Source organism: Lycium ferocissimum, unplaced genomic scaffold (genome assembly GCF_029784015.1).
Source record: "Lycium ferocissimum isolate CSIRO_LF1 unplaced genomic scaffold, AGI_CSIRO_Lferr_CH_V1 ctg298, whole genome shotgun sequence".
Lineage (NCBI taxonomy): Eukaryota > Viridiplantae > Streptophyta > Magnoliopsida > Solanales > Solanaceae > Lycium > Lycium ferocissimum.
Genome location: NW_026725197.1, coordinates 243826 through 315914, shown reverse-complemented (window position 1 = coordinate 315914; position 72089 = coordinate 243826). Strand labels below are relative to the sequence as shown.

The window sequence follows — 72089 nt, the reverse complement described above, 5'->3', positions numbered from 1 at the left end:
TGATGCAGATGGAAGTGGACCAAAATATTGACTGTCTTCGAGGAAGTCAAGGCCATCTGGTTCTGCAGGGGGCAACAATTGTTCAATAAGCTGGTTCTTCTCTACCTTGGAGTTACTGCCTTCCCCTTCCGCCTTTTTTTCCTTGTCATGCATCACCCTTTGAGCATCTTTTAGGGTCAGTGCCTTATGCGCTCTTGGTAAGCCCTTCATATTGGTTGACTTGGCAGGTAAAGGAGTAGAAATTTGGCCGTTTCCAGTAAAGACATGGCTAGTTGATGTTGATGGACCTAAAGAATGATTCTTCTTCCCCTCAGAATCATGGCCATTCCCCTTAGCCGTTGATCCCTTGTCAAGCCTCGCACGTGTAACAACTTTGAGGATCATGCCCTCATGCTCTTTTAGTAGATCCTGCATCTTGTCTGATGCAGCAGGTAATGGTCTTGGCCACCCCTTCTTTCCCAGGATATGATAATCATCATGAACTGGTTTCTTCCGCATGGCTCTCTGATCATCCCTTAAATCAAGGAGACTAGGAGAACTATGAATATAATTCTCTGAGCCGTCTTTTCTGCTGGACTCATCAAAATATGCAGAAGAGTTTGTTCCTTCATTAAGAACACCTCCTGTGACATATTCATTTGTTTTTTCAAGCCTATTCCGGTCTTTTGAATGGGTAAGGAGTCGAATTCTGTCGATTGACCTCTGTAATTCCGCATTAGCTTCAGGTGCTGGAATTGCCCTTACACTTGTATCACGTGCATAATTTCGGTCCCTACTCCCCTTGATTTCTGTCTTTTTTGCATCAATCTCTTTGCTGGGGCGGCATTGTGGCAAACTTGAGGGATCACAGGCAAATGGTTCTGCTGTGAAAAACTCACCCTGAAGAGCAAGAGCTGCAGTTCCTCGATGCTCAGGTTCTATGGAAAGTAAAGTGTCCATTAGTGCTACAGCAGCAACAGGAAGATCATGAAAAGTCGGTTGTAATGTACTCAACAAATTAAGAAGAGAATTGGGAAGAAAAGGGGATTTTATTACTCGAATTCTTTCTATACAACTACAATCTCACTGTATAAAATGAATTAGCTACACTATAAGCTTCATAGCTATCCTTGAGGTTCAACAATGGATTCCCAGTAACAATGAATAGAAATTAGGAAAGGAAGAAAAGAAAAGAAGAGAAGAAGAGATCCAAGAGAGAGAATTTGGAGATGAGAAAAATATGTAAAATGTCTAACTGCCCTCGCTTCTAATCTCTTGGAATATTTAGTTAGTTGGAGTAAATCTTGAGCATTGATCTCTTCTAATCTCCACCATCCAGATGCACCGAATTAACTAACTCATTAAACATTTGTCCTCTCCTACGTCGCCCACGTGTCCCTCTAATTCTGAACCCTTATTTCACTTCAGCTCATTTCTTCAGCACAATTGCGGACATAACAATCCCTTCCCCTTGAAAGTGACCTTGTCCTCAAGGTCGATTCTGAGCTACAATTAGGGAAATCGACTCCGGGATATAGCTCCGGTCTTCCCATGCTGATTCCTCAGGACCCAGATCAGTTTTAGTTCCATAGAGAAGGACTTAAAGGATTTCAAATGCATTCTTGGATACATGTTTCTATGTAATGTAGTGACCTCTGCCTTGCTTTGGTTAATGCTTGAACCGATACCATTTTAAGCGCTGCCCTCGTCAATATATAATTCTCCCTGTGTGAATAAGGAAATCTGACTAGTATAAGAGCAAACAGAAATTGTGGGAAGTTCCACAGTAAACTAACTCTTTTGAACCAATTGCCCCATCCGAAAGCATTTCTCACTTCCTCCATGGCTTTAGCAGCACCAAGGGTCACATTTTCTTGATTCATGTATTCTTCTCTGTTCAGCTCTATAAGTAATTGGAAGGCCAATTTCAAGTTTGTTTTTGACTCACCCAAGTAATGAGATATTATCATGCAACTGATCATATAATCTAAGCCAATCGAATTGCCACCTGGGTCAAAAGTAAATTGCAAGCTCATCATCAACTGACTGAGTTTGACAGCCTCCTCAATAGCAGAACTATTAATACCAAAAGCAAACAGCCACACCGCATCTATCACATAGTTTCCATCTTGAACATACTGAGCATGTAAAATTGAAGTAGATCTTATTTCAGCTGCGCTAGTGTAATATCCACTCGTGTTAAAAACATAAACTACTTTGTACATCAGCCAGTGGTAACCAGCTATCTCCCTGTCGCAGCTATCACTACTAAAATAATATCCAGAAAAGGCACTAAAGTATGTTTTCTCATATCTTTCATGGTCCCCATAAAGTATTCTAAGTGCTGACTGCAATGAGCTTTTTATACAGAAGTATCGATCATGCTCACCTTCTAGCTCAACACCAGAATGGACACGAAAAAGTGATATGGGACCAGACTGGACACGAAAAAGTGATATGGGACCAGAATCAAGTTGTTGTGGCCAATCTCCATGTAATGAAGTAATTGTGAAGCCTCCAGTTTCAACACTTCCCGGCACTAGTAATGATTTTTCTAAAATATTAGGGACATAGTCATTTCCTTTGCACACGAGGGACCACACATTCTCTACATTTTCAAGCTCAACTTTCAGGAAAGGAGCAGCTATACTGTTCACAATATCAACCGAACCACGTGTTAATGCATATAGTAATCTAAGACCTTGCTTGCCACAATCTAGTTGGGACAGAAACAAGTTTTTAGGGTGTATTTCTATGGCCTGGGCAGACGCTGGATCAAGATCACTCTTAGCATCATTCAAGCAACACCCTGTTTGTTTCTCTGTACCAGAAGTTACACACAAAGCAACAGTTATTCTTCTTGAAGCCTTCGGACCATAAGCTAAGGTGAGAACATCGAGTATAACAAATACCCATGGAAACAATCCTTCAGTATACACTGCATTTATCAGAGAAGTGACTGATCCCATGTTTTGAGCAACATCAAAATTGATGTCTCTCCAGTAAACATCCAGCAACCTAGTAAACTGTCTCCGAGTCCACTCAAAAGTTTTAGCATCATCAGGAATATATTCTTCGGTTTAATTTGGGGAATACGCAGGTGAGGGGATTATGGAAACAAAGAAAATGAAGCACCAACAACAAACTTTTCCTTTTTTGCTCAACTCATTTAATTGATGCAACATACTGAATATCATCCCTCCCGGATCAAAAACTATAGTATAGGGATCATTCATATGCTTTTCGTTGTTGACAGGAACATTTATAACTGAAATCCAGCAATTAGAATCTAGTTTAGGCAATTCGTCAAACAACTTATGTGGATCATCTAACTCATGACTCCTTCTATACCAAACATGAGAGATTATGCACTTCAAGTTCTTAGGAAACCATTCCACCCTATAGTGCTCACACAAGAGAGATTTCCAATCAACAGTAAGAGGAACTTGCTGACTTACCTCAGTTTCGACAAATTCCTTCGGCTCATTAAACTTTCCAACAATTTCAAGTGAAGGCATGAAAAACTCTCTATCTACCTTAATGTGCTTGAGGCTTAAAGGTTTTCTAACAGAGGCATCTTCAAGCTTCAAGGGTTTTCCAATAGGTTCGTTAGGCATATTACTCTTTGGTGATTTCTGTTGCACAACAACATCTTCGCTTGACGGAACCTCTTGATCACCCCATTCTCCAGTTGCATTTTCAATTTTCTTTCTTGCACTTTCTTGATCTTCTTTAAAAACTTGATAGCCATTTTCATTATCTTCGAAAGTAATTCCAAGCATCTCCAAGATTTTATCCAGTTTTTGATTGAGTCCATCTAATCCTCCATGCACTCTATCAAAATACACCTTGTTCTGTGCCATAAGAGACTGAAGTCGATTCTCTAATTTCTCCTCATATGGAATTTCTTCGTATACTCCTCATATGGAATTTCTTCTACCATGGCTGTAGAACTCCCCAAGGTGCCAAGATATAGCTCTGATACCAATTGTAATGTACTCAACAAATTAAGAAGAGAATTGGGAAGAAAAGGGGATTTTATTACTCGAATTCTTTCTATACAACTACAATCTCACTGTATAAAATGAATTAGCTACTGTTAGACCCCGTATTTTTATACCACGGATTATTCGTAAGTAAATCAACATAAATCCAATGACAAGATTATTGTTGGATATGAAGACATGATTTTAATCCCGATTTTAGTAAGTGCACACTTGCATAATTTTATTTGGTATGGAAATATTAATGGAAATTTGAGATTAATTTTACCATGATTAGATTATTAAGTCATTAGTGGGATCGAGTGGACCCACAACACATGGCCAAATTTGATTGGTGGTTGAATAAAAGTTGACACATGTCCACTTTGTAAAGATGATATATAAGCATAAGTGGATGACTAAGTCATCACTTATACCACAAATTAATCTTGCAAGTTAGGTCTTCGGTGAGAGAAGCCCAACTTAAAGAGAGAGAGATTACGCATTGTTCACGTCATGGCCATTATGTTCCGGTACCGTTCACCGGCGCCATTCACGCGGCCACCCCATTTTGCCCCCTTCTACACAATTAATTGGAGAGATTTGAAGATCAAGAGGAGGAAAAATATGGAGGTCACGGCTTTCTTGAAGACATTACATGGTGAAAATTAGAGCTTGTCTCTTGGTAAGATGCATCTTTTCTACATGTTTTGTGGGTTGTTGTACTACTTCCGTACGATTGTGTTTGTATATGTTGTGTTTGGGCGATTCCATTCGTATGCACCCCCGTCGGCCCGCATATGTATATATGTTGTTTTGTTGTGCCCGTGGCCTTCGTTGGTATTTTCGTAACGCGGGTTATTTTGGATAGTCGTAAAACAAAGGAAACTCGCGAAATTTTTTCGAAATTATATAAATTTGGAACACAGCTTGTCTCCGCCTCGTTATATACTTGGATGCGTTTGATATACCTTGTGATAGCGTTGATAGGTGTGTTTGAGTGCCCGGATCGGCACTAGTCACGGCCTACGGTGTTGGGTCGTGACGAAGTGGTATCAGAGCTGTTTGTCCTCGAATGTCCACGATCGTGTTCTAGAGTCTTGTTTATCGGTGTGTTGTGCACCACATCTATAAACCAGGAAGCTACAGGACATTTAGGATGTTACCTTTCTTTGATATCTAAGATCGTGCGATAGAGCCCAGCCATAGGAAATGAAATTCCTTTTACTAACCCTTGATTTCAGCTGAAGAACGGCATCGACAGAAGAAAGTGATTGATAATATTGGAAGCTACACAGTACACAGGTAAGCAATGGTATAAAAGATGTATGTCGGGTAAGGTATTTGAAGTACGATTGAAATATAGAGTTGAAGATTGAAACGGAAAGTAAACAGAAATGTGTAACAGGTGCAATTTGAGTTGGACACGCGAGGTAAGTCTCGACATCTTTATACTTTTACTTGAAATTGTTAGCCCCGTGTGGCTATGATACGATATGATATATGCGTATATATGTTGGCCCTGTGAGGCATTGTTGGTATTTCCTGCGTGCAGGTTTTTGGATAGTAAGAAGTACAGAGGAACCTCTGCCCAAATTTTTCCAGAAATATAAAAGGAGAATGGGATATAAGTTCTTAATATGTCTTAAAAGTCGATACCGATAGGGTAAATTATTACGTTGGATTGAAGCTCAAGAGATATCCTCCATGTCATTCGTAAGCAATCATCCTTATTGGGAAATTTTATTTCGAGAAAGCATATACGAGCAGGCGACTTCACAATTCATTTAAACGGACCGTAATACGTTCCAACCACATTTTGCTTTAGAAAAAGCCTTTGTTGAAGGGCAAAAATGTCCGGCGATTAAGTTTCACCTTATTGGAAGAATACAAAGCGTGTGACAAGCATTGGGAATTTAAATGATTCGCTCATGACTCAAAAAAAAAAAACAGGGATAAACTATGTGAATTAAGTACTAAGAAGTTCTGGGTGCTTGTCGGCTCTAGCTTTTCTTCTGCTGGTGGTTGGAAAATACCTTATAGTAACATTTTATCGGTTCTCATCGACTAATTGGAGATGGAATTTGTGGAATAAAAACTTAAACTTGTGGTCTGTTTAGGATCATACATTTCATGTGTTGTTGGTGAAGTACTAAAGATGATCTAGGAAAAGACGAGCAACAAGACAGAACAAATATCAGAAATGACTGGTGTGATAAAAATAAAAAGAGATAAACAGAACATGATTTGAAAACGAGAAAGGGGTTATGTAGAAATAGTGTTTTCCAAGGATACAGAGTAGTATGAGCTTCCTCGTGCACAACGTGAAAGATGGACATAGATCGGAGAAACGAAGGAAATACTAAAGGAAGTACCCAAGACGGACGTAATTAATTAAGTATGAATATAGAATAAAAAAGGGAAACATATAGTATGGACTTAAAGATGTAGTGCGACGAAACGATAATAAGACAAGACCACTATTAAGACAAATTCGACATGATTTTGGATAAGTTAGAAGTTAGCATTTGATATACAACAAGAGAGAAAGAGTATGAGGCATAAAAGAGTACAACGCGTATACGCGACTTCACCTCGTGAATAGTAAAATCTTTAAAGGACAAGGATTGTGGATTTGCGAAACAACCGATGCATCAGAATTTATTAGAAGAAACAGACGATATTCGTTGGGATAAAGATAGTATTATAAGAAAGCTTGGGACACTTATAATTAGAATATAAGTGCTACCTAACGGAGAATTTGAAACGACTATAAGCACTAGCTAATTACGACCGAATAAAGGGAATGTGGCTTTGGATAAATTGCTACATTAATTGCATTACTCGAGTACCAACCATCGATAAGATTTTGTACAATATATTGAGAGTTCTCTCGCCTCGGATTTGGTTAAGGTTTCGCACGTGGAGAATCGAAGTTATAAATGATAAAGAAAAAGGCACGGACATGGTGTAAGCACCCCCAAAGGGGAAGCGGGTGAAAGCAAAGTAAGTACAAATGGAAACAATTGACGCTATAATATATCCAATATGGATACTCAAACTTCAAGTGAGATCCCAAGCTGAAATAAGTTGGTAAGATCTAAAAGCCAGCGATAAATGAACAGAACTAAGATGGTATTTGAGACATGTCTGAGGATTATTGGTAAAGACCTTGGAAGATATGACATCAGAAGGTGGATGCTTATAAAAAGGAAGAATACGACAAGAGAATGGTAACGAGTAACTTAAAGGATATTATAAGGGATAGCAAGGCGATACTGGATTAGAAGTTAAGACGTTGGCAATAGAGTTATTGGCCAATGATATTGTGATATACAAGTAGCAAAGGAGAGAGGATAGAGGATCTCCTATAGTAGAATATGAAAAATAAAATAAGGGTAAGTAAAGAAAGGGAAAGGAGTATGACAAAAATAGCTACCAAGTGAGTTAGTATGTAATAAGAGCAAGATGATTCGTAATAACAATGCGATTTGTGATATTGGGGGAGTACATTACGAAAGATGGGTTGAGCCAAAGTACTGATATAAGATTTAACACCAAAGGGCAAATAAGACATGGCCATGGTTAAACAAAAGATCTATCCCGATACCGACTGTAAGATAAGAGAAGAGAAGCCAAGTTAAAGCATAAAGACTAGCGAAACGACGCTAAGGTATTTCTCGGACACATTTGGGAACCTTCGCATATTCTTGTAAAGATTGCAACCTAATGAGTAACAGGAAAGTTAAGAGAAAAATCTGAATAAAGGGCAAGAAAGAGTTTGAATTAAGGACAAAGAAATATAATATGCCTAAAGTATTACAAGTTAGATTAAGGGAACTATAGAACGGCTTAAGCAAGACGATCAGGACTAGCTGGTTACTAAAAGATGATGAACTTATATGTCAAATCCTGTCAGAATTATACCAATTAATGATAGACAGAGTACAGAGCGGCTATGTAAGTTATTATACGAGGAAACTCCGCTACTCGGTAGCCAACTATAAGGATTGAGATTAAAAGCCAGAAGGTAGAATACCAGTTAAAGTCCTCTAAGAAGTCGAGAATAATACATGAGGACGAAGATTCCCAAAATATAGACTTCATTACAGACTTACTTTGTACTCCACGAAGGTATGACTCTATTAGTTATGGTGAATAAGCCGACAAAATCAGCCCGCACCTTCTCCCAGTCAGACTACCTTTTCAACTAAGGACTATGTGAGGTTATATATCGGGGGACGGTGAGACTTCATGAGATTCCCATATATATTATATCGGACGTAGAGGAGCTTAATTTATAGTTAACTTCTCGGAGATCATTCCGAAGAGATTGGGACACGTGCGTCTTAGCACAACATTTTATCCTCGGATTGACGGATAAGCCGAGCGTACTATTCGACGCTAGAAGATATGTTGCGAATCCGTATTATTACTTTCGGGTAGCCGGGATGATCATTTTCTACTTATCGAGTTTGCTTATAATAATAGCTACCATTCTAGTATCCGTATGGCACCGTACGAGGCCTTGTATGGCGGGGAAGTGCGTCACCTATTGTTTGGTCCGATGTTGGTGAAACTAAGTTAATTAGCCCGATACGATTCGACAAGCTATTAATAAGGTAAAGCTTATTCAGAAAGGTTATTAGTAGTCCAAAGTCGAAGTCATATGCAAATAAATGACGTCGACACTTAGAGTTTCCTAGATTGGTGATTGAGTGTTCTTGAACGTGTCACCCATGAGGGCGTAACGAGATTCGGTAAGAAAAGAAAGCTTAGCCCGAGGTATATTGGGCCTTATTAGATTATTCGTAAGGTAGGCAAGGTTTCCTATGAGTTGGACCTACCATCTGATTTAGAAACAGTGCATCCAGTCTTTCCCGTGTCGATGCTTCACAAAACGTATTGGCGACTCTTTTAGAGTAATCCCCCACAGATGATGCCCGGGTAACAGAGGAAATTATCTTATGAGAAGGACCTATAGCTATGCCTTAATCGCCGAGTGAGAATGTTGCATACTAAAGACGTGGCTTTCATTAGCGTATTGCGGCAATTAATAACCGGAAGAGATGACTTTAAGGGAGTCAAGAAGGGATGAAGAATCAGTGTCCTTACTTGTTCCCTATGCCTACAGGTGAGCAAAAATTCCTCATTTGATTATATTGATTGGGGGATGAGACTATATGTTATCGCAATAAAAGAGACACCCCTGGAATCTTTGTAAGACCTTATGAGGTTAGTTTAACATTCGAGGACGAATGTTCTAAAGAGGGAAGGATGTTAGACCCCGTATTTTTATACCACGGATTATTCGTAAGTAAATCAACATAAATCCAATGACAAGATTATTGTTGGATATGAGACAGATTTTAATCCTCGATTTTAGTAAGTGCACGACTTGCTTGCAATTTTATTTGGTATGGAAATATTAATGGAAATTTGAGATTAATTTTACCATGATTAGATTATTAAGTCATTAGTGGGATCAAGCCGGGCCCACAACACATGGCCGAATTTGATTGGTGGTTGAATAAAAAGTTGACACATGTCCACTTTGTAAAGATGATATATAAGCATAAGTGGATGACTAAGTCATCACTTATACCACAAATTAATCTTGCAAGTTAGGTCTTAGTGAGAGAAGCTCTCGAACTTAAAGAGAGAAGTTCGGCCATGTTCACGGGCGGTGCCCTTTGTTCACGGCACGCGTTCACGGCGCCCTCAGTTCACGGCCAGCCCATTTTTGCCCCCTTCTACACAATTAATTGGAGAGATTTGAAGATCAAGAGGAGGAAAAATATGGAGGTCATGGCTTTCTTGAAGACATTACATGGTGAAAATTAGAGCTTGTCTCTAAGGTAAGATTTAATTCTTTTCTACATGTTTTGTGGGTTGTGCCTACTTCCGTACAGTTGTGTTTGTATATGTTGTGTTTGGGCGATTCCATTCGGCTAGGCAGCTCGCGGCCCGCATATGTATATATGTTGTTTTGTTGGCCCGTGTCCTTCGTTAGGTATTTTACGTACGCGGTTATTTTGGATAGTCCGTAAAACAAAGGAAACTCGCCGAAATTTTTCTCGAAATTATATAAATTTGGAACACGGCCTTGTCGGCCGTCGTATATACTTGGATGCGTTTGATATACCTTGTGATAGCGTTGATAGGTGTGTTTGAGTGCCCAGATCGGGCACTAGTCACGGCCTACGGTGTTGGGTCGTGACAGCTACACTATAAGCTTCATAGCTATCCTTGAGGTTCAACAATGGATTCCCAGTAACAATGAATAGAAATTAGGAAACGAAGAAAAGAAGAGATCCAAGAGAGAGAATCGAGATGAGAAAAATATACCGTCTAACGCCCTCGCTTCTAATCTCTTGGAGTATTTAGTTGAGTTGGAGTAAATCTTGAGCATTGATCTCTTCTAATCTCCACCGTCCAGATGCACCGAATTAACTAACTCATTAAACATCTGTCCTCTCCTACGTCGCTCACATGTCCCTTTAATTCTGAACCTTCATTTCACTTCAGCTCATTTCTTCAAAGACAATTGCGGACATAACATCGGTTGAAGATTCCGTCTATAAGGGTCTATGGGCTTAAATATCGGTGCATTAGGCAATTTGGATTTTCGCCAAAAATCATTTGATCCAGAACCACAGAGCTTGAAGATTTTATGCAATTGATCAATTTCAGTTCTACCACGCATAATAGGTTGGCCAGTAAATATTTCACCAAGTACACAACCAACACCCCATAAATCAACTCCAACTCGATACAAATTTGATCCAAGCAATAGTTCTCCCCGGTTCAGCGAAGGAGCGTGTGGAATCGATAATGGTCCGAGAAATAGGTCCGGCAAGTGGACCTTCGAGATGTGTCCGAGTTTGTAGGTTCGAAAAGATAAGTCCAAATCAGCGGAAGGTTGTCTTCCACCGATTCATCGCCGAGGATCATGCCATCAACGGACGTGTCCGATATTATCAGAACCATTTCACCCATGTGGGGGTTCGTGTCTCCTAGTTATAGTAGGACACTAGAACTCTATAAGCACATGTACCAGCCCCATTAGAGGGCATCAGAATCATCTTGATATCAGTTGTATTTCATCTGTTATTCTCTAAACAACGAAAAGGCTCATCTTCGTTTAAGCCAGTTTACTAAAGTTTTTTCATTTAATCCCGCTCGTCGTAAATTGCTCTTCGTTTAAGCAGTTCGAGGAAGGAATTACTCCCAGTCGGACCCATTAGACACCGTCTGAACAAGGAGCTTCTCCTCGGTGGACCCGCTGTTCCACACAGGCTATCTCATTTATTTTCCGTTGATTCTATATTGTTTGCTCGTTAATTTTACTTTCGTTAATAAGCTTGGTCACAGATCCTTTAAACCGCGTACAAATTCAATTGTTGCTTTCCTTTGAGGGTAAACAGTATGAATAATATTTATCAATGCATCATATAGTAGAAAGACTAACGTTTTTGACTTTGGAAGTGTGAATGCACTATTTTTCTACAGGAAATCTTAAACAGTCCGAGATGGAAGAACTGAGATGGTTGCCTCTTAAGAAGCGAATTTCAATTGTAGGGTAGTTTCTCATATGAAGTCAGAGAAAGAATGAAAACAGTCACAGCCGAAGGAGTGAATGAGTTAAGAGTACGATAAAAAAGATGACTTTTTGACAAAGCAATGAATAATGAAGAAATTAACAAAAGACGGGTTCTACTTTCTTGACTCCACTTATTTATGAGTTTCTATTTTTGTGATTTTGTGGAACGTGTTTCATAAATGTTGGAATAGATATGATCAATTTTGTGATGATCTTGAAATGCATGTTAAATTTAGGAATAACATATTCGACATGCTTATACTGAATTGTTAGTCCATTACATAAAGATCATGTGGAGTTTACTTTCAAGTTGTGAAACAACAAAAATTGGATGGATCATATTTATGTTTGAAAGTTGTCACATAACGTTGATATCTATTGAGAGAAACATAAAGTATTACTCCTTTGTGTATTTTGGTGATTTTACAGACTTGAGATTATCTATTAACGTGAACTAATGAAATGTGGCTAAAATTAAGGAGTCAATTATTTCTAATTGGGAACCACTATATTTTGAGATTTTATTTTAAGTAATTCTCGTGAAATATTTTCTTTTGGTACGAGGTACCTATTATTAAAGAGTGATAAGTGACGTGTGCTTAATGAACAAGATTGATGACTAACCATGGATATTACTTGGCAAGGTTGAAGAATGATAGAGTCTTCTCGTGGAGAATGAAAATATTCTTTCCATTCATTCGGTTAGTACTTCGGAAATGAGACACAATCACATGGGGGGTATAATTCTTCTGATGAAAAGGTATGTAATATTTTTCTGGTGAGTATTTTCTTGCTAATCAAATATTAGCAGTTTTTTGAGAAATAAAGAAGAGAATGGTAAATATATAAAGTGTGGCCACATAAGGGATGCTAACCATTCTTATGTGTTGTGATACTACATAAAGTGTAGTTTATTATCAAATATTGACAGATCTTCTCATTAAACATTTATTATGTGAGAAGATAGTGTAGTCATGGGAAACATTGGGGGTACGTTACCATTTTAAAAGAGATAATCTTGAATGGCATCTATTCTTTCATGTGAATACCAGTCATAACTGGAAATTCATATTCTAAGAGTTCAAGGATTAGTCTTCAAGAATTATCCAAAAAATGTTAACGCTGAGGATACATTTACGGTGCATAAGTATACTCAAGGAATAGTGGGGTGATAATGCATACAAATGAATTGCTATTCCTTTAAAGCCCATGTTTGACTATATGCGCTGATTTTCCACAATGAGAAGGATGAACTTTAATTTGTTCTTAACAGTCTCATAGCTTAAAGAGGGGTGATAGAGCGGTTGTGGACACCCTTGATGAGATTGCCTATGCAAGTAAGAAAGTAAGAGGCCGCTTTCTGTGGATTTAATGGTGAATCCTAGAGGACTTGCTGAACAGGATTGAGTGCAAGGCCCATATTAATCGGCGCCGCCATTGCAGAACAAGAACTCATGTATAATACGAATTTGAATTTTATATTCATATTCTTTCTAAAGGTTCAAGATTGGTTAGCTACTTATTTATGTGTTATACAAATATCCAATAATATTCTTCGTCCGTGTGAGTCCAGATATTTTATTATTAAATAATAAGTGAGGGATTGTTATATGTATAGTAATATATAAGTATTATTTAATTAAAATATTTAACAATAATACTAATTTAAAAGTAGTTTTCCTTCGGTTTGTGAACAAACCATTGTGTTGTTTCTTTTAAATTCCAAACGGTGCTATCTATTTTTAAATTGGGTTTATAGCACCTGTTAACAACTCTCCGTTGCAACTTCATTCTGCCATTTCCATCTAAAATATATTCGATCAATTCTTCTATGTTTTCTTTCTCCATTTTTCGTCATTCTTTTGGGTTGAGTTCTTGTGGTAGAAGAAATCAAAGAGTGCAACTTTAATTTCCAGAGCAGACATTGTATCACGGGATGGACTTTCCCGTTAACCACTTGCACAGTGTGAGAGAAATTACTATCCTAAAGATATTTTCCTAGAAGCGGCTTGCCTATTCGTTCCGTGTTTTCCATTGAATCCTCTTTCATGATTTATTTGAATTTGTATATTAAATTTGTCTTGCATGAAAGTTACTCCATTATATTTATTTTTAATATTCTACAACAGACATGATACTTTGCACACCTAACATCTATCTTAAAGCTTCAATAGATTAAAATTTTGCTCCTCCAAACTGCCCAAAGACTCCCCCACTGAAAAAGTAAATAAGAAAAAAAAACTGTTTTACTTTTACTGCTATTATTCATGGAGTATCACATGGTCACATTTTATGCAGGCACTATTCCTGCTAAACTTCCGTCGCAGCTATCAACGGCCTTTGAAAAGGGTGGACTAAGGAATAGAAGTGGGACTTTCTTTTACAAGGACCATCTTCACAAAATCAATGTGCCTGTCTTAGCCCAGTGCTAATTTTTTACTGCTAATGTTAATGTAGGAAACAAAAGACGGGTTGAAATGTAGAGAGATTAATTTGACGCGATTGAGTGTAGAGAGAGTGTGTGTGTGTGTGTAGGGTTGAAATGTATTATTTGGGTTTAAAATAAGCAAAAAGGGTTGGGTGAATTAATTTGACGGGTCGGATCCGGAGAATAATTTGATCCGGATGAAATTATGAGAGGAAATGGGTTGGGCTTCTAGGATTTGGACACGTGGCAGTCTGTTTAGATTAGGGGTAAATTTGGACCATAGTATAACGGTAAGGACATAATTGGCCCAATAGTATAACGAAGGGTATGGATAAACTATTTCTCAAACTTCAGGGTAATTTTGGCCCTTCTCCGTTTCTAATTTTATATAACAAACTTACAAGGACAAGTTTGTCCTTTATACTAATAACATTATTATTTTCAGAAAAGGGCCAAATATACCCTTGTACAATTGGAAAAGGGTCAAATATACTCTTCGTTATACTTTGGATCCAAATATACCCCTACCGTTATACTTTGAAAGACAAATATACCCTTCTATTGTTAAAGTTGACCAAGATGGACATCTAATACTATATGGCATTGACATTGATGAGGTGGATGCCACCTCAGCACCCCTAACCCATTTTACTCCTCCCCTTATCCACAACTAAAATTTCTTTCCCCTCCACCACCATTGCACCATTACCGCCATTAATATTGGCGTGCTGTGCATTAAAAGGAAACAACAGAGTATTCTTAAATCACAGAGAAACATTGGTTCTTTCTTTTTCTATAATCCATTTTTGGTAAGCCTATTGAGATAGCCATTATTGATAGGAAAACCGTTGATTCAAGATTCGTTAAGGACGATATGTATGAGCATTTTAACCCTCCAAAATGGGCTGATTTCTTTGCCCCTGATGTTCCTGTTGATTATGATGCTTGATCCGAAATTTTGTTATTTAAGTTACTAATTTGCGATTCTCGTCTCTCAGTAGATGAAATGTGGAAAAGGGTATTGCAACTTGAGTGCTTCTGATGGTTTTAAGAATACTCTGTTATAAATTCTTGTGGGTAATGGTTTGTTTCTCCGTTCAGTCCAAGAATCAAAGATTTGCTTCATTCATGTGGGAAGGGAAATTCAATAGTCGATCTTCATTTTCCTTTTTTATATTTCCCAATTTTTCTCTATGATTTAAGAATACTCTATTATTTCCTTTTAATGCACACCACGCCAACATTAGTAGAATGGTGGCAATGGTAGTGGAGGGGAAAGAAATTTTAGTAGTGGCAAAGGAGAGGAGTAAAATAGTTTAAGGGTGACGAGGTGGCATGCCATGTGGCATCCACCTCATCAATGTCAGTGCCACATAGTATTAGATGTCCATCTTGGTCAACTTTAACAATGGAAGGGTATATTTGTGCCCAAAGTATAACAGTAGGAGTATATTTGGACCCAAAGTATAACAAAGGGTATATTTGGCCTTTTTTCCAATAGTACAGGGGTATATTTGGCCCTTTTCCGTATTATTTTTCATGGAAAAACTATACTCTCTTATTTAATTGAATATTGGATTATGAATCTAATTTTATTCTACATCATTCACAATTTTTACGTACTTTATGGCCTTTAAAAAGATTTTAAAAACACATAAAATTTATTTAAGAAGAAAAGAGATAGATTTAAAAGAGAATATACTAATGAGGTGTAGATGGGTATAGAAAGTTACATATGAGTGAAATTTAGGGTGTTAATAGTGGTTGGCAGAAGGCTCAAATATGTCAATCATATGTACTTTTTATACCCATCTACGCCCTCATTTTTGCACTCTCTTTTAAACCCGTCTCTTTTATTTTCTTAAACAAATCTTATGTGTTTTTTTTTTTTAAAGAGCCATAAATTACGTGAAAATTGTGAATGATGTAGAATAAAATTAGATTCACAAATCCAATTAAATAAGAGAGTATAGTTTTTCCACGTACAATTATACTGTTATTAGTATAACGGACAAACTTGTCCTTATACCTTTTTTTTTTTTTTTTGTTAATTAGAAAAAATAAAAACTTGTCCTTATAAGCTTGTTACATAAAATTAGAAAAGATGGAGATTTATATAGGAATTGGAAAAGGCTCAAATACCGCTGAACTTAACGAAATGGGGCATATATGTCACTCATAAAATGAAGAGTTTAGATAATGTCATGTGGCAAAATCTAATTGTAGTAGAGTTCTATTAGTGAGTAATGACATATATGATGCAAATTGGTAACATCGGTGACATTTTTGAACCTAACTATTAACGAGTGGCATGAATGAGTCTTTTCTAATAGTTTGACGGCATATTTGAACTTTTCCCCTATAAACATTGTACATCAGAAGACAATAAATTTAAGAAGTGCATTTTCTTGTTTTCGAATTACAAGCAATGAGCGAACTCAGTCTAATAAGTTGATGGTTAGCTTAAAATTAGTCAAATTATAATAAATTCTTTAAACTGGAACCAAGGATTTATACCTTAGGTCTCGAATGGTTTGAAATTGAGGCGTAGTTGCTTAAAAATTACTAGAGATCCGCGCCCCTGAAAGCAAGAGTGGGAAGGGAAACTGGAACTAGATCCTTGACTAATGTGTGTAAATGTGGGTAAAGATTTTTTTGTCAGCATGTAGGCAATCACTGTAGTGAGTAGTCCGATTTAATCGCATAAAGTATGTTTTTTGCGTAAAGTTTTACCTGAATCGTGGTTAATTTAACACATATTCTCGCCTTCAATCAATTGTTTAACTAAGATAAGTCAATGTAAGTTGATGTAAACGTCAAACAACAACAACATACCCAGAATAATCCCACAATTGGGGTTCTGGAGAGGATAGTGTGTACGCAGATCTTACCAGATGCAGATCCAGAATTTAAACTTTATGGGTTCAACCTTAAGATTTTTAGTGTAAACCCGTCGTATTTTAAAAGTTATGGGTTCATGTCTACTATTTATTGCAGTTTTAATAAATTTTTACACATAAATTTATGCTCTGCGTCGAAAGTTGGGGGTTCCATTGAACCCCCACCTAGCAAGCTAGATCTGCCACTAGACCTTACCCCTACCTTGTGGAGGTAGAGAGGTTATTTCTAAGAGACTCTCATCTTAAAAAAAAAAAAAAAAAAAAAAAAAAAAAAAAAAAAAAAAAAAACCTTCAAAGCGGATATGGAAGAAGAAATACCAAAGTGAATAAGCCATGACAAATAATAGTGAAAGCATTGCATATCATGCTGAAAGAAATGAATAGTAACAACAACTAAATAATGATGTAAACGTCAAAAGGGAGAAAGTATTTTTTGAAATACACTAAAGGGGGGAAAATGTTTTGCAACCGGTTAATATAACTATTTCAACTATTGGAAATCATTTTGGTGAAACTAAGTGATTTTCTCAAATAAATCTCCGAAATTCAAGAATCCTTTTTCATTTATGCAAGCATCCATTCTTTGCCCAAACTCCAAAGTATGAGGTAATTGAAAGATGATCAATCTGAGCAATGAACAACGAGAATTTATTTTCCAAAAGAAATTGGAAATTTAAAAATTACATACTTTCTGCTTTAACCTCTTCACTTTCGGCTTTTACCATTAACCAAAAATGTTCTCTCTTTTTATTTTTCTTTTGCTTTACTAAAGTGTTTGCTGATCACAATCATATGGACAATAGGAAATGTTCATAAGTTAAAATGGTGTTTTCAAAACTTATATTTGGTTCATGCTTCCTTTGTAAGTTCTTTGTAGCTGAGTCTAACAGGTGTATTAGTGTTAAAGGTTCTCCATCCTTAACGAGAAATCTCAAGTTCGAGCCCCAGAAATCAAGTTTTCTTTTGTCCTTGATAAGGAGCGTTAATACCACCGTAGTGGTTTTTCTACGGAGTGAATTCAGATTAGTCAGACCAGTGAGTTTTGGACAATAGATGGTTAAGCAAAACCAGGTGTAAAGAGTCAAACTTTTTGTTTTGGTAAATAAAAATGATTTTATTACCAATTGAACTTTCCGTTCACGCAAAAAAAAGGATTATATGAACTTTATGTAGCTCATCTTGCCAGCCCATAACACCTCTGTGAGAAATTATGAGAGAAAATATTATTGAATTGTGTATCTACAACATTACATCAATTCCCATTTATAGGCATTATATAACAATCCTTTTCCATGTAGGAAACTATATCCAAATTTTATTCCTACTCATATTCTAACACTCCCCCTCAAGCTGGTGCATACAAGTCATATTTACCGAGCTTGTTACAGATGTAACTAATACGAGGACCAGTGAGGGACTTGGTGATAATATCTGCAAGTTGATCACTTAACTTCACAAATTTTGTAACAATATCTCTGGAGAGTATCTTTTCTCTGACAAAGTGACAGTCGAGCTCAATGTGCTTAGTCCTCTCATGAAATACCTAATTTGATGCGATATGAAGGGTTGCTTTGTTATCACACACAAGTTCCATCCGACCGATTTCTCCAAATTTTAGTTCTTTGACCAACTGTTAGCTCACAAGTTGCTACAGCCGTTGCTAGATATTCTGATTCTGCACTAGATCGAGAAAACCACGGTCTGTTTCTTACTCTTCCAGGATACCAAATTACCTCCTACTAAAACACAATATTCGGATGTAGAACGTCTATCAGAAAGTGATCCTACCTAATCAGCGTCTGTATATCCAACGATCTGCTCATGGCCTCGATCCTCGAAGAGTAGTCCTTTGCCAGGAGCCGACTTTATATCTCGCAGAATGTGGACAATTGCATCTCAATGACTATCATAGGGAGAATCCATAAACTGACTTACAACACTCACAGGAAAAGAAATGCCAGGTCTAGTGACGAGGCCAAAGTGTATAGGAAAATTCGCTCGTACTCTGTCAAATTCTGGTATAGTTTAAAATATCGTCCCACAGAGATTGGAACCACCTAGGCTACATATGTGTATTGTCTTGGTTACTATTTGAGAGAATCAAATTGATGAAAGGAGAGGTTTTGAGATTATAAATTACTTAAAATAAAACAAATAACTTATTAGAAAATTTAAAAAAAAAGAGCTGGGAGTCGATGAATCCAGTTGGTACAATTATAATAAAATCTTATTCTAGTAAATTCCACAAAAGAATAGAAAAACTTATTTGACTTGATTTGTGTTATGAGGAATAAAGACCTCTTGCGATTAGCCCTTAAATCAATAAACTTATTTGAGTCAGTCCCTCCGTGAGAATTAGAACTGAAAGAAATAAAATAGAGACCCCTTAAATCAGTAAACTTATTTGAGTTAATTCCTCCGTCAGAACTAGGACAAAAAGAAATAAGATAACAATTTTAAACCCATAAAATTATTTGAATTAATCCCTCCTTGAGAATTAGGATGAAAAGAAATAATATTGAGATTTTTGAATCGACAAACTAGCTTGAATTAATCCCTCCATGAGAATTAGGACTAAAAGAAGCAAGATCAAAGATTTCAATATCAAGACATGAAAGAATTAAAGTAAAGATAATTATTATAACATCATACCAAGCTTCTTCAACTATCCCAACAAAAAGAAACTACTCCATTAAGGAGTATGTAAGAAAGAAATTAAAAATAAAATACTACTCCTACAAATATAAAATAAAAAGAAGAGAAAATAGAGCAAAGACTATTTCTTATGTCTTTCTCTAGGATTGGATTAGATAATTTCTAAGCAAAGTGATGACTCTATTTAAAGGAAAATATAGTATCTCCCCATGAATGCATTTCTTGGAGTGGTGGTCACATCCGTGAACTTCGTAGCTTTTTTGTTGATACCACACTCGACGGGTGTGAGTATAAAAGTGGTGATCACATCCATGAGCTTTATAATTTCTCTCTTGAAGCCAACACTTGACGGGTGTGAGCATGAAAATGGTGGTGACATCCATGAATTTTGCAACTTCTTTCAATATAGCCTTTATGTAATTCCCACATGTGAAATTCCACGGTTGTGACCGTGAACTTGTGGTTGCACCCATGGAATAATTTCTTATCTCTTTGGTATTTGCTTATTTGTCATTCTTCCGGGGTATTCTTTTTCCTGACAAGATACTGTCAGAAAATAGGCGAGAATAATTATTCACTTTCGGACCAGATATGGGCACCTCATGCACCAGCAAGGTGCGGTTTTCTCCGATCAGTCAAGGGATGTGCACACCATAAACAGTACTCATCGGATCAACATCAGCTTTTCCCCCTTGTGGTGTCTCTTTCATCGAAACCTTATCTCTGAAATCCTCCAACATGTCGCGTCAAATCCTACTCAAAATCCCGTTCTTGGGCACTTAGTTATTGAGCACTTCAAGAAAATAAAAGCTTCTTGAGATTACAAATTTCATATAAAAAGTCTGATTAAGAAGGATTTACAGGCCAAGTTCTTTCACTCTACAGTCAAGGCAAGTAGTTAGGCATGATTGAAGGTTGAGGATTCAAGTACAGAAAAAGAAAAGGTCAGAAATATTTTGAATGGAAAGCCAACGAGCTGAAGATTATAAGTAGCAGTTGGTAATCAAGATAAATACACATTGCACTATAGAAATTCCTCTCTTGTATTGCTGATCATTGTGACTTTGAAAAAAATGAGAAAAAAGAAAGAGGTTTGTGGTTTTGTTTCTTTCATGTCGAGGGAAAACCAAAGTCATTGCATCTAGATACAATCTGAGGCACGGGAGGTCACATGTCACTAGTTGGCAACTTCTATAAAGTGTTACTACTTGTTGCAGGAAGCAGGATAACTAGTTTCACCTTCCCATTCTGGAAATAGACTATATACTGATCCATGTCATCGAAACAGATTTTTTCTTGTAAAAAGAGTGAATTTCAAAGCAGCTTGTATTGGTTTTCGTTGTTGCTTTCATACCTCAAAACCGAGCTTTAGCTAGTTTTTTCTGTTGCTTGGCACGTTCTACAAATTCTTGGATCTGTCGGTCATGCTGTCTGAGTATTCGATCCACATCAATTGGTTTTGATGCATATGGAAGTGGACCAAAATATTGATAGTCTTCGAAGAAGTCAAGGCCATTGTTCAATAAGCTGGTTCTTCTCTACCTTGGAGTTACTGCCTTCCCCTTCCACCATTTTTTCCTTGTCATGCATCACCGATTGAGCATCTTTTAGGATCCGTGCCTCATGCTCTCTTGGTAAGCCCTGCATATTGGTTGATTTGGCAGGTGAAGGAGTAGAAATTTGGTCGTTTCCAGTAAACACATGGCTATTCGATGTTGATGGACCTAAAGAATGATATTTCTTTCCCTCAGAATCATGGTCGTTCCCCTTAGCCGTTGATCCCTTGTCAAGCCTTGCACATTTAACAGCTTTGAGGATCATACCCTCATGCTCTCCGAGTAGATCCTGCATCTTGTCTGATGCAGCATGTAATGGTCTTGGCCACTACTTCTTTCCCAAGATATGATAATCATCATGAACTGGTTTTTTCCACAAGGCTCTTTGATCATCCCTTAAATCGAGGAGACTAGCAGAACTCTGAATGTAATTCTCTGAGCCCTCTTTTCTCCTGGACTCCTGAAAAGATGCAGAAGAATTTATCTCTTCATTTAGAACACCTCCTGAGACATATTCATTTGTTTCTTCAAGCCTATTCTGGGCTTTTGAATGGGTAAGGAGTCGTCTTCTGCCTATTGACCTTTGTAATTCTGCATTAGCTTCAGGTGCTGGAAGTGCCCTTACATTTCTATTGCGTGCATACTTCCGGTCCCTATTCCCCTTGAATTCTGTCTTTTTTGCATCAATCTCTTTGCTGCGTCGGCATTGTGGCAAACTTGAGGGATCACGGGCAAATGGTTCTGTTGTTAAAAACTCACCCTGAAGAGCAAGAGCTGCAGTCCCTCGATATTCAGGTTCTATGGAAAGTAAAGTGTCCATTAGTCCTACAGCAGCAGCAGGAAGATCATGAAAGGTCGGTTGAAGATTCTGTCTATAAGGCTCTTTTGGCTTAAATATCGGTGCATTAGGCAATTTGAATTTTCTCCAAAAATCATCAGATGGAGAACCACAGAGCTTGAAGATTTTATGCAATTGCTCAACTTCAGTTATACCAGGCATAATAGGTTTGCCAGTAAATAGTTCACCAAGTACACAACCAACACCCCATAAATCAATTTCAACTCCATAAGAATTTGATCCTAGCAAAAGTTCTGGTGGCCTATGTTGAATACTTGCTTTAGAACTGCAAATCCTTTTACTGCAGTAATTTATTAAGTTTTACCTAGTCAACTAGTTAGACCTAGTATTTAGGAGTTGATTTCTATTTGAATTTTGAATAAATAGTATTTCCTAGTCTTTAGGAATTTGTTATTTTCAGCAGATTATCTTTGCTTATCTTTAGGTTTTTGAGTTAGAGCCCGTTTGGATTGGCTTATAAGTTGCTTAAAACAACTTATAAGCTATTTTCAGCTTTTTTGAGTGTTTAGCTAGCCAACTTATAAGTCATTTTGTGCTTAAAATAAGCCCAAAAAAATAAGTTGGGATAGCCCAACTTTTTTTTTTTTTTGGTCTTATAAGCTGTTTTCAGCTTATAAGCTGCTTTTTTTAAGTTAAGCCAAATGGGCCCTTAGTATTTTCTATTATAAATTGTAGTCTTATACTACAGTAAAAATATATCGAACTTTCAACTTCTCGTTCATAAGCTCACTTCTTTCTTGTACTCTCTTCGCATTCAACTCTAATTCTTAAAGTTTTCTTCCTCTTTATTTTCCGTATTTTCTTTGTTTCAAAAACCAACAATTGGTATCTAGAGCCTTTTTTTCTTAAGGGACTTGTGAGTAAAGAATGGATTCCGAAAATAGTTTTTCACGAATGGCTCCTCTTGTTTTCGATGGCGAAAATTATCAACTATGGGCTATTAGAATGGAAATTTACTTGGAGGCCCTTGATCTTTGGGAAGCCGTGGAAGAGGATTATGAAATTAATCCGCTGCCAAACAATCCCACCATGGCCCAAATCAAGAGCCACAAGGAAAAGAAAACCAGGAAGTCCAAGGCGAAAGCAACTTTGTTTGCTGCTGTTTCAACAACTATTTTCACGAGAATTATGTCTCTCACATCACCAAAAGAAATTTGGGATTATTTGAAGAAAGAATATGTCGGAGATGAGAGAATGCGAGGGATGCAAGTATTAAATTTGATAAGAGAGTTTGAGTTGCAGAGAATGAAAGAGTCTGAGACTGTCAAAGAGTACACAGACAGATTGCTTGGCATTGTTAACAAGGTAAGATTGCTAGGCACTAAATTTAAAGATTCAAGAATTGTTGAAAAAATTCTGGTAACAGTGCCCGAAAGATATGAAACATGTATAACTACCTTGGAAAACACACAAGATCTGTCCAAGATTACCTTGGCAGAGTTGTTAAATTCTTTCCAGGCACAGGAGCAAAGGAGGCTTATGAGGCAAGATGGTATCATTGAAGAAGCCTTAGCAGCCAGCCACAAAGCTCAAAGCATGGGTAAAAATTTGAAAAATTACCCACCTTGTCAGCACTGTGGAAAAATGGGACATCCACCATTCAGATGTTGGAAGAGGCCAGACGCAAAGTGCAACAAGTGTAATGAACTTGGTCATGAAGCAGTGATTTGCAAAAACGAATCTCAGAATCATGATGCAGATGCACGTGTCGCCGATGAAGAAGAAGAATACCATCTTTTTGTTGCAACGTGTATATCAAGTAAGGTTTCAACAAATTCTTTGTTGATTGATAGCGGTTGCACTAACCATATGACTTATGACAAGAGTTTGTTCAAAGAGTTAAAACTCACTGAAATATCTAAAGTTAGGATCGGAAATGGTGATCAGATTCTGGTTGAAGGGAAAGGAACCGTTGTCATTAAAACAAGTTCAGGTAATAAGACAATTCCAGATGTTCTTTATGTACCTAATATTGGTCAAAACTTGTTGAGCATTTGTCAGTTGATAGAAAAAGGATTCAAAGTATCCTTTGAGGATAAGCATTGTTTCATCAATGATGTTGCTGGAAAAGAAATTTTAAAAATTAAGATGAGAGGTAAAAAAATTTCATTTGATCCAATGGAAGATGTTCCTATAGAACAAGCAAAAGATCAAAGGCCGAAAAAATTGGAAGATGATACTCCAATTTAAAAAGCAGAAGCAAAAAGTGAACCTAGGCTTAAAAAAGCTTGCACTGTTCCAAAAAGAATTAAAGCAATGGAGGAGTTGTCAATGTTTCGGGAAAATAAAATTGACAAGCTTAAAGTCAAGATGCAAATGGAGCAGGAAAACATGCCAGAAAATTTTAGCAGTCAAGTGTTGCAATCAAGTAGAGAAGTGAATTTAATTCACTACAAGTCCAAAGATGAATCTGCAGATTCATTCACAAGGTCACTTTCAGTTATCAAGTGTGAAGATTCCAAGATAGAAGACCAAAATTTTGCAGTTCCTAAAGCAAGGAGGAGTGTTGAATATTTGCTTTAGAACTGCAAATCTTTTTACTGCAGTAATTTATTAAGTTTTACCTAGTCAACTAGTTAGACCTAGTATTTAGGAGTTGATTTCTATTTGAATTTTGAATAAATAGTATTTCCTAGTCTTTAGGAATTTGTTATTTTCAGCAGATTATCTTTGCTTATCTTTAGGTTTTTGAGTTAGTATTTTCTACTATAAATTGTAGTCTTATACTACAGTAAAAATATATCGAACTTTCAACTTCAGTTCATAAGCTCTCTTCTTTCTTGTACTCTACTGCATTCAACTCTAATACTTAAAGTTTTCTTCCTCTTTATTTTCTTTGTTTCAAAAACCAACAGCCTATCCCAGATGTCACAATTTTGCTAGTTAAAGGAATAGTTTCTTCTGGACCAAAAAATGTCGACAGCCCAAAATCTGCAATTTTCAAGATACCATCTTTATCAACCAACAGGTTAGAAGTAGTTACATCTTGATGCAAGATACCACGACGATGGCAGCGATCAAGCCCTTTAAGCAGCTGGTGCATGTAACACTTGATCTGAGGTTCAGAAAACTTGACACTTTTTAGTTCTTGAATTCCCTTGAGATCATATTCCATGCAATCAAAAACAAGGTACAAACTGCAGGATGTTTTCGAGGTAATTAAACCTTCCAACTTGATAACGTTCGAATGATCACCAAGCCGCCTTCATAGTATGATCTCTCTTGCCATAAACTGGACATTTTCAGGATCGTGATTGTCAAAACGAACCCTTTTCAGGGCAACAACCTTATTGAGCACAGCATCTCGAGCCTTGTAGACATTACTGTAACCTCCCTGGCCAATCCTATCTACAAACTTAAAAGTATCAGCTCTTCTTGGAAGCCATCCATTTATAGCTTCACCAGCTACTGAAACAAGCCAATTAGGCCATCCAGCAGCAACTAGTTCACCTTCTTTCCCTTTTGGTACTCCTCTGCTGAGTCTTGGATTCAGTTTCTGTCTCGTGGTGCTAAGGATTTCTTCCTTCTCCTCTGATTCAACTGATTCATTTCTGTTGGTTGAAAGTTTTCCATGACTGGATCCCATAGTTTCCAATAAATAAAACAATCAAGTCTTCCCTTACATTAGATAAAAACACACTTATTTTTGCTTAGTCTATGGTTACATACCAAAAACATTCACAGGAAAGAAGTATGACAAACCAATTAATAGAATCAAAGGAGTTGACATCATAAAGACAATAATAGTAGGCTTTGTAAGCAAAGTGTTTGTGGATTACATGTTATGGTGGACCAACCCCCGACCAAGACTCGTATGAAATGTCCTAGCAGTTCCTTAGAAATCATCAATTTACAAATACATACTTGGTACATAATGAGTAATAAGAATTTACATGCATCTAACGAGAGAGACAATCAGACAGCAGGTTTTACATTGTAGCTGAGTTTTGTTTATGTAGGAACTTCTTGATGTGTAAATTTAAGATTGACTGTATTTGGTACAACGGAAAATATTTACTGAAATTAGATTAGTAAGTAGAAATATTTTCTACAGAACATTTATCATAGATTGATAATTGGATAGTGCTTCAATGAAAATTTTCAGTATTAAAGTTTCATAATAATATCTTCTACTTAGTATTTTGGAAGACTAGTTCAGTGTCAACAACTTGCCGAGTTGGAAACACGTTTTCTCTTCGTGTTTTTAGACCCTTCACCATCTTTTGCACCATTTTATATTTTCAACCATATCCTTATTCTTTTTCTTCCAACTAGAAGACGAAGTATTAAAAAAACTGAAGTTCTGCTCATTATTGTTGTCAAAATAATTATTATGTCATTTGTTGGAAATCAAGAGAATCACTAAAATATTACTTAAGATAATGTTAATAATTCGTCATACACTAACTAAAATCCCAAGAATTTGGGTGCTTGCTTTCCTGTAATAAAAATTCCTGGACAAGGAGGGTTGGAGTAGACGAAACTTCAAGCTTCTGGATAGGCCTGAGAAAGCCCAGACCAAAGGTGCCTAATAGCTTAACCAGACTCATCGGGTAGGGAATCTTGAGCCAGAAGCCTAGATCAAAGGTGCCCAATAGCTTAGCCAGACTCATCAGAAGTCCTGAACCTCGTCGAACCCTCAGACGACCTATCTAAGATTAGGCACAAGTCCGCCAGAAACAACCTCAGCAGAAACCCATCGGCTCTTCCAGAGTCTTATCCATCGTCTTCTTAGGCAACTATTTAATACCCTCGCATACCACAGCGGGGTCTTCAACTGGGATGACTCATGTCCCCTTAGTGGGGAACTATCAATAGTGATTTCTAGTTCATTGTTTTGATGATAAGAAGTAACGTCTCATTCACATGATGAGAATGTTGAGAACAAATTTGGCATGCTTCTAAATTCCAATCACCACAATAAAATTCCTCTCTTTTCAACCTATTTAGCGGTTACAAACATACATAGAGGATTAAGCAACCATTTCTATTAACTAAAAACACAGCCTTGCCAATCAAATGAAGAACAAGAACAACATTAAAATCTATGACCAAAAAGAAGATAAAACAATCTATTAGTAATACATTTAATGTCCTCTCAAAACACATCGTAGTAACAGTATTGGCCACTGTAAATTTTGGAAACAAGGAAAGTTCTGTTTATCCCTCTTTGCTATCTGCTAGTTAATCTGTACAGTCTAATCAATGTTGTGAAAACCAGGAAGAAGAGAAGTGATGAAGCCAAAGACAATCATTTGGATCTCCTTTGCAATACCCCACCAGCGGTTGCCACCATCAGCAGCACCGGGTTCCACTGCATTCTCATTCTCGCCTACCCTATTTACGTCATTACCTTGTTGATTCTCATTCTCACCTCCAGGTTGTCCCTCTGCCACAACAATATGATAAAGAAGAGTTAAGAGAAGAAGTTCTAGTATCCCACATTAACACTTACGTTTAGAAACAATCCATGAATGCACGCGTTTCCCAGCAGACATTCGAGACCAACATGAAAGCAACATTCAGTTAATGTTGGGAAATTGACACGGCTAGTTTTATAAAAGGGATTACAAATTTGAAACCAACACACAAATAAAGGTACCGTGCATCAAAATTACCATGAGATATCCATTAGATCATTACTCCGGCCTACAATGTGTTTCCTTTCTTTTGATAGAGTTTAGTTTATTTCACGTAAACGGCAATATTGCTCGTCAACTCCAAGAGGGAGTGTAAAGACAAAATATCCTTCTTTTTTTGTAAACTTGTTCGTCATACTTTTTTTGTTAAGTTGTATCCTTGATTGGGTATTTTATAATGATTGGATTGACACCAATAGGTCCCCATGCACACCTACGATGTGTTAATCTATTCATTGACATAAGTTGAAAGAAAGTACCTCCTGCTGCAACATTCTCATTTCCTTGCCTTCCAGCACCTGGTACATTATCTGCCCTGACAGCTGGCCTGGGTGGTTGGGGAGGTGCAGCTGCCCTCTGCATTCCTTGTGAAAGCCACCGTATCAAAGGTGCAAGAGCTCCAGTTTGATATCTACAATGACCAACGGGAAATATATGGCGCGACTTAACGACGAAGCAAAAAAGAAAAGACATGTATTTCAATGACACAATAGTAAGTCTTCCCTCTTTCATAGGCAATCCAACCAACATGCAAATTATATGATTTTATCATATAGAAAAAATATGGACGCATTATAGCACTAAAGATACTTATTCAAGTTGGTTACTGTGGTACCCAAACATGTCTAAATGGGGCTAGTAAACTAGCATAAATGATCGCGAGAAAAGCTAGAGGGTTCACCTTTAAGAGAATGGACAATTCGCTTTAGCAATCCACAATGGAACTAAGAGAGAATGGAAGGACACAAGAAGCACAAAAAAACTATGCCCAAGAAAGGAAACTAAGGAACTATGCCCAAGAAAGGAAACTAAGGAAATAGGGATATGGTAGACTATAAAAGCAAGTGAGGATCTGAATGCTATTTAGGATAACAATATAAATGGAAAACCAATATAGGGGCAACTTAGCTGCCTGTTTCTCCAAAGAAAAAGGGAGCTTTATTGTTATCTTTTAGGATATCCACATTCTCATTCATACAGGTTACATTAACAGTATCTATGTATTAATTTTATCATCAAATTAGTCACTCAATAATCTCTACTTTGCAGAACTTGACACATCCAAAAAAAAAAATCTCAATGGTCACAACAGCTTTCTAAGACAAAGTAGTTGATAATTAATAAAATAACTAAATGAAAGGAAACTAAAAGTGATCATAATTGACAAATACTTACAGGTAGACAAGTGAAGCTAAAAACACGAGCAGAACCAGCCTCTGTCTTGATCCATCTTGATTGAACAAAAAAATCACTGCAGCCAGCTTCAAAATAAGCAAGATATCTAGCTGAAATGCAATTTGAAATCTTCTGACAACTATTTGTCGTTGGGGTCCACCAAGCTGTTGTTGCTGCTGAGGCTGTTGCTGTCCCATCTGACCTTGCTCCTCACTTACAGCTCCATTTTCTTGAGTACTAGGTCCACTGTCAAGAGCAGCCATGTTTTTTTCTTTTAGAAAGGAGAGATTAATAAGGTTCTGCGTGAATATGAATTTTTATGGAAGTAACCCTCTTGCGAAACTAAAAAGTACAACTTCCAATTCTCCCCATTTAAGCACTAAACGTCGGGGCTACATGTTTTGTCAGACTAGAGAGGCAAATGAAAGGAACAAAGATATTAATAACATGGCATGAAATGATTGGATATATGCTACTAGTTTCCAGGTGCCCGAGAAGTTTGTACGGCTTCATCCCTAGAATTTTAAGTTAATGTCATGTAAGTAGATGAGTAAATACAACAATGGTAACAAATGTAATAATGTAAACCATTATCAAATACAATTAACAGGCATGACCACCGAGGGGCAAATAGAAAGAGAAATGAACAGAGTGACAACCTTTTTCTTTTTTTATCAGGTAAAGTAAAAAAGTCTAAATTTATAATCAGCACCAAAAAAGGTGCTATATATGCACAGGAAAAGGTGCTACAGTCACTTAAACTCTGTCCAGCACAGTATGACTCCATATTAGGCTCCTTATCTATGTGAGATTGATTCTGGAGTTTAACCCTAATGAAGATATAATGCCACAGACCGGAATTTGAGACGGGCCACCATGAAATTCACAGGAGCTTTACAAAGATGAGAAAACAAAAACGCGAACTCTTATCTATGACCCTATAAAAAGCTTTTACCATATTTTGCTAAAAATGTTTAACAGAAATTGAAGTTCTCTGATTCAAATAAATTAAACACATTCACAATCTTTCTCCCTCCCTGCCATAAATGATCCAAAAACTTAACTGAATCCCAAGATCAGTTACTAGGCTGCGGCAACTTTAGTTACCACGCTTCCATTGTCTAGCCAGAAGTGTTAATCAGCCCGTGCGATGGGCCAGGGAACTTTTTCAAGAAACAGACCAAAATTGGTTAAAACACACTTTTACCGATTGCAGCAGAGAAGTTTGTAAAAAACTGACATGTTTTACTCCTGAATAGAGAACTTTAGCTTTGATTATAGAAGCACTAAATACTATGAAGAAATACACAATTCTTGCTACATCAAATATAGAGTTCAAGAACCTGCATTACACTAGGCAGATACATTCAATGAAACAATGGAAAATAAGGACACCTAAAGGTCCTTTTAGACCAGACAGTTTAATTCCAGTGTTGTTTCATGCTGGAAGAGAAGTCAGCCATAGAAGCTATGCAAGATGATGATGATGATGATGATGACAACTTATACATCAGAAGCTAGATCTGAAGACCGAGGGACACTTACGTAGGTACATTGTAAGTAAATGGGATTAGAGTGTTTGGTGGAAACCCTGCATATTGTCCCATAAAAGGGGCAGCAGGTACAGCATAAAGGCCTGGTCCATGGTTCAACTCCTCCTGGATTGGCTGCATATCAGAATACATGGCTTGGAGCATCTGATAATTTAATAACGGTGAACCTTGAAATGATGGGAGCTGCAAAAAAAGATAAAAGAATTAGCGAATAACTTCTCAAATGCAAGTAAGCATTTTCTTTCAAAAAAAAAGTTCATAAAAAGCCCAGCAATAAATATATCCAACTGAAAAAGAAAAGTTTGTGGTTGCAAAATTTCCAGACGCTCAAAGTTGCACAGCCATTTGCCTACCAAAATGTGTCCACTAAAACCTTTTGACATCAATAGGCCTAATAAAGACAACTCGCATGACGGTATTGTTAGACATGGACCAAGATTTATAATCCTGCCAAATTCAGGCATTGTGGTGTGAGGTGCAATCAAGTTCATAACGGGGAAGAATCTTTCCAAGTAACTCTTCCAAATTACCACTCCATTAATCTTGACTTGATGCATGCAACCCTAAAACCAGATTGAATTGGAAGGTAGGATTTGATGAAAAATCTTACTCTAAAGATGGGATTGTTATGGTCCACAAGTTGGATAAAGAGAAATTCATTTAATTTGATAAATTGGGGAACCTAGTTTATAGCATACTCATGTTTTAAATCAAAATGAAGAATGTTACAAGCAATTTGGATAAATTTATCTTGTTCTATCTTATTTTGTATGATTAAACATATCTAAAAGTAGAAATCGAAAAAAAAAAAAAAAAAAAAAAAAAAACACACACACACACACACACACACAAAAAAAAAAAAAAATATGTGAGTTAAGTGGGATGTATAGTGCTAAATGAGCTATTTCTTGGTTCTTAAATCGCAATCAGTATCCAAATGTAACTGATAACCAATCTCTGATTACCTACTACGTCATGGCTATAGTAAAGGGTGCAACACAAGAAAAAAGCAGATCCCAAATGGAACCTCATCCTCGTCTATTAAGCAGAAACAGTCTTCTCTGCGTTAATACATTAAGAAAACCAAGAAAGACTCAACATTGGATGGACAATTTATAATTTCAACATCTCAATATGCAATTTAGTTCTATGTTGCTCGAACTCTTTCAAAATCCTTGCTGCACAAGTGTCAACACAACAGGGGTGTGGCTGTGGGTGTGGGTGTGGGATTCAACACCGGATTTGGTTACCTTACCGTGGATGCTTTGACTACATCTATGACAAAGACGTATAGATTGATTCGGTATTTGGTTTGATTTTTGGGTTTATGTCATACATATATGGTTATATAAAATATGAGAATGTTCTGCTATTGCACGAGATATCTTATGAATAAAATATTAGGTGTTTATAAAGATTTAAGTTTTAGTAGTTTTAGTTCAATAGATTTAATCAGTTATACTTTATATGTTGTAATATACATTTACTGGTCGAATCCGCACTCGGATCCATACCCCCGAATCCTAAAATTTATGAGATAAGGAATTCGACCTTCATATGGCATCCAAAGGATAAGATTTCATGGCTCTAGAAAGGTGAAAAAAGGACATCTTTTTTCTGCTTTGGGGTAATACCAAGTGCGAGTATTTTTTTTACCTCTTTCTCTCCCTCCGACCCCTTTTTTGTCCTTTCCTACATGAGATAGATTTTCCTTTTTAACAAGTCTAGTGATTCAGCACGTGTTTAGCAGGTCCATGTAGAATGACATATAACATCCTCCGGTGCGTAAGCATGACATATAACAAGTCTAGTGATGCAGCACGTGTTTACCAATGTTCGAGCAGTAACTAATGGTTTGCAAATAGAGAATGGTGGATGCTTGATAATGACATCAAAAGCAACCATATCGAGAACCTCATTAGGTTTATTCAAGATAAGTAACTTCAAACATTGTACTTCTCTTCGTTATAGCTCACTTCCACTCACACACACGTGCTAAGGTTTGTGTATAAGAACACCCAAGGACACGTAACACCCAAGGACACGTGCTAAGGTTTGTGTACAACGGACATTAACTTTTGACACTTAAAAGATACTGAACTCCAAAGATTTAAGCCCGGAAAACGACAAGAGAGGTTGTTCTTGTCGCGCACGAGCTCTCCACTGTCAACCAAGAAGTTGGGAGCAAATTGGGAAGGCACAGCTGTTGACTCTTGGAAGAGGGTTTAGGGATGATGTTTTACCATATCCCCTACAAAAAAACAAACGACTTAAGCCCGAAATCTGATAATTAGATTCTATCTTGTACCTAGAAACCCCAAAAAATTAACCTTTAAATCTCATACATCTTTCCTACTTACTCATTTGCCCCAAATCAACTGTAATAATAAGCATCACACCTAGATCATTTTCACTAAAGCTGAACAAATTCACACACTCTACAGCCATAAAAAACACGAAAAAAGCTGTACTTCTACACCTCAAATGGATAACATAGATAACACAACCAAAACCAATTTTTTTTATGGACTTTTTGAATCATAGATACATAGGATATACAAGGAATCTTTAAGCCAAAAACATTACCATACCCAATAAGAATTTTCCATCAGAAAATGAAATATTACTCCACATCTATCACAACTAATACAGTTAATTCAATTCCCAAAAAAAAGAACTCCATGTAATTCAAACATCAAAAAAAAATCAAATCACCCCCAAAACATTGAAATCAAACACACCCAATAAAGAATTTCCACCAAAAATCAATTCTTGAAATCACCAAAAAAAAACAAAAAAATAATAACTAATTGTTAATTAGAGAAAATGGTCATCTGGGGTTGTTTCTTGAGGGTATCAGAAAATACCCAATAAAAAATTTCCACCAAAAATCAATTCTTGAAATCATCAAAAAGAACAAAAAATAATAATTTAATTGTTAATTAGAGAAAATGAGCTCCTGGGGTTGTTTCTTGATGGTATCAGAAAATACACAACAAAAAGAATTCCACCAAAAATCAATTCTTGAAATCACCACACACCCAAAAAGAAAAGAAAAAAAAAACTTAATTGGGAAAATGGGCACCTGGGGTTGTTTCTTGAGGCTATCTTGTGAGGTTGATGTGTGATTTTCATGTTCTTCAGCCATTGAAAGCTTTCTCTTTTTTCTTTTTTTCTTTTTTTTTTTTTTTTTTAATGCTTCTCTAGTTCTTGAAAATCAGAGTGTTAACTATTTTTCTAATAATAATGTTTCTGATTTTGCTCTTTATTTCAGCTACGTATTATTTCCCTGTCTTCTCCAATACAGATTGGCCACGTGTTTTATTTGGTGAATCATTTAGCCCTGTTTTGGAGTTGGTCCAAAGAATTTTATTAAGAGGGGTGTATTTAAATTTCTCCTTTTTTTCCTTCAATTTTTTTCCTAAAACATCCAAATTTGTTATTGTATTATTCGAAAATGTTTAATTTTACCTTCTGTTATACTTTTAAGGTTTTACGGTCGTGAGTTGGAGACAAGTCATTTAAACATTAGGAATGCAAAGATTAATAATGTAGAAATTGAATAATGCAGAAGTAATTGTGTGTTGAAAATTGATATCGTCATTTAGGAACATATACCACCATTATATTGTAGTTTGGTCCTGGAAATAGTTGCATTCTATAAAAAACATTAATGTTAAATTGGTATTACAGTGAGAATACTTATTTACTTTAATTAGTATTTACTTTGTATCAAGAAGTTTTAAGCTATGATCGGAGAACTGACTATATTGAAAGAAATTGATTTATATAGAGTCTAGTAATGCTACCAAAGCCGAAAGTGATAGCATGGTTAGCATATGAAATCAAGTTACTCATCAAGAAAGAGTAAACAGATTGCATATTCAGTTAATGATGATAAATACATTTTGTGTGAGAAACATATTATTGAAACTCAACACCATCTTTTTGTTGATTCTAGTTGAATATATGAAATGAGGAGCTCATTGGGGGCGGACCCAACGTGAAGGGTGGGGGACACGTGCCCCCCGTAACTTCGGAAAAATCATATATATATATATACCCTGAAAAACTATGATATATTTTAAAAGGACCACTTAAACATAATTGTAAAAGTAGTTCAGTTGGTAGAAGTGTCCCTAAGTGCTCACTGGTCGCCACCTGAAATCGAATCTCGGCTTCGACACAATTTTTTTTAAAAAAAATTGTGCAGTTTTACTGCTGTAGAACCTGCGTTAATGCAGGTTTTTTTATTTTTTATTTATTTTTTAGTCTCCTCCCATTTTACTTTTTCATTAAATTCTTTCCCCCCAATTTTTTTTGTTCTTTGCTACGGTGACCAATAAATTTGTTAAGAGCTGCAAGCCTAACTTTGTCGCTAGTAATTGGCGTACTAAAGATAATGATGCCCCCATTGCGCTCAAATCCTGGGTCCGCCTCTGATTGAATATATGAGAAGGTATGCATATCCAGAAGAAGGGAAGTAACACAAAGCATACAGTGGATCAAAGGAATGCAGCAATATAAGACAGTGGCAGCTATATGGGGCGCAATGATATGCTATACTTGACAAGCCAGAAACGAAAGTTGTTCTTTCATGGATGCAGGCTACTATCTCACAAGAAATTCCCCAAGCTATTATCAAACACTATCACAAAGATAAAAAATAAAAATAAAAAAATAAATAAAAACTAATTTACAAAGGTAAAAAGGTCATGTTAACTTGCTTGTTTATTCCAAAAATATATATAATTAGTGTTATAACAAAAAAGACTCATACGGCAATTTTATCCTATGCCAATTATTATTTTGTCAAAAATAATGGTGCAATTTTTACCTTTTTAAAAAATATTTGTCAAAGTCAAAAAGGACTCAGAAATGACGGTGAGTCTTTTACTTTTCCAAAAAAATAAAATATGTGCCAAAGCCAAAAAGTACTCCAAAAATAATTGTGAGTTTTTTTTTTTAACTTTTTCATAGTATGTATTATTAGAGTTTATGCATAATTATAGTATATTTAAGAGTAACTTACAGAAACTGCTATAGTTTGGAAGCTTCTAACAAGCCATAGCTATGATTTAGCTATTTACGGCTCGTAGATATGTATCTGTTGTTACTCAATTCGGTGTATTTCATTGCATTCATTCGTATCTACTTTTACACTGTATTTAATTCAGCAGTATTCAAACAACAAAATTAGAAAAAATACATGGTTATTCGGATGAATTCAATCCATTGTATTCATTCGTATCTGCTTTTATATTGTACTAATTTGATTGTATTCAAACAACAATACTTCAAAAAATACATGCAAAAAAATAAAATATCTCATTCGAATACGAAAATACGAGCGAAATACAAAAAGATACATTGTATTTACATTAAAAAATGACAAGTACATTGCAATCTGGCCAGATCTAAGAAATACAAAAAATAAAATATACTCACATATGAGAAATACATTTAGATCTGAGAAAATACACTCATATCTGAGAAAATATGATCGGTTGGCTATGGATTCCGACCAAATCTGAGAAATGCAAGAAATAAAATACACTCCGATATAAAAAATGCACTCAGATCTGAGAAAATACAGCCTAAAAAAATTCGGGCAATTAGCCATGAATTCTGATCAAATATGACAATGGCGAAATTTTACCATTAATTCTTGTCTTCTTCTTTCGTTTATGAACCAAAACGGAACGTGAAATCAAAATTTTCACAGATTGCTCGTTTCAGAAACATTGATGAGACAAATGACCTTAGTGGGCACTCTCATGGAGCTAGTGTAGAGTATGAAACTATTTCCCATAACGGGAGCTAGTCTGGTGAGTCGGAGGACCATAAAGAGAAAACTTCTAGTCTTCCTCTCCGACAAGAGACATTACTTGACGCTGATGGGTCGGATCTGGGCGTCAGATCTGAGCGACAGATCTGAGCGTCGGATCTCCGCTGTGAGCGTCGAATCTCGAATTTTCGGTGAATTTAAGCGTCGGCTCTCCGATCTCCGGTGGATTTGAGGTCGGCTCTCGAATCTCCGATGAATTTGAGCGTCGGATCTCGGATCTCCGGTGTGAAGGAGAGGAGAGGAGAGAGGTGTTGTTGTCGTGGTTTGTCGCCGAAGCTCCGGCAATAAGGCGGCGGCAGTTGTGGTATTGAATAGGAAGGAGAGAGAATTTTTTTTAGGTTTTGAAGAAGATGAAAAATCTTAAATGTGTAATGAGAGAGAATAGAGAGAGGTATATGTATTTTGAAAGTTACTGGACCAATTATGGAATGTAATTTTGGAAAAACAAAGCTACGAAAATTTTAAAAAAAAAAAAGTAATTATTATTCATAAATAAGTCTTAGAGATAGCTATGACAAATAAATCTCCTTATGGTTTTGGGTCTTATAAATAAGCCCACTCATTCATTGTGTAAGTTTTCAACTTTGACAATTAATATAATTTCTCTCTTCTTATTTCATCATGCCTCAACCGACTTAATCGTTCTCTCAATTTCTTCCAAATTATCGCTAGTTAACATTCTCCAAGCTCTCTTTTGTGGTCGGTTTCATCACGACATTTATTTCCATAATTTGTGTTCTTTGTAATTTCGTTTTTGTTTTGCTCTCGTCTCTCTTGCTATTGAAAGTGTTTTCCATTTATAAGGGAAAAAAAGAAGATCCTTGAATCCACTTTCATTCTAACTGGTCCTTTACCTATGTAGAGTTTTTTTTTTTTTTTCCATAGACAAAGTAAACGAACTTTAATTATCTCATATCCTACGGAATAAGTCCTTGTTGTTCTATAAATGTCAGACAATTGATGAGAAGGGAAGATTTATCACTTTACAATTGATGCATTCTGGATTGATTGAGATTAAAGAACTGTCTCGCTATAATGTAGTTAAGCATGTACAAGTAGTAAAGAAGTGTAAATGTTTGTGCCTTACAAAAGATGCCATAGCATTTTTCCAAATCAATTACTTCACTTGTGGCGTTCTCATTTTACATGTTTGCCTTACAAAAGATGAAAATAATGCAATTTTAATCGGATGCTCTTAATCCAGTTTCGCCATAATTTTGTGATTAAACAAGAAACACCAAGGCGTCAAACTTTTGATAGCGGTAGTAAGATAATTTACGACATAGATATAGAGAAAAGAAATGTTAAGGAACAAGTAGATATATAACCTGTTTGGCCAAGCTTCTAAAAACAGCTTATTTTAAAAAGTACTTTTCAAAAAAATACTTTTGGCTAAATATAATTTGTGTTTGACCAATTAATTTAAAAAGTATTTTTGAATAACAATTAGTGTTTGGCCAAACTTTTAAAAAGTGTTTTTATGTGTATTTTTCTCAAAAGTACTTTTCAAAAAAGTGTTTTTGAACAAAAGATATTTTTTTAGCTTCTGAAAAACTGTTTCTGCTATTCCTCAAAAGCACTTATTTTCTCTCAAAAGCTTGACCAAACACCTCACTTTTTTTTAAAATAAACACTTATTGAAAAAATAAATACTTTTGAGGAAAAAATAAGCTTGGCCAAACAAGCTAATAGTTTTCACTGTTCTCATACAATAACAAATTGATTTGACACCGGTCAATAGATTTTAATTAAATCAAGATAGCGTCCATTGATTTTTACCTCTTTTGCTTCAAGATCAAACTGCCGTTCCACTACAAAGCTTGTTATCTAATGGAGAAAATATTTATGTTCAAACCTACAATGAACCCAAAGAGTATTGGCATATCAATACACCTGACAGCCTAACAAATACTAGTTCATTTATATACTGAACCACCAAACATGATCCACCTCCAGAAAAATTACTCTAATATTGTTAATTTCTGCAGTCTCTGAAAATTACGATTTGTAGACCAAGAGTAGATAGTATTGTCAATTGCAGAAATAGAAGCCTCTAAATATAGCACTCTTTCTTTTGACGAACTCAACTCGTTACAACACGCACTTATGATTACATCTATTAAATATCTTTTCCAGGGCGGCGATATTGCCTGTCATAGATGACAAGCCAGCAATAGAACAGCTGAGACGATGATAATATCGGTGACAAGTGGACAACGGGTTAAAGCCATGGCAACACACATTAGACCAAAAGCAAACAGCACTAAACAGGCTGATTATTTTTCCAGATCATACAGTTCAAACACCATAAATACATAGATTTTTCTAGGTAGGCTGAGCATTGATCCACTACATCGAACAAGAGGGCAGGCGGAAGAGCGTCAACCCCGAGCTCCGATCTGTGTAACTAGGCTTGCTCGTCTTTCCTTAGGTAAACAGCTTCTTATGTTTTCCAGGTTTTCAAAGAATTTACAAGGTTACTAAGCCTGCAAATTCAGCAATGTATACCATTAGAGAACTACACATTTTCCCACTTTTTGGATAAACCAAATTGTTTTATCAACCACAAATCTTGTTTAAGTTTGTAATACAAAGCTTGCCAGTAGAAGTTCTCTAATCAGTTCAAGTTTCCCAAACCAGCCCCCCACCCCCCAACCCCCAATATAAGGAAAGATCCCTAAAGCTATTGCCTGGAAGACTAGGTCAACCAAGAAATGCCTGACCTTGCTTTGGCTTAGAAGAGGGAATTTCATGAGTGGTAACAAAAGCCGAGATAAAAATAGGACTAAGCCAAATGGTTTAAACTACAATTAAAAGTAGATCCCTCTAGACAGAATAAGTAGCTGCCAAAACAGATCACAAAATGCAAGTGTTAATAAACAACTTACTACGGGAGCTCACTAGACGAAGACAGGTCATTTATCCTTCATCCTCAGATTTAGAATCATAATCTGAGTTGTCCTCAAGCTTCACCTCCACTTCCACCACCTGCACTGGGGTAGGGAATGTTGGTACACTTCCTGCAAGTAGGAAGAAATGATAAGCATATCATCAGTGCTTCAATTACAACTATACCATAGAGCTGCTAAATAGGTACACTGTTGTATTTCCAGGTACAGCAGCAACTCTGATCCATTAAAATGTTGCCAGAGACAAATGTAACTAAAGATAGAGAGAATTCACTCATGGAAGAGTGTCTTTGAACTCCACCACTTCCCAATCTCCACGAGGGATCAACCTATTTAAAACCTATTTAAACATATAAGAAAAGACACCACATTCCCAGACAAAATATGAAACATCCCAAAGAACACGCTGCAAGTGTTCCAGGTGAAAGAAATTAAGATTTTTTTTTCCATTTATGACCCCACTGGTTTCAATAACAACTAGATTTCAGCTATTCTGTTGATGGACAGATATTTTAATATATATGACCTTGAGATGGAACATACTAGGACAACTAAATAGTACAACACAGCAACCAACCAAACAGAAGAAAACTAAACTAAACTTGTTTACTGCTTCTAAACTTCTTTATCTTTTTGTATCACTTAAATTCATAGTTGTTACTATTAAATTAGCCAATGAAGTTAAGAGCCCGTTTGGATTGGCTTATAAGTTGCTTATAAGCTGTTTTCAGCTTTTTTGAGTGTTTGGCTGGCCAGCTTAAAGTCATTTTGTGCATAAAATAAGCCCAAAAAAATAATTGGACCCGTTTGGCTTAGCTTATCTAAAGCAGCTTATAAGCTGAAAACAGCTTATAAGCCAAAAAAAAATAAGTTAGCCTACCCCAACTTATTTTTTTTTGGCTTATAAGCTGTTTATTTTAAGCCCATCCAAACAGGCTCTAAATTTATCTTCCTAAAGAAAAGCCAACAGAGTTAAAAATCATTTCAGCGAGCAAAGTGTGAAAGAAACGAAACTGAGAATCTTTCCATCAAAACAAGGTGATCACGTGAACCGCCAGTTACGATATTAATAACATCAACCCTGTTAAAATAGATTCTTAAGAGGATGGAGTTCGGTGCCAGTAGGAGCTGGAGGCATGAGGTTTAAACACAGACAGGAAATAGAAAAAGCTGAAAACTGGGTTATAACAATCATGCATAGTTTGATTTCGTAAATACACCATCATGGACTTGACCTCCTACATTCCTCAAATGAATAGTTTGGTTTCCTAAATAAACCATCATGCACTTAACCTCCTACATTCCTCAACAGTGACAAAGGTGAATTTACCTTCTACATTAAAAGTTTGGTTGACCTCTTCACTGAGGTATTTATGCTTTCCACAGAGCTCTGGAGAAAGCTTATCCTTGTACCATTTGATATTACTTCTGAGTTTGGGATGCTGCTTTAAGATTCTAATTACTGGGATATCTCCTTTGCCGCTAGACCACGAGCAAAACTATCGGTGTTTTGGAACTGCAGGACATTTCTCTGATCTGAAATAAAAGGCTAAGACTAATAATTGCCCTAAGATTGCTTAGACTACAGTTTGGTTGAGCTTCAGTATCAACATCCATACAGTCTACAGATGATTGCACCTAACTCAGTCAGCAAAAGGTTATACAAGCCCCATAGGCTTGTCGTTTCCTGTATCAGATAAAAGATCTCACTTTCTTTTTAAGTATGATAGCGAATATAATTGTGGTGTTTCTCTTCAATTATGATAGTTCCTATGCAAAATGTTCTGCCAAAGAACGCGAATTTTAAACAATTTTTCAGCGGTTTGGTTGGACAAGAAGTTGATCATAATTAGACTATTTTTAGTTTGGCTTTCCACAAGGCTCCTCCTTTGTCTCAGGGGCGTATTTATAGCCTTATTTATGGGGCACGTGAACCCATTGTCTATCCGCCAAACTAGGTAATGTACATATTTCCTAGAATTGATCTAAGTAGGCGTTTGGACATGCGAGATGAAATCATGAGATGAAATCAGCGTTTAGACATGCGATTTCATCTCATGAGATGAAATCCCAAATCATCCAAAAAGGACTGATTTGGGATTTGAAATCATGATTTCAAACAATATAAATGTAAAATTTGACCCATACGTTTATATTTTGTACAAAAAGACCCATAAGTTGGTAGATATATTTACCGATCATGTTTACCAACCGGGAAATGCATGCTCGACGTGAAGAGATTGGTCGTACCATGTGGGAGGATTATATTAAAGAGTAGTTACATTACTATTCATGTTAAATTTTCCTTTTTATTAAATTAAAATTTGATCAAATGATGTTGATTTTTAGAAAGACATTCTAGTAGCGTATTAATTTCATGATGAATTATGATTTACTCATTTGGTAAGATTGTATAAGAATTGAAAAAATTTTGATGGTTTTCACAACTTGTGAGGTTTTTATGTTTATAAAAAAAACTGCAACTTGAGAAATCCAAATTGCATGTCCAAACATGATTTCATCTCATGAGATGAAATCATGTCCAAACGGCTCCTAAATATTATCTGCAGGGACCCATGCTCCCAAAAGGCTAAATGGTGCACTTGGTTGGATGTTGAGTTATTTACCCAGAGGAACAAGGATCAAATCCCACTTAATACTTTCTTCTCCCCCCCCCCCCCTCCTTTTTTAGTGGTGCACCCATGTTACAGCCTTACAGGAATCCTAGATTTGCATCTGCTTTGTCTGATCGAGGGACCATCTATACTTACATACTCAAAGATATCAGTTTTAAGCAACCAATTTCGGCAAAGTAGGTCTTACTAACATTAATACCGTAGATAATAGATCCCTAATTTATTTTCAGTCTCTAAACTTAAGAGCTAAAAACAAGTATATAACTGTTCTTACATCCCAATTGTCCCCCAAAAAAGAAAAACAATAGGAAACAATCAAATGCAAAAACACAAACATTTAAACCCATAAAGTTTCCTCCTTCTCTAATATCGTATACCTCTCCAGTTATATGAATCCATGCATACTTTTGTAGGAATCATAATTAGACAAGCTTGGTTTCACCTTTCCGCAAGCCTTCTCCTTTGTCTAAGCTAAGGACCATCTATACTTTAAAATACTCTAAAGATAGCAGCTTTACGCAACCAGTTTCAAAAAAAAAAAGGTCTTAATAGCATTTGTAGCGTATATAGTAACTCAAAATCCTATCTTTGTGAGCTAAAAACAAGTAGATAACTGTTTTGACTTCTCAATTGTCTCCCCAAACAAAGAAAAAAAGCAATACAAAACAATTAAAAGCTAAAACATTTAACCCCATAAAGTTTCCTCCTTTTTCTAATACTCCCTCCGATTTGATTTTTTAGTCTTACTTTCCTTTTTAGTTTGTTTACAAAAAAAATGTCACTTTCTATATTTAGTAACTCTTTTACCCCAGCATCCAACATGGCATATATAAGACCCTAAGATTCAAAGAGCGTTTTGTTACATTCCGCACATCTTTAATTTAAGACTACAAGCTCAAAGTCTCTTTTTATTCCTTAAACTTTATGCTTAGTCAAACTAAGACACTTAAACTGGGACGGAGGGAGTATTGTATACCTACAGAAAAACACGAGGACGAGGGCCAGCCACTTACATACTCAAAGATATCAGTTTTAAGCAACCAATTTCACTAAAATAGGTCTTAATAGCATTTATAGTGTATATACTACCTCAAAATCCTATTTTTGCAAGCTAAAAATAACTAAAACATTTAAACCCATAACTCCTCCTTTTTTAATACTTCCTCCGTTTCAATTTTGTTTGTCTTACTTTCCTTTCTAGCCTGTTTAAAAAAGAATGTCACTTTCTATTTTAGTCCTAGCATCCAACATAAAAGATCATTTTGTTACATTATGCACATCTTTAATTTAAGACCAAGTGATTCAAAAGTTTTTTATTTCACTAAACTTTGTGTCGAGTCAAACTAAGACAAACAAATTGAAACAGAGCGAGTTTTGTATACCTCCAGTAAAAAACGAGGACGAAGGCCAGCCACGAACACGAGCAACCGACGTCGTTTCATCCTCCGACAACATCAACGAAGACGACGAAACCGAAGAACCAAACTGATTCCTCACAGATGCCATTTTTCCAACAACCTCAACAATCCTATGTGGATCAAAATCACCACCAACACCACGTTGACCATGACTATAACTATGTATACTACCCCCGACCCCACCACCACCTACTTTCACATACGGTGGGACCCAGTAAGAGTAACCAGGCATAAAAGGTAACCAATCTGGTGCGGAACGTCTCACGATAACAGAATGGATCACTTCCTCTAATTTCCTCATCCCACCACCACCACCGTCCGATCCGTTATCAAGATCGATCTCGATTAGCTGTGGGTGAGGTGGTGGTTCATCATCACCGGAGCTATTGGAACGGTGTCGTAGTAGGGTGAATGTGGGTCGGGTCAAGGTTCGTGTTAGGGTATTGATTTGGGAATTATTCGAGAGAACTCGTGCCATCGGGAAATGGGGAAATTTTTTGTTTGGTAGATGTGGAAAGAGAGAGAAGTCAATTATATGTAAGAACTGGTTTATCCTTCTTAATACTCTTTACGTTTCAAACAATGCGTCGCGGTTACTAAAAATAGTTACTCTTTTCAGATAAAAAGAGGGGACCATATTTCTAATGTTATTTGAAATGATCCTTTATATATTATTACTAGAGAGATGATGCTATGCATCTACCAACACTTTAGATTATAGTTATCTAATGTAATTGTTTTATAGTGATATATATATATATATATATATATATATATATATATAGAGAGAGAGAGAGTATATGTTATGTTTAAAACATGATTATATAACATATATTGTGTGTATCTAAAATTTTATTATATTAATGTTTGCTACAAATACAAAATTGGCAAATTTATAAATTTTTTTTAAAAGAGAAGACTTGTTGTAGAAATTAATTTTCTATCTAAACGAAGAAATACTATTTTTTAATTTTGGTAAATATTCTCGAGCTATTTACTTATATTTTGCATTAAATTTATCTTATTTTAAAATATAAATATTTTAAGTATATTTAGTGAACATAACGAAATTTTTGATTTTGTCAATATGGGATAATATGTTCAAAACACGATTCATATAACATTGTAGAAAAATACGTATTTAAAACTTTATTATATTAGTGTTTTAAAATACGCATGGTGTTTAATATGGGCCACATTTTTTTAACATTATTTATTTTTTAAATATGGGATTCAAAATATGATTTTGTTAATATGGCCCACTTTTTTTTCCGCGAGTTTGGATGTGGTGGGTTCCACTTTTTTTTTAATACTGGTGTTTAATATAGGGCCCACAATGTGATTAAATTTTTTTTCATATATATTATATATTGCTTGATTTTGTCAATATGGGATCTATGTTCAAAACACGATTAATATAACATTGTAATTTGTCTTTCGTATTTAAAACTTTATTATATTAGTGGTTGCTACGAATACGCAAGGTGTTTAATATGGGGCCCACAATTTTTTTTTAATATTCTTGATTTTGTTAATATGGGTTCACTTTTTTTTCTAAATGAGTTTGGATGTGGTGGGTTTACTTTTTTTTTTTTAATCTTTGGATGGTGTTTAATATGGGACCCACATTTTTTTAATATTAGTTGTTGTTTAATATATATAGGGCCCAAATTTTTTTTACAATTTTTTTTTAATGGGAATATGAATTTTTTTTATATATATACTATGTTAAACACGATTGATATAACATTGTAATTTGTTCGTATCTAAAACTTTATTATATTAATCTTTGCTAAAATACAAAGTCTCAATATTGTTTATTTTTTTAATATGGGATTCATTTTTTTTTTTTATATATATTCTTGATTTTGTCAATATTTAATGTTCAAAACACGATTAATATAACATTATAGTTTGTCTTTCCGTATTTAAAACTTTATTATAAGCAAGGTGTTTAATATGGGGCCCACAATTTTTTTTTTTAATATTCTTGATTTTGTTAATATAAAGTTAAACCTTTTTTTTTCCAGTTTGGATGTGGCGGGTTTTATTCTTTTTTTTTTTTTTTATATTGATGGTGTTTAATATGGGGCCCATATTTTTTTTAATATTAGTTGTTGTTTAATATATATATTACAATTTTTTTTTTTACAATTTTTTTAATGGGCAAATATGGGGTGCAATTTTTTTTTTGTTTTTATATATCTATGTTCAAAATATGGTTGATATAACATTGTAATTTGTGCTCCGTATCTAAAACTTTATTATATTAGTGTTTGCTAAAAATACAAATTTTGCACTTTTTTTTTGACATTGTTTATTTTGATTCATTTTTTTTTTAATATATTGCTTGATTTTGTTAATATGGGATACTATGTTCAAACACGATGAATATAACATTGTAGTTTATGCTATATTTAAAACTTTATTATATTAGTGTTTGCTACGAATACGCACGGTATTTAATATAGGGGCCCACAATTTTTTTTTTTTAACATTGTTTGTATTTTTAATATGGGATTCACTTTTTTTTTTTTAGTATTACTTGATTTTTGTTAATATGGGTTCACTTTTTTTTTCCCGCGAGTTTAGATGTGGTGGGTTCCACATTTTTTTTAATACTGGATGGTGTTTAATATGGGGCCCACATTCTTTTTAATATTAGTTGTTGTTTAATATATATGGGGCCTACAATTTTTTTTATAATTTTTTTTATGGGCCTATTTAATATAGGGCCCAAATTTTTTTCTTTTTTATATGTAATGTTCAAAACACGATTGATATAACATTGTAATTTGTCTTCCGTATCTAAAACTTTATTATATTAGTGCTTGCTAAGAATACAAAGTTTGCACCTTTTTTTATAATACCGGTTGGTATTTAATATGGCGCCCATAATTTTTTTTAAATATTAATTGTTATTTAATATATATGGGATCCACAAATTTTTTTTATGGGATCCATAAATTTATTTTTACTTTTTATGGCCTATTTAAAAAAGGGACCAAATTTTTTTTTTATGGGGCCCAGCCTTAATAGTAGTTTGACACCCCGGCCGCTCCCCGACGAAGAGGGACAGACCAAACTGTTTAAGTAGTAGTAATATATTTTAATATAAGGTTTATACATATCTACTGTAAGTATATTATTATATATTGTGTGTATAAATATTGTTACAAAAAAATTGGTTATGCAGATGTAAATTAAAAATATGACTATGTGTATGTAATATTTTATGCTGAATTATATATTATTTAAATTATCCCATAAAAAAGAGTGTTCACCTAGTCATTTACACATTTCTTAAAAGAAAAAATACTTAACTCTTAGGTAAAAATAGGTAATTTGACTAAATTACCGCTAATTAAATATGCATTGGAATTTAGTCACTTAACACTAATAAGCGCAATTTTGCAAGAATAAGGTTATTGTTTCTTGATTTGGTAAGTGAACACTCTTTTTTAACCCAAAAAAAAGGTAAGTGGACACTCTTTTTGATCTGGAGGGAGTATCTCAAATTATTTATTTTCTTCGTTTCAATTTATGTGATATAGTTTGATTATGCACGAAGTTTAAGAAGAAAGTAAGACTTTTTAAACTCGTCTAAAATAAGGGTAAAAGGAGAAGTTTTAAGTTAAATTATTTCTAAATATAGAAATGTATCATTCCTTTTTGGACAGAATAAAAAGAAACGTGTATCACATAAGTTAAGACAGAGAGAGTATATTTTTAAAAGTTCAAGACATAATTAATTGTTGTTGTATACTTTTGTCATTAATGAGATGACACATAAATAGAGTGAACATTTAATGGAGAGGGATTATAAGGTAAATATAAATAAAGGTAAAGCAGTCAAATATCTCTCCTAATTAATACACTCTCCGGTTCAAGAAGAGTGTCCACTTAATCATCTAAACGTCCCTTAAGAAAATACTAACTCCTCGAAAGAAAAAATTAATTTGACTAAACTATCCTGATTAAATAGATATTGAAATTTGGTCACTTAGCACTTAATAAGGGTAAATTTGAAAAAATAAATGTTATGAATACTTAACTGCATTAATACTTTGAGATAACAGCCTATTTCGTGAACGAAAAAAAAGGGTACTGTCTTGTGAAAGAAAACAAAGGTACTATTTTGTGTGTGTTTTGGGGGCGTGGGGGAGGGAGGTATTGTTTTGTGGAAATGAAGCTATTGTTTTGAGATTATGTGATTATATTATTTCTAACTCAATATTTTTATGATAGTTCTCAACATGTCAAATTTATCAAAACTTGAATTTGTGGCACTTGACATTTCTGGAAAGAACTATTTGTCATGGGTACTTGATGTTGAAATACACCTTGCCGCAAAGGGTCTTGGTGATACTATAGTCGAAGGAAATGAAGCATCAAGTCTTGAAGTGATATGATTTTCTATATCTTGAAAGGCTTAAAATATGAATATTTAACCTTGAAAAATCCATGTGAATTATGGACTAGTTTGAAGCATCAAATGTCGAATGAAGCAAAAGCTATGATTTTCCTTTATAGCCATGTGGGATCTTGATGCAAAGGTTGAAAAAAGTTAACCTTTAACCATGAAATTATGGACTAGTTTGAATCTTATGACCTTCTAATGGCAACACAATGCCATTGTAATGAAAAATCATGAATCTCATGGACTAATCTACTCCATTCCAATGAAAAATGTCAAAAGTGAAAAGATTAATTAAGACCGTAGTTGATTATATCACCATAAAAGGAGAACCGTATTGCCTCTAAAGTAATCCTTCAAATAGTTGTGGTATGAAAGGTCATTGGAAAAAAAGGAATGCAGGGATCACTTCCTTCAAAATAAATGGAAATAGAGGTGGCACCTCTACTACTAATGTCCGGGTAGAGTCACACTTGACTTTTAAAGATGATGTTGAGGTAGGACCTTCACAAAAATATGATGATAATGTTGAAGCAAATTTGGCTTTGAATGAAAGATTTATCACTTACTACCTTTCAATCAACATGTGATACCAAAACATAACTAACTTATAAAATAAAACTGAATTATGAGGGGAACTAAAAGTCCGATCGAAATACCATAATGAAATACTTAGACAATGCGAAAATGGATAAAGTAAAACATGGATGAAAAAGACACTTACTACCTTTCAACAAGAAAAATATCCGACCGTTTTCAAAAGAATACCGAGATAAAAGAAAAATTAATTGGCGATAGATCTTATGCCTTCTCATCAATCAGATATCGTTGCCGCATGTCTCCCAAGCAATAAAAAGGACATAAGGAATACAATGCAATAAAATACCTTAAAACCGAAATCGATAATCAGAATCGTAATGAAAAAGAGATCATGAATCTCATCCGAATCATCCGATCTACTCCATGTTTGATCCTCGAATGTGTTAAAGATCAAAATGTATACTCACATATGTTTAATTATGGTTAATTAATAAGACCGAAACCATAACAATAATGAACAATCTTTCGAACCGAAATAGACATCTTTGTGTGCATACCGAATTTCTAGACCGAGACTCATATGGTAACAATACATAAGTCTATAAAGATTACGTCTTCGAGTTCATGATATTCAAATTGACGACTATAATAAGAATCGCAACCCTAGAAGATCACGACCATATCATAAAACTAGGGCTAAACCGTATTCGAGTCAAATGGAAGAATGAAGTCTCAAACGTAATAGTTAGCCTCGCAATACCTTAATCACCTTTGAGCAATACAATGTTCGTCATTTTCAAATTTGATCTAATAATACAAGTCAAAAGGATTCTATATTAGCGATAATATTCATGCTTTGATCAAGCATTTTATCAAACACTTAGTGGGCATAAAGCTCCACAATCTCCATTAATGGAGTTTCTTCACCCATTCTATTACTTCTAGGTGATTCTACAATCTCAAAAGTGTAATTAACATCATTCTCCATCACCCATATCATTATAACAATCTCAAGTCAACAATCCAAAACCCTACTATAGTTCGTATAATTCTCTTTACTAAACCCATTTACTATTCTCCCAAGGACTCATCAATTTCACTATTATGAATGATTGGATAGAAGCATACCTTTTTGACATTCAATCTCTGAATTCAAGTTCTAGGGGTTTCCACGCCAAAAAGGAATGATGTATCGATTAGAAGGACTCAAGTTAGAAAGAGATTAAGGACTTGAATTCAATCTAGAATCATGATAAAACTTACCCCGGAGGGTTCTTGAGTCAAAATTTTTAGTTAAACCCCAAAATATAACTTAAAACGCGAAATGATTTTTATGCGATGGGCCCGCGAACACGCAACCCCTATGTTTTTGTGCGATCGGTGCGCGACGCGAGGCCATCGCACGCGCCTTCACAACGGACCTGTGTTGGTTCTGCATAGTGTTCGGTAAAATGGACATAAATTCTTGTACAGAGCTTTGTTTGGGCTCCACAATACACCTTTGGAAAGATATTTCAAAGGGCTACAACTTTCATGTTTTAAGTTTCCTCAAATTCCCAAAGGATTTTCACGAAATTTGAGGTAAAAACTTAAATTTTCTATTAGCCATCTTGAGAAATATCTCATCCGATCTCTGATTGGCCTGGTCCATATATCGTTAGAAAGCTAAATTTAACTTTCATTGAGGGTACTTTTTCAAATTCCCAACTAATGAGTTATTGTATCAACCATTTTCGCAAAACGTTCAAACCTTCAATTTTTCCACTAAAACTCTAATGATATGAGTCTAACCTTAGTTCTAAGATACGAGGTGTAACAATGATATTACTCATTTGGAAGTTGAAGACTTCTTTGGAGATCAAAATTGAAATTTGATCATTTTACTAGGGAAATCAATTATATTGTTGTTTTTTATGTGTTTTTAATTATCATGTTCTTCTTCAAGAAGTACTTAAGTTTTATATTGCTAGTTTCGATATTTCTTATATATTTTTATTTTTATGAAGATAAATAAAATTCCCTAGTCTTCAATTGGATCCAAGATGAGTAATGGAGATATGTACCTTCTGGATAGTGCTACAACTCACACGATACTAAGAGAGAGAAAATATTTCTCTTATTTGATTATGAAAAGGGCCTATGTTAATACAATATCTGGTAGTACAAAAACAATTGAGGGCTCTGGAAAAGCGGCCTTATTACTACCTGGAGGAACCAGATTGGCCATTAATAATGCACTATATTTTAGTAAGTCTCAAAGAAACTTATTAAGTTTCAAGGTTCGCCAAAATGGCTTTCATATTGAGACTGCGAATGAAGGAAAGGTTGAATACCTTTATATTACTACAATAAAAGCGGGGGCAAATTTTGTCCATGAAAAATTACCCGCCCTTTCTTTTGGGTTGTACCATATAAGTATTGGTGTCGTTGAAACACATGTTGTGGTAAACAAAAGTTTTAATGGTTCCAATGATTTTATCATTTGGCATGACTGGTTGGGCCATCCCGATTCTAATATGATGCGCAAAATAAATGAGAATTCACATGGGCATACTTTGAATAACCGAAAGATTCTTCAATCAAAGGAATTCTCTTGTGCTCCTTGTTCTCAAGGAAAATTGGTTATTAAACCATCAACAGCTAAGGTTAGGATTGAATCCCCTATATTTCTGGAATGTATACAAGGTGATATGTGTGGGTCAATTCACCCTCCATGTGGACCATTCAAATATTATAAGGTCTTGATAGATGCATCTACAAGATGGTCACATGTGTGCTTATTATCAACTCGCAATATGGCTATTGTTGGATCAAATAATAAGGCTAAGAGCATAATTTTCAGATTATGTAATAAAGAAAGTTTGTCTTGATAATGCTGGTGAGTTTACATCTCAGGCCTTTAATGATTATTGTATGTTCACTAGAATAATAGTTAAACATCCGGTTTGTAACGACCCGTTTAGTTGTTTAGGCTTTTTGTCCCTTTTGCCCCGTTAACCCTTCCCTTAGTTCCGTTAGAGCATCTTTGACTAGTAGGGATGAGTAGCGCAGTTCCCTAGGCGATTCGGAGTAGTCTTGAGGAAACTAGAGGCTTAAAGTGAAAAACTGTTGACCAATAGTTGACTTTTGGGTAAACGAATCTTTTTGGAAATTTTGTCGATTCCATGAAAATCGGAGGGTCGTTTATAACTTGGTGGGGTGATTGGTTCGGATCTCGAGGCACTCAGGATCGTTTTGGGTCCTTGGTTGGAAACTTGACTTGGGGGTTTTTAGGGTTGGTCGAGTCAAAATGACCTCTGTTGGGAATTTCAAGTGCACGGGTGGATTCGTAGCGTATTTTTATGTTGATAAGCATATTTGGTTTGTATTTAAGGGGTCTCGGATGAGTGTCGAGTTTTGGGTTGAACTTGGTGAAAAAAAGATTTTTGTTGATGTACGATGTCCCGCTTCTCGCGGTGTGTACTCATCCGCGGGTCCGCCCACGCAGACTTGGCCCTTGTACGCGACGTGATGACTGATTAAGGTTATTGTGAGGGTTTTCTGAAAGTATAGCAATATATATATATATATATATATATATATCATTAGATTTGTAGTCTAATGTAGATCATTTAATTGCTAGACTTTGAGCTTTTGGAGGCTATCCGGAAGGGAAAGCCCTGGTTTGATGGCTCGAGGCTCATTTTTGACAATCAAGGTAGGTTATGGCTTACTTTTGTTAGACTTTGATTAGAGATTCGCATGTGTTACGTCATATTGATGGGAAAATCATGATAGGCCTTCGGGCATGGTGTGAAGTGGCGATCCAATTAGGTTGGTATAATTTCTGATTATGTGGACTTGTCGCCGTTATTTACGAAATGATTGACATGTGGTATACTTGACTACACGATTGTGGTGATGTGGGATGTACTAGATGTATTGTGGTAATTAGAATTGAATATTTGATAAGTTTCCATGATGGTTTGATAATTGTAACGACCCATTTTGTTGTTATCGTGATTATTCCGTTTTTGCCCTCGTTGATCCGTTCCTAAGTCTCTTTAGAACTATTTTGACCCAAGGAGATAGTTGGCATGATTTCCTAGGCATCGTTGTGGGCTTTAGAATGTTTTATAGAAAAATTGGGGTTTAAGCGAAAATGAGCTGACACAAAGTTGACTTTTGAATAAACAGACCTTTTTCGGAAATTCGTCGATTCCGAGAGGTTCGGATGGTCATATAGAACTTGTGTGCATATTTGTTTCAATTCCCAATGCACTCGGATGCATTTTGAGACCTGGGTTGGAAAGTTAGTTTTGAGATATCAGGGGTTGACTCGGTCAACGAGACCTCTGATGGGAATTCTGAGGCTGCGTGGGCCTTCGTAGCGTGTTTTTATTTATATCTGCATATTTGGTTTGTGTCCGGGAGGTTCCGGGATAGTTCTGAGGGTCAATTTCAAGTTTAGAAGACACTAGAAAAATCTAGTGTCTGGTGCGCGCACGACGGGCACGCGAAAGCGCGGCCGAACCACTAGAGAGGTCACGCTGCAGCACTGGCCGAGCCGCTGAAGCGGTCGCGCGGCAGCGCGGGTCGAGCCGCTGGAGCGGCCGACGGGCTAGATTTTCTATTTAAAAACTTTCTAAAACCCTTAGACATTTTTCATAACTTCTAAACACGTGTAAGCACTCTTAGAGGCGACTTGAAGGTCTAAAGAGCCATTTTCTTCCTAGGGTAAGTGTCCTAACCTTATATCTATCCATTATGATCTTCTAAACATGATTTCAACCTTGTAATGACTAGAATCAAAGAAGGTTTCTATGGGTTTCATGTGAAGACGGGTTAAAAAAGAAATTGATTCTTAAATGATGTTTAATGATGAAATTGTTGTTGTTCGTGCTAGATAATGTCATATCTATACTTGTTAATCATTAATCTTCCATTCTAGAGTTGGAATTCTTCAATCAAAGTTAGGGTTCTTAGACCCAAATTTGGGGGTTTTCATATAAATGATGATTTTGAGAATTAATTAAGTATTCTTATGATCAAAGTAATCGGTTTTGACCTTTTAGTATTGAATTTGGTATTTTGATCATAAAATTTCCGTTTTGCCCTTGAGACCCGTTTTTCCTAAATTAAAGGTTGGAATTTGACCCGAATAGAAAGTAGCCAATATGGGTGTCATTATTCATGGTTTCTTACATAGAATTAATATGTGATAGAGTTCGATTATTTGGAGACGCTTCGAAAGATAAGGCAACGTGTAAGCTCATGGTATCTGTTCGGCTACCAAGTAGATTATGGCTTTCCTTTTTGGTAGACTCCGGTTAGTTTCCCATATTCGTGTATTAGAAGGAACGGAGAATGCATGTATAGGAATTGGAGATTTGGGATGGAATCCTAGGATGGTATTGATGTGTGATTGTGTGTTCGGGCTTGTGGCTTGTAGATTATTTAGGATGTATGCCTTCTTGAAAATGGTGGATTTTATGTGACTTGGGAGTGGCGAGAGATACCTATTATTGTGTCTAATGATGACAATTCCCATAATATGTGATTAATCGTGTTATGCCATCAATAGTGAATCTAGTTGATAAATGGAAGGATAAAATGCACCAACGATTCTAACTGAGTTCTAGATTGAGTCGTGATGAATGATTATGAGTGTAGGGTGAGATTACATGTTCTAAGCTAATAGGCTGATCTAGGGAAGTGGTGATAATGTATATCGATTTCATTAACCTGTTGTGTGTTGGGAATTAGCCACCCCGCTGTGTTGTGATTTGATTGTTCTACTATGACGGCTTGATGCCGTGAGTTGTCGATAAATATTGGATTTTGTTATCATCTTGATTATGATATTGTTGGCATACCCACTATTGGTATTTGTGATTTGGATATATTGTTGGCATACCCACTGTTGATATTTGTGATTCGGATATATTGTTGGCATACCCACTGTTGGTATTTATGATTCGAACATATTGTTAGCATACCCACTGATGGTATTTGTGATTCGGACATATTGTTGGCGTACCCGATTGTTGGTTCTTGTGATATTGAGCATGATTATTGATGTGATTCATGCATTGCACGCACTCTCATTTTCATGATACACTACTGCATGGCCGATATCCGAGGTTCATCCCGGAATCGTTGTTTGAGTGAAATTGATACTTGATAAAACTCTTTTACTTGAGTGACGTGAGGTGGCCGATATCCGATGTTCATTCCGGAATCGTTGATTGTGTGAAATGTATAGTTGATGAAACTCTTTTACTCGAGTGATGTGAAAGGTCGATGTTCGATGATCAATTCCGGAATCGTTGTTGCATGGCCGATATCCGATGTTAGTTCCGGAATCGTTGTTAGTGTATGAACTCTACGGGTCCCCAAGGTGGTGCCGGTGAGAACCCCTAGTGGATAAAGATTCGGGGTCTCGTCTGTATGTTGGGCAAAGATCCGGGACGGGTGACACTTAGACTTCGCGAGTCACGCTGGGTTGTGCTACCGAGACGTTGATATTTTCGTCCGGAGTACATGTGTACACCGCATTTGCATGGCATTACATTGCATTCATACACTATTGCATTGCATTGTATTCACACACTATTGCATTGCATTGCATTGCATTATGATTTGATTTTTAGATATTGGTTTTGTACTTGTGGTGTGGGATTCGAGCTTAATATATTCAGATTTGGCACATTTGGGATTAGATGCTTTACTTAGGCAATGGCGTGCATTTGGATATGGATTTATTGATTGAATTTGTTGAAGTATCCCACAGACCGTCCGTAAGATTAGTTATATGTTTGGTCTCTATGTGATGTAGGATAACGGGCGTTTTAATGATGAGTTGATTATTAGACTAAAACGAACAATTAATGATATGTGAGTTGCGAGATTGTTGTGAGATTGACTGATGATTATTGGCGTGAAGTTAATGATTAAAAGGTTGATGTACAGTGTGTGGTAGATAGACGAATGACTTGATTAGATTGTTATCATGTTTATCTCTGAATTCTTTTACTGATATGTGTTACTAACCATTGTCGGCCTATGATACTTACTTGTTGCGAGTGGATTGTGCTGATATTGCACTTGCTACAACTTTTTTGGGGTGTAGATTATTTCAGGTGGTTGATTGTGATATGAAACGGAAATGTGCGGTGCCTAATTTGGAAGACCTCCTCCCATTTCATTCCGGAACGGAGGTTGAGTCTTAGAATGTAGTGGTAATCTGAAATCATTAGTCGTTCTTGTACTAGTCTAGACCAGGTCATGGGAAAATGGATTGAGTCTGTAATCATGTATTTTTGTAATCGTATGAACACTTGAGTTTATTAAATATATATTATGATGTTCCGCTATTACTGTCAATTATCTTTAAAATGATTGTCCTTGTTCAATGGTATGTTATTCGATAGAGAGTTCACCCACCCAGGTGGGAAAAGTAGGTGCCCCCGCAATCCCGAATTGGGTCGTGACAATAATTCATGCAAGAATTGGATTGATTTATGGTGCTTTGTGATCTCCATATCATATTCATTGGCATTAATTGCATTTGATTCCCTCAATCTTGCATTCATACATTCATTAATGATGAACGAGTTTTGGAACCAGTTTGATGAGAAAGTTTTGGAAACGTTTTGAAAAGGAAAGAAGAGAAAGATGAAAGTTGTATTGTTAATGCTATTGATCCGAGGTATGTGTGGATGTGTAGTGGCAGAGTCACGATCCCAGGCATGTGCAGAGTGGCCAGTACATGGATGTCGCGGGTCCCTCATGGGTCATGACTGTTGAAGCGATAAATGCTTACAGCATGTGTGTACAGGTTTGAGTTATTGGCCATTGCATTGCGCGACATTTCATCTCATTGCATTGTATTCCTCATGATCACATCATACATTGATCAATTGGATTCCTTGGTTTGTACTCATGTTATGGATCCTCTCATTTTGAGCATTTGAAACTTCTTCCACTTCCATATCCCTATTGTCAACAAAATCAAAAGTAGAATCGTCATAGTGGGAGTTCGAAGAAGGGAAGGACAAATAAGCATAATTATCCTAATGACCATTTTGACCACCACACCTATCACAAATACTCCACTCATAGGTTTGGAATTGTGCGAACAATCCGCCTCCGGGAGAATTCAAACAATTTTGCCACGAGTGTGGTCCTCCACAGTAAGGACAAGCATCATCAAAGTATTAACAACTACCATCCGACCAATTTCCATTCTATGATGTCATTTACAAAAACTAAGAAAATAAACCAAGTCAAAGAAAATAACTACACAAATATTCACAAGTTTGGACCAAAGCAAGTAAGCTTAAATCCCAAACTAACCCAATATGCCAAATTGTTCTCCAGCAACGGCACCAAAATTGATAACGTCCAAATCCACTCCTCACAGAGAAAGTGTACACGGTCGTATGCAATATAATTTACCCAACTATGAGCCAAGGTCGATCCCATAGGGAACAATATACTAGGCAATTTAAACAAGTAAGGAATTATCACCAACTACGTTAAGCCAAACACTTTTTCAATATTTGATTTTTGTTTTAACAACTAACAAAGATAAAATTAACTAGAAAGCGGGTAAAATGATCAATGGCCACAAGTATGGATACAAAGAAAATTACGCTCAAGTAACAATCCAATGTATTTCACGATTTTACAACTATGAGTGCGTTTATGCTACTTAGTTAATGATTTCCAAAATCTCATCAAAAGTTTCTCGACGAAATCAATGAATTTCACTCTAAGCTTTCTCAAGCCTTAGAGTGTGATATTAAGCACAATCAATATAATCTCAAGTAACTTTCCTATCTCTAGCTCAAGTTATTATATGGGTTTTAAAGCCCTCGATTCTTGTTAATTAATCCTTCCCAACTTTAATCTTCCTCTCTCGAGCTCAAATCAAAGTAAATGGGTGGGTCTTAGGGTTAACAAATCTCTTAAGAAACATTAAAGAACAACATTAACTCACTTCATTAGTAATAAAAATCATTCAATACATAAGCAAAACAAGAGTTTCATCCAAACTTTAATCATAGAATATTTCCATAAACAAGATTCAAGTAATGGAATGAAGTACCACACACTTAGATATTCAATACATAACAAGGAATTGAAGAAATGAGTAAAAGAGTAAGAAATTTCTCATCTAATTTTTTGATTCCAAAGGAACATTATCAATCATCTAAAAATAGAATAAAAAACAATTAGGAAAAACCGGCTATCGGAATCGAACCGATGACCATCGCATTACAAATACTCTTCAAATCTTCTCTTCCAAAATGTGAGTTTATGAACCCTCATCTCCAAAACTTGTGTTGAAAATGGCCAAAGATGAAAATATTTTGCCCCAAGCTTCACTTTTATAATTCCCAAAATTCCCCACTAAGAAAAAGACAAAAATAGCCCCCAAAGTTTTAGATTTTCGAAATTGCAAATCTGGCCATTTTTGCAATTTATCCACTTTTCTTGTTTTCTTCAATTTGGCCTCTTTTTGACTTGTTTTTAATTGATTTTTGCTTGATCACTTCTAAATCACATAAAACCTATAAAATAGAAGTAAACGACATTAAATGCACTATTTTCTCAATCAAGCATAGCAAAAATCTAAGATTAAAGAAGAGATAAGTTGGTAAAATACTAACTTATCAATAAGGATACAAGTTTCAAAGACTCATAAAACGAGTAAAATATGAATAAAGAATTTTTAATTATTGGTGAACTTTCAAGCACAAATTAATGTTATAATAGCTAACATGAATGTAACAATATAATGCATGTTCTCAAGAACTCATGTAAAGTTGAACAAGTTTTTTACCTCTTAATCAAACGTTACTCCTCTAAACTTCTCTACAAAGAAGCAAGTATTAGAATGAACGGAAGAAAGAACTATTGGAGTAGATCAAACCCTAAACATGATTAATATTTATCATTTTGAAACTTGCAAATTTTTGTTAATTTTTATTATACGACAGTTTATATTATAGCGCCAACACATTTTTTAAATATTATTTATGTTATTTTTAAAAATTTGTTCTCATGGATACGAGGGACACGCGCAACGCGCGTACACTAAACTAGTAATAATAATATTTTGGGAGCCTTTAATTCTCAAAGAGCTTCCAAGTATTACTCCTGACTGAGTTATCGATTTTGGAATCAATGTTATTTTCGATACCCAGCCAATCTCTATTCCTTCGTACCATATGGCTCTAGCATGGCCTAAAACATAAGCTTTAGTGGCCTTATTCTTCAGCTGAAAATGCTTGGGAATCGTTTGATTTTTTGGTAGCCATTGAAAATGATGAAAAAGTTACTTTTTTTTGTTGAGTTTAAAGTCCACAAGTGCATATGCAAGAAATGGCGAAGGATAAAGAAATGGAGGAAAAAAGTGAGGGAAAGAAAGTTTGAAAAATAACCTTTCAAGTGAGCAAACTCCACATCTTGTTCGTTCAAAAAAAAAATGTGTGCTTATATTAAGCAACAATATATTTGTAATTTAAAAAATTATCTATATCGGCTCGGTTTCGGATTGGGATTGGGACAAATGATTTGATTGATAATATTTTTGGATCAAATTTATTTTATTTTCATTTCGTTACTTAATATTTCCAATCCTAATATTAATTAATTAACGCGGAATTTAACTTAATTAATTAAATTAGCGGAATTATTTTTCCCAATGGAATTAATTATTTCCGAATACACTTTCACACACATTGTGCAAAATAGCGAAAGTTATAAATTTTTTTTTTTTCGCTTTTTTTCAATAGAAATGAAAAATTCCGAAATTTTTGATTAATCATTTTTCATAGAAATAAAACTCTCGGTAAGTGTCGTGTGATTGCTATATTTTGATACTTAACACACTATTTATTGACCAATAATATTATATAAAGATATATTCCAAACCTTTGGCAAAAGAATTTTCTTTGTTAACAAAGTGTAGTTATGCTTAGGATTTGATAATAAAAATAATAAAAACTTTTACTTTCCAAACTTTTTAATTTGATTAACAGGAATCACATTTTTTTAAATGCACAAAAATATGCAAGAAATGGCGAGCACGGATAAAGAAAGTGCGGAAAATAGAGTGATATAAAGAGAAGTTTTTTGGCTTGCTACAAAAGCAAACCCACATCTTTTTCGTTCAAAAAAAAAAAAACTGACATAACAATATATTTGTAATTTAAAAAGTATTCTATAGTTGACCAAATGACATCTAAAATAAATGTTTCTAGAGTAGCAAATTTTTTTTCGTAATTTTTTTTTTATGTCATATTTTACATCTCTATAACATCTTTTTACCCATAATCAACACAAAAATACACACACAAAATTATCACTCTTTACACAAGTATTTTTTTTTCCCAGTAATATAGTGATTAATCATTTTTATAGAAATAAAATCTCTACAGATTTTGACTGAATATTTTGATACTTAATACACTCTTTATGACCAATAATATTATATAAAAATACATTTCAGTCATTAAAAGAATTTTCTTTGTTATACAAAGTGTAGTTATGCTTAGGATTTGATAATTAAAAATAAAATAAATAAATTTTATGCCTCTATTTTACTTATAGCATTGAAATATTATTTAAGTATCAATACTGTTTTGGAAACTAGACTAATAGCCTATTTGGCCAAGCTTATTTTTCTCCAAAAGTGCTTATTTTTTAAAAGTGAGATGTTTGGCCAAACTTTTGGGAGAAAATAAGTGTTTCTGTAGAGTAGCAAAAAAGTTTTTCAGAAGTTAAAAAAATGGCTTTTGCCAAAAAGCACTTTTGAGAAAAATACACTTAGAAGCACTTTTTAAAAGTTTAGTCAAACGCTAAGTGCAGCTCAAAGCCCCCCAAGAAATTAATTGTCAATCAAATTGTTTTTCTCCAAATAATGGGAACTTAGAAAAGTCTCCCCATTTTCACTCTAGCGGTTCCTCTTTCAACTCTCTTCACTCATAAAATGGGGTGGAGCTCGCATAGTATTCAAGGGTTCCGCTGAACCCAATAACTTTGGTCTAAAAGCCTGTATTAGTCTTGAAAAATTCATTGAATATGTATAAATTATTAATTTAGAACCCATTAACTTAAACGAATTAGAATCTCGAACCCACAAGCTTTAAATCCTGGCTCCGCCTATGTTATAAACCCTCCCCTCTGTTAGCCCCCCAAGAAAAAACAATCTTTCTTTTACACAACAATGGCCGAAATACTCTCATCTATTCGTGGTCTCGAGCTTATTCTTTTATGTTCCTCTCTTCCACACACAAAAAATTTAATTAAATGATAATTTGTTCAACATAAAATCTATCTTTAAATGGTAAAAAGAGTGAACGGAATTTCGCTAAGAATATTCATGTGTGTATTATATACTAGTCCCACTTGGCCCGGGCCCAAATCGATATTAAAAATTCAATTTGTAGGTATATTTTAAAAAAATTCTGCTATTGGTTCTTTAAAAAAATCAATAATTGAAAGCTCTTCTAATTTAATTTTTTGAGATTAAGTCCCCGATGATCCACATTGAGCTTTTCATATGTTAAATTAATTTCATTTGAGTTCTTTGAAATGAACTCATATTGGCCAACTTATTTTTTACCAAAAATATTTTGCAAAATATCTGATAATTAATATTTTATATAATATAGGACAAAATAGTTAATTTTAACATGAATTTTTTTTTAATCCTAAATTGCATAAAATATATTATCCGGGTTTTTACAAAATATTTTAAAATAAAAAAAGTAAAAAAAAAATACATTTTGCAATTGTCTAGTATTATTACTGTATCGAAATTATATTTCTTTAAATAAAATGTTTTTCAATTATTTTTAGAATATGTATAAAAATAATATAGTTCCCCTTTTATATATAGTAATTTATTAGATAATTTTATGTTAAAAGTGCGCGCACGTAAAATTTGATTAATTAACTACCATACTTCATATTTCATTTTTCGATTGAAACAGAAGGGCTATTAGTTACATTTTTGATAAATTTTAAAATTATTTAACAATGATATATTGAATAAAGTTTAATAATATTTTCACATAAAAAACTCAAATATGTATGAGTATGCTTTGTGGGGGCCACTATAACATTTTTCATGACATCACCTTTTTTCGTGGCATAAAAAAAGCCTAAAAGTTCTTAAAATTTACCAAAATGTATGACAATCTATAAAGTCATAAAAATTTCAAGTAAGGATAAAAAGGGATAAAAAATTCATGCGAAGACTACAAAAAATGGAGATTCTCCCTTATATATAGTAGTAATTTCTCTTGTTTGCCCATGTAATAAAACACAAGAATCCCCAAAAAGGTTAAAGAAAAAACTTAGAAAAGGATAATTTTAAACCCAAAAAAAAAAAAAAAAAAAAAAAAACCGACCCCTTAGACTAGTAGAACATAATAAACCCTTAGCATAAACCTTAGCCCCCCACCAAAAAACAAGCACATTTTTGCAGCAACCATGGCAGATCAACAACACTCTCAACTCTCATCTCTTCGTGCTCTTGAACTTCGTCTCCTACATTCCTCTCTTCCACTCTCCTCTTTCCCCAATCAACCCACACCCACTTCTTCTTTTTCTCACATCCACACCCTTATTACACAAGTTCTTGAATTCATTGAGTTGGGTCAATATACACAAGCACTCTCTTCTAATGCTGCCAAAGCTATTTTCTCATCATCTCAACCTCATCAGCTTAATGATTCTTCCGAGTCTGCTGAGTTTTTTTACTCAGAATTTGTGCCCCAATGTGTTACTTTGTTTTTAAATACAGATGGGGTTGAAGATTCTGGTCCTAATAGCTTAGGGAAGATTTATAAAGCAGTTCTTGTTATGGCTGTTGCTGTTGCGGCGATTCTTTGTTTTACTCAATGTAATATTACAGGGTTAGTCTTTATTTAACCCCCCTCTTTAATAAGTTGGCGTTTGGACTTAAAAAATGTGAAATTTGAAAAAAAAAAAAAAAAATGTAGCCCCTCCGTCTCAATTTATGTGAAGGTGCTTGACTGGACACAAAGTTTAAGAAATATCCCATCTCAACTGGGCATGTATATTTCTAGGCTTTAACAGCTTTGGTTTGTTTATTCATAATGATACTATGAGCCCTTTAGGGTGTCCTCAAGATATGTTTTCAGATACCGCTATACAATTCTAACCCGTTTTTGCTCAATGGATACAAAACATCCATGCTTTAGCACCTGGTGTCAAGCACCAGTTTAACTTTTTGGGGGGGGGGGGGGTTGTGATTTAGTGGCAAGGTGGCTTTGTTGCCTATTCCTTTAGGAACAGCTGATTTCTTGGTACATCACATTCATTCATTTACTATTCATGTGACGGTATTGATACTCTTGAAAGGTGTTCTATTTGCTCATGGGAACTGCCCATAATAGGCCATAGATATTTGTGTGGCTAGAAATGATCTCATTAAGGGTAAAATGGGAAGTTTAAAGTCAAATTGTTACTAAATATAGAAATGTGTCATTCTTTTTGGGACTGACTAAAAAGGAAAGGGTGTCACATTAATTGGGGTGGAGGGAGTAGTATTTGGAAAAAAAGTTGAAAAATGGTAGTATTTGGAAATTGGAGTTCTATTTGGACATGAATGCAACTTGGAAAATTGCTGAATTTTTGTGAGTGATTTGGAGTGAAAAATGTGAAAACAGGAATATGGATTTTTTCGAATTCTGAAATATTCCGGAAATCAACTTGAAAATTGTAACCAATTATATGTCCAAGCATGATTCCGAACTACAAGTCTGGAAGAAAGTGAAAATTTTCCATGGCCAAACGGGCCTGAGTCAGGTTCATATGCATACACATTTTTAGAATTTTTCATATACATATGTGCTGAGTACGGAGTTTGATAGAGTGGGGACACCAGATTTCTGTTTAGTGCATTTTATCCCCTCCTCTTGACAAAGAAAAATAAGAAGGAGGAATAAAGGCTTTCAATTTCACGTGTAATTTGAATGAACCAGAAGATATTGGAAAGCTTTTCGGTAGTCTAGTTAGTTTTTCAACTCCCATACCTATTAATGTTTCCAATGGTTGACTTGATGAGTTCTTGATCTAGCTTGAGACATTAATTCTAAGTGTGCGTTGAAATTAAAAATATTTTATTGAAAAGAAATGTAGAAAAACAGTTAGAGATTTGTGTAAAAGATTGCATTTTTACATAATTGTTAGGCCCTTCCAATGCTGTGAAGGATAATTAAATGACGGTAAATATAAATATCTTTCTTTAAAAGATTTAAAAAAAAAATAAAAAATCAAACAATGACAGATTTATGTAAAAGATTACAGGTAGACAAGAATATTGTGGACCTTTTGAATTGTATGAAGGATGATTAAAATGTGATGATGGAGTAGTAGTTTCAACCTTTTGATGTCTGGCTTAACGCGTTGGTGGTGTATAAGCTGAGATATATGTTTCTTTGTTATTATTCAGTGTGTTACCTTATTGTTTTATAGGCCAATGGTGAAGTTGCCGCCAATGCCTTTAGGTGCAATAGTTTTTGGTGAAGGAGAGATGAAGACTAGTTCTGGTGGATGGTCAGAATGGGAAGTGTGGGCGCAGAAGGAGTTAATGTCTGTTGGTTCTGACTTGCGTGCCAAATTTTCGAATTTGCAGGTAAATATCCTTTCATCACATATCTTGTGCAAAATGATGCGTCTTAGTTCTCTTGTGAGCATGAACTAGTGATGACATACCTGTTGTGTCTGGAAATTTTGATGTTGATCTATCAAGTCCCTATATTCTATCAAGTGTAGGGTCATTTATTGCATATTTATCAAGATAGGTAAAGCTGAAAGTTATTGACACGATGAAGAGCTCTATCTGCTTGTGTTATGTAGATTACCTTTCCTATTTTAAGCAGCAGAAAAAAAGAAAAGAAAAAGAAAGTCTAAATTCCATCTTGACAGAACTATTAAGATAAAAGAAAAGAAAGAGAGAGATAACTGACTGAAGTGAGTCTAATAAAAGGGAAGATACACCTAAATATAGGTCTGAAATAGAGAATTGAGTATGAACGGGTATATAGTAAATGTAGTTCATTGAACCACTTGACCCATTTATTAAATCTGCGCCTTTTGGTACCAAGCTGTTCTCTCAACAACTTCACTGCATAGACTTAATAATAGGTTATTTAAAAATTTCTATGGGATTAATCACGAGCCTTGATAATGTAAGATGATTCGGAGAAGTATATTTTCCTCAAGTATGCATCCATGTTATGCATAGTTTTTTTTTTTTTTTTTTTTGAGTTAACATATCTGTATATGTGCTTCTTGGAATAAATGCTTATATGGATTTCCATTTTCCTGATTAGCCAAATTGTTTTATTGCATACACCACTGAGTTGATGCCAAAATTTCCTTTTCATTTTCCTCCCGCTTTGGTCCTCCTTCTGTAGTATATTACCTTTGCCAAGATACTGCTTATGAGGACGAAAGATCTTTTGTCAGAAGGAAACGACTCGGGGGCGGATGGAGCCAGAAGCATCTCGTGGTGGTTAGCTAGGCTGTTAATCATCCAACAGAAGTTGTTGGATGATCGCTCATCTTCTTTGTTTGATCTATTGCAAGTCTTCACGCGTGAAAGTTTGCAACATATTGGTTCTCTGGAGAAAGTAAGAGATTATTGGGCTTCTCTGATTCCAGAAGAGGATGCTTCTGCAGTTGTATCTATGCTTCATTTGGAGGCAGGAATAATGGAACTTACTTATAGCCGAGTTGATGCTTCCAGGTTAGCTATTTGATGAAGAAGCTTTTATGATATTTAGAGTCACAAATCTACAACTGAGCATACCTGGATCATTTTCCATGGTTTGCCTATCCAAAGTTAGTAATGATTTCATTTTGCTTATCCTGTCGTTTAACGGATGGCTGATTGTGAGCATCTATTTTATTTTGCTGTAATCTCTATCTTTTTTAGGTGATGCTGTTCATGTATGGTATTGTTTTCTGCTGTATTTTTCTTTTCTCGTTAGGTTTTTTATTTATCTTCCTTTCCATCAAGGTGTCCCTTTTATGTCTTTTAATTTATTCTTTTTAAGTCTTTAGTCCCCTATACTTCTTTAGTCCCGTATACTTAACAGTTAATCTGTATCCTATGTGTCATACTTGGGCAGGAAACAACAAAAGGAAAAGAGAAAATTTGCCTAATAGTTGTTCTTAGCTGCTTCTCTCAGTAACATGCATCTAGCTGCATTTCTTACCCATTTTTCTTATCATCCGTCATTCCTATTTTGTTTCACGGCACAGTTTGATTTCTTTGTGCAATAATCAATGATCTCATCTCATATAATTCTCTTGTATAATGAATCTGCTCAACTGTATTACTTATCTGGAAGCATGATATTAATTCCTACTTGGTATGATTTGTGTACTAGGGTCCATTTTGAATCAGCTGCAGCAATATCCAGACTTAATTTTTCGCTAAGTGGAGCTTTGGGCTTTCGTACGTTACACCAGGTATGTTTTTTCACGTGTCATTGGAAATAAATCAGTGATCACTTATCACTGAAAAGTTCCTTTTTTTTTTTTTGGTAGACATATACTTAAAGGGTGCTCTGATAATACAGGCGGAACCAAAAGCACAACTTCTTCTTGTAGGTAACGCAGATGGTGATGATGGTAGTGCTTCACTTGGTAATGAGTTCCAAAATAAGGTTTCTACCTTTGGTGAAAATGCTTGTCCTCAACATCCCAGTGAAACTCATGAAGCATCTACTGATGAGGCATCTGACATATTAATGACCCCCAGATTCTTGGAAGTTGATAAAAATTCAGAAAATAGTGCACAAGGTGCTCAAAATCAGAGTATAGCCTCTATGCAATTAAAGCCTACTCAGCAAGCAGTAATTTTAGCACAATGTCTCTCTATTGAGAAGAGAGCTCGGAGTGATGAATTGCAAAGTAAGCTGCCTGACTGTGTCATTACGAATCCCTATTTTAATTTTCTTTTGTTTTGCTGTTGCTTTATTTGATAATAGAAAAAATTATATTACAATATGACTAGCTTAAGGAATGACTGTTGAAGGGCATTGTTTCAGACAATGTGAAACATACTCCTTTTGGGATATTTATTACTCCTTTCTTTTTTGGGACGCTGCAAAATGTTTGACACCAGTCCTTTTTCATACATGATACAGCTATCTCAACGTTTAGAAATTTGCATTCATAAATTACTGGGACACAGCTCCATTTCCTCTTTTGATTCTGTTGCCTAGGCTGATAACCACCATGAGTGGGATTACTTGGACGGAATTCTGAAGGGAAATGAATGATCTTTACTTCATTGCTTTCAAGAGGAAATCATTGCTCTTCATCTGAAGTCAGCACGTTTTTCTCCTTACTACATGACTTTTCATGAGTTCAGGCATTTAAATAAATTAGACATCTTTTCCTGATTTGAAGTCCTTGAATTCCTGAATCAACTTCTAAGTGCAAACATCTTAACTACGGCATGTATGAGAAACTCGGCCTTAGAAAATGTAAATTAGATGGCCGTTGCCTGCAGATATCAACCTTGGAAGGTCAGTGAGAGCATTGGTAATGCTAATGAGCTTGCCGAGAAAAGAAACGGTTAAAGACAAATCAACCTCTCTCGATTTTGAGGGGCCAAGTAATGCCAATCTCAAAAGTGGTTGAAATTATAGATGAAGCTGTATAATGTAGATGTGGGATCTATCTTTACTTTATAAGGTGGAACCGACCGGGGTTATTTGGAATGGGTGGAGAGAGCATCTGAAGGCTTTGTTGCTCATGTGTGTGCTGTTATTTCAGGGTGGGAGATGGCCCCTTATATTGAGGCAACTGATTCCCAGCAATCATCACCTTTTACGGTAAGGTTTATCTTGTTTCATTCTAACAATATGTTCTTCTTTTTGCAGTGCAATTGCTTTAATCGAAACATCAGTTTCAAAGTTACACTCTAAACTTTTAATTCTAGCTGGTTTTTGCCTTTTTAGCCTAGTCCAGTTTTATATCTTTCTAATGTTAAATTGGGAATAAAAACCGTGTTAACAAGAGCACCAAAGGTTTCTGACTTGCTTCTATGCAAAATCTATACAAGAACAAGTAACATAATCCATGTTGTCAAAGCTTAGCCCATCCAAGCCGTGAATTAGTGTGGGTTTGATGGTTAAGGAAAACTTTTTTTGGATAAGTAGATATGGAACTGGTAGAGGTTTGCAGATAGTAATAATTGAAGTGATTGAGACCTGAATTGCTTAAATTCTTGGTGGCAATGCTCGAATAGCTTCCCCTTTTCTTCTAAAAAGCTATTGTTCTCAGTTACAAAAATGAGATAGGAAACTTCAGAATATCGATTTAGTTTACTTCCTCCTTTCTTCTTCCCCCCCCCACCCCACTCACTTTGTTTTATCCCCTTAACTCCAAAATGGTGTATACATCTGCTTTAGTTGGTGTCACATATACATCTGCTTTAGTTGGTGTTACAGCTCCCTTTAAAGTATGTACAAGGGAAAATCAGATTTATAGTCATCTCTGCTTATTGCATCATCATTTTGCTTCTATGTGGTCATTCTCCTTCCAGGCTTTGTACTATACTTGATTTATAGCGAGCTTTATGCCATTATGATGGAATGTCAACAGACTCAAGCATCTTTCTTTCATTCAGCTACAGCATTTGTGTGATATATTACGCATTAAGTGGGAATCAACTCGTGGCCGTACAAAGCAGCGTGCATTGCTGATGATGGATAAACTGGTAAGTTCTAGTGACTTTGAACTTCTAGTTGCCCCTTGGATCTAATGTATCAGGGAGAAAATAAAGTGGAGCACCGAGTATATTCAAGTTGATGAAAGCAGATTGAATTCAAAGCTCATTAGTTATCCTATTGGGTCTTGCTTTTTGCAGCAAGGATACTTTTTATTGTGTTAAAATATTTATTTGCGCAATCTCAGGTTCAGGGCATATACAATCCTTCTCCTGGAGCTACACAGAGGATGAATTGTTGTTTTGGAGTTAATATCCCCACGATTCCTGCATTGTGCAAGTAAAGTTGCTCTTCCCTCTATTCAAATTTACTTTCTTGTTTTTTCTAAAATATCTCTTCGTGTACATGCAATGTTACTAATTCCTGAATTTTTGAGTGTCATGAATTTTGATCCCTTATAGACAAACTAACTTGTGCACTTGGTGCAAAAAGGACTAGTAAATTTATTATACTAGCTGCGCTGATTAGTAATGTTGAATAGACACTGTTCTTCTGATATGCTTCATTTTAGTTTGGCTAGGTATACTGAATTAGTTTTGTAAACATGCTTGCTTAGGGAATGTCATCTCATGATTAGATACACTGAGTTAACAAGTGCAATCAGTTCTTGTTCAGGGAGTATGGAGATCTTCTAGTGAGCTGTGGTTTGATAGGGGAAGCTGTTAAAGTGTACGAGGATCTTGAGCTTTGGGATAACTTAATATACTGTTATAGGTACAATCGGAATTCTCAAAACATAGCTTTTACCTGCGGCCCTGTGCAGTTTCAGCTGAAGATATTGCTTGAATCTTGTAGGCTAATGGAGAAGAAAGCGGCAGCAGTTGAACTTATCAAAGCTCGGTTATCCGAAAGACCATTTGACCCTAGATTATGGTATACTAAAATGAAACTCTACCTTCCCTTTATCATTTTAACTGCTTTTTCTGTTTTTAATTTTGATTTTCCTCTAGCGTAGGAAATAGAAATTTTCTGAGTCATCTACTTCGTAAAAAAAAAGAAGAATTTTTTTGAGTCATCAGAAGAAAACAGGTTCCATCTCTTGAACCATTACAAGGTACCAAGGGCATGATTTGGAGAAAAAGAGGTTTAATGTTTTAACGATAGGAGGAAGCAAGAGCCAGAAGAAATGGTGGAGAATTATCCCGCACTGTATCTGGTGGACTGTGTGGAGAGAGAGGAATAGTAGAAGCTTTGAAGATAGTTCCAATTCCATTCACTTAGTTAAATGGAATTGTATTGTATCTTTTAATTTTTGGTGTAAAGAGAAAGAAATAGAGGAATCAGATCTTGTAGATTTGTTAGGCTCTCTGTAAGTAGTATCTATCCCTTTTACTTATCTCTCTCTCTTTTTTTTTTTTTTTTTTAGGTTGCCAGCATATCCTTAATGCTGAGGAATACAACATTACCAGTTTCAAAATAAAAAAATAAAAAAAAATAACCATTCACTTTTATCACGAAAATTATTTCTATAATTCAAGGGCCTCTTGTTCAATAGTCCAATAAGCAGCCCTAATTTCATTTAGCATACATTAGAAGCACTTTATTTCTCAAAGAGGTTTTCAATGCTGTTATATGTCTGTGATACATGTTCATTTGAACATCCAAATTATCCTTTACATAGAAAACTTGACCACTGTTGGAGGTTTTTGAAAAAAACATGACTATGAAAGCAAGATGCCGATCCTTTTACCTTTTTAGCGAGTTTTGTCTTTTCGTGATATCTTATGAGCGATAGCATGAGGTAATGTGACATCACTCTATATCTCCAAAAGTTACGGGATACAGAGCAAAAATTTTGTACTGAGATAAAGCTGTAGTGTTCGAATTTTTTTGAGCTTTGTTTGAGTAGAACTTATTGTGCGAGTCTGACGAGTCAACACTCCTTTTTGTATTAAGAGACGGCCTTTTACCATTTAGGTAAGTGCTCACGTTTGTTTGTGCTACAAAATTTGCCCATATTTCCTTCTGTTTAAAGGCTTGTTTGGTAAAATATAGACTTTTGTTTGCACATTACTGAGGGGAGTACCTTATCTTTAAAAAAAAAAAAAAACACATTACTGAGGGAAGTAAGATGATAACAAGTTATCTCGTGTTAAGTTGTAATTTTATTTTGATGACGGTGGTGTCGGGGTTAGCTTGGGCGCACCTCTGGTAGTCCACTGGTTACCTGCTAACCCCTTCATTGACTCATGTAAATTGTATTTTTCGGGGATAGCAAGAGGTGAGATTGTTATTGCTATATTTGTTTACTGAAGTTGGTCCCTGAATTATAATCACAATATTACTAATCCGGAAATAAAGTCAGAAATGGTGATTATTGGACAATTCTTAAAACAATCCCTTCAAGCTTTCCTATCCCTCGTGTTTGGCCCATTTTTCTTCAGCTTGCCACCCCCAACTCCACCCTATTCGCGATGAACTATTAGTGTTTTTTTTTTTTTAATAAGTGGAGAGAGGTAGAGGGTGGGCCCATTCTCGACCAAGTTTCGAACGTTGCGCCACTGGCCCTTGGGGATTTCTTGGTTAGAGGAAAAAAGAACCTTACTAATTGCTTCAGTTGAAGTTGTCTTTGCTACTGAATGTCTGATTAATTGGCAAATGTTACTCTTAGGACTCTGCCAACACTTTATAAGAAATCAAAACTTATCAAAGCAAAAAATCTGAGGGTTATGTTTTGGATCTTATCCCAATCAGCCTTCTTGTACTCGTAAATTATTGCAAATTGTATCAATATTACCTATGTTGGCTATTATAATCTTCCCTATCTCGGCCACAAACAAAAGACTGTTAACAATTATGAGATGCCTTCATTTTGGAATTAGGAAAAAAAAGTCTTTGCTTGAGAAACTTTTGCATTATTAAGTTGTTTGTCATCTTCCTCTCCATGCATTGCAATGAATTCATTTATATTTGTCAGATGCACTGTTTTCGTTTTTATACTTAATCCTGACCTCCATTCGCTTTTTGTAGAAATTAATATGTCATTTTAACTGTACTTGTTATTTTTTGTTTGGGTATTAATTATGCGGTACAATACCATATTTATTCTCTTTTAGGTGTTCCCTTGGAGATGTTACGAACGATGGCAAATGCTATGAAAAAGCCCAGGAAGTGTCAGGGAATAAGTCTGCTCGAGCACAGGTGAATCAAAGTTTCTTGTTGCCTATGTTAGTGATTGCAAATATTTTCTATTTTCGTTTCTTTATTTGTCTTTAAATTGTTTTGGGCTCGAAATTCTTCTTGGAACAGCGTTCCCTTGCCCGTAGTGCATACAACAGGGGGGAGTACGAGAAGTCAAAAGATCTATGGTTGGCTTACCGTGTTTTCATTCGCTTGAATTGTATAATATCAATTAATTTGCTTCCCACTTATCCACTGATTTGCTCTATATTTCCTTTATTTTCAGGGTATCTGCAATGGCAATGAATTCTTTGTATCCAGATGGATGGTTTGCACTTGGTGCTGCTGCTTTAAAGGTCTGTATTTTTGTTTATATGCTGATTATGATCATTCATGGCTATAAGCTGTAAGGAAATGCACGTGATGCTATGTAGTATTTGTTTCTTTTTCCTTTTGGTATGTATTCACTACATGATTTCTGGCTTCGTCTGGAACACTACAGGCTCGAGATGTTGATAAGGCACTGGATGGCTTCACACGTGCCGTTCAGCTTGATCCTGAAAATGGAGAGGCTTGGAATAATATCGCTTGCCTGTATGTTCTTTCACCCTTGCATTTAGGAAATCTAAATCAGATGACATGTGTCAGTTTTATTGGTTTTCTATATCTATAGGCAATCAAATAATGAATCCATTTATTTGCTGGACCAAAGGTCATTTATAGATTTCTGTCTTCCAGTTCAGCAAATAAGTTAAACCCTTGTAAAAAGGAGAAGTAAGGAAGGCACTTGGTATAGTAGCTAGTTGTTTGTACATGTTTCAGTAAAACATAGATTATGTTCCTCAACAACATCCAGTACAGACAAGAATTTAGTAAATATCAATCAGCTGGTTCTTTCTACTTTTACTTTCTTTTTTACTTTTTCCAAGAATTAGATTCTTGAAGAATTTGCAGCTAGCACTAGAGTTTCAAATTTTATCCTGTCTTTGAAGTGTTTCTTGTCATGCTCCAACTGTTATAGCTATGCAACTTCACAATTGCTATGTCTGAAAGAGTGAAATTTAAGCAACTGGGATCCTGGCTGAAATGTTAAAGCAA

The 72089-nt window shown here is 35.4% G+C and overlaps 3 protein-coding genes and 1 pseudogene across 5 annotated transcripts in view; 1 reads left to right on the top strand and 3 right to left on the bottom strand.

The window, feature by feature from the left end:
• Window positions 1-21068: 21068 nt before the first annotated feature.
• Window positions 21069-25783, bottom strand: LOC132043889 (probable serine/threonine-protein kinase At1g54610; annotated as a pseudogene).
• Window positions 25784-26929: 1146 nt separating this feature from the next.
• Window positions 26930-33590, bottom strand: LOC132043887 (uncharacterized). Its single transcript, XM_059434341.1, has 5 exons — window positions 33417-33590; window positions 30324-30514; window positions 28779-29024; window positions 27863-28014; window positions 26930-27352 (listed from the first exon to the last, which is right to left on the bottom strand). The coding sequence occupies exons 1-5, from the start codon at window positions 33477-33479 to the stop codon at window positions 27162-27164; spliced, it is 843 nt and encodes a 280-aa protein (XP_059290324.1). The 5' UTR covers window positions 33480-33590; the 3' UTR covers window positions 26930-27161.
• Window positions 33591-38225: 4635 nt separating this feature from the next.
• On the bottom strand, window positions 38226-43703 carry LOC132043884 (uncharacterized). Its single transcript, XM_059434337.1, has 3 exons — window positions 43107-43703; window positions 39068-39199; window positions 38226-38665 (listed from the first exon to the last, which is right to left on the bottom strand). Exons 1-2 carry the CDS (start codon window positions 43618-43620, stop codon window positions 39099-39101), a joined length of 615 nt encoding a protein of 204 aa, XP_059290320.1. The 5' UTR covers window positions 43621-43703; the 3' UTR covers window positions 38226-38665; window positions 39068-39098.
• Window positions 43704-61525: 17822 nt separating this feature from the next.
• The window catches only part of LOC132043891 (uncharacterized), a 17382-nt gene continuing 6818 nt past the window's right edge, over window positions 61526-72089 (top strand). For 2 of the 3 annotated variants that reach the window (XM_059434347.1, XM_059434345.1), the window contains exons 1-14: window positions 61528-62012; window positions 63598-63757; window positions 64542-64873; window positions 65520-65601; window positions 65712-66045; window positions 66916-66974; window positions 67772-67861; window positions 68059-68150; window positions 68487-68585; window positions 68667-68744; window positions 70928-71012; window positions 71121-71179; window positions 71278-71347; window positions 71494-71585. In XM_059434347.1, the coding sequence (XP_059290330.1) occupies window positions 61588-62012; window positions 63598-63757; window positions 64542-64873; window positions 65520-65601; window positions 65712-66045; window positions 66916-66974; window positions 67772-67861; window positions 68059-68150; window positions 68487-68585; window positions 68667-68744; window positions 70928-71012; window positions 71121-71179; window positions 71278-71347; window positions 71494-71585 (2057 nt within the window). In that variant the 5' untranslated portion in view covers window positions 61528-61587. Of the gene's footprint in view, window positions 62013-63597; window positions 63758-64541; window positions 64874-65519; window positions 65602-65711; window positions 66046-66915; window positions 66975-67771; window positions 67862-68058; window positions 68151-68486; window positions 68586-68666; window positions 68745-70927; window positions 71013-71120; window positions 71180-71277; window positions 71348-71493; window positions 71586-72089 lie in introns of all 3 variants that reach the window. The other variant, XM_059434348.1, reaches the window with a different exon arrangement.

Bases quoted from the DNA above. Each gene is read 5' to 3' on its own strand.
- LOC132043887 (XM_059434341.1), bottom strand. From the start codon at position 33,479: ATGGCTGAAGAACATGAAAATCACACATCAACCTCACAAGATAGCCTC. The intron at 29,025-30,323 runs GTAAGTGTCCCT...TGCTCTTGACAG, and splicing joins TTTACTTACAATGTACCTAC to TGGACCTAGTACTCAAGAAA. The intron at 28,015-28,778 runs GTAAGTATTTGT...TGGTCATTGTAG, and splicing joins TTAGCTTCACTTGTCTACCT to ATATCAAACTGGAGCTCTTG.
- LOC132043884 (XM_059434337.1), bottom strand. From the start codon at position 43,620: ATGGCACGAGTTCTCTCGAATAATTCCCAAATCAATACCCTAACACGA. The intron at 39,200-43,106 runs GTATACAAAACT...TCCTACTTGCAG, and splicing joins GTCCTCGTTTTTTACTGGAG to GAAGTGTACCAACATTCCCT.